This window comes from Lycorma delicatula, chromosome 6, assembly GCF_047948215.1.
Source record: "Lycorma delicatula isolate Av1 chromosome 6, ASM4794821v1, whole genome shotgun sequence".
Taxonomy (NCBI): domain Eukaryota; kingdom Metazoa; phylum Arthropoda; class Insecta; order Hemiptera; family Fulgoridae; genus Lycorma; species Lycorma delicatula.
The window spans coordinates 63,937,155-64,009,243 of NC_134460.1; the positions used below are offsets into that span (position 1 = coordinate 63,937,155).

At 30.0% G+C, this 72,089-nt stretch overlaps 1 long non-coding RNA gene across 1 annotated transcript; it reads right to left on the reverse strand.

Annotated features, from left to right (window-relative positions):
- Positions 1-22,027: 22,027 nt before the first annotated feature.
- LOC142326631 (uncharacterized) lies at positions 22,028-52,115 on the reverse strand. Its single transcript, XR_012756820.1, has 3 exons — positions 52,049-52,115; positions 23,390-23,514; positions 22,028-22,078 (listed from the first exon to the last, which is right to left on the reverse strand). It is a non-coding gene; the product is annotated as an uncharacterized LOC142326631 (long non-coding RNA).
- Between the last annotated feature and the right edge of the window lie 19,974 nt (positions 52,116-72,089).

Here is a 72,089-nt window from a genome sequence, read left to right on the forward strand (position 1 = left end):
TATAAATAGTTCAAAATTTGTTCATTAAGTAAACCTCCACATCTTAAAATTTAAATATATGTTTTTTGTTCTATTTCCCTTCGGTTTAAATATTTTTCAAAAATTATTTTATAGTTTATACTTCATAAATAGAGGTATCGAGAAATGTTTACGATTTTTTAAATTTATACTCCCCGGGCCTAAAATGTAAAAACAAATTTTTTGAAAATGTTCTTTTTCTTATTTTAGCTTTTGTAGAAAAGGATTTTAAATTTAGAGGAAACTTTACTTAAGCAAATTTGTTAAGCTTAATCCATATGTGAATATTTAAAAAATATGTTTTCTTAAAATTTACCTCCCCTCTAAAAAGTATATATTTTTTTTTTTGCTTTTTGACTGGAGTTTTAAAAGAAAATAATTTATCAAGTAGCCTGAATTATTATCTCTGATTTGAGGTGTTTCAACTAAATTTTTGATACTTATATTATTATTGGTTTAAAAGTATGTTATTATTTATCTTTACTTTTTAAAAATAATTTTAAGATGAATGTTTTATCGTTATTTTATTTAAGAACATAAAAAAAGTAAAATAATTATTTAGGTAAATAAACAATAATAAGTAAAATCGTAACGCTAATAATAATTTTAAATTTTATCTGAGAGGAAGGTTTAAATTTTAGGCAAACGCCAGTTACGTTCAGCAACATCATTGAGGAATTCTTTTAATGGATTTTAATGTTAACAAGTTGTATGAAATTCAATATGAAGCATTTTCCACCAATATTTATATAATAGCAGTCAATTTTACATTGCGATTAAAACAAACAAGTGATTGATTCTTTTTTAATGAACTATTTGTTAGCAAAAAAGTAATCAATTTAGTTAAACTACATAAATTATGATTTTAGTTATTTTTATTAATATTATAGAAGTTTTTTTTAAAGAAATAAAATTTTGAAATTCAGCAGTTTTAGGAGTTATACAAATTTATTAATTACCAAAAAAACAATGATTCATAAATTACTGGCAGTGTATAAAGCAAATGATAATATTATTGGTAATGTTTCAGATTTTATTAATATAATAAATAATTTTTTCTTTTTTTTAGAAAATTCTCCTTTAACGTTTTGAAAATAACACTGTGCCTGTTATCCAACATCGTTTGATTTTGTTTTATCCTTTTTCGTTCTAAATTTTTCACATGAACATTTAAATTAAACTGTAAGTTATTGTATTATTACTCGACTCAAATTTAACTATCGTAAAACCTATTTTAGTTTATGTCACTATTTACATGTGTAACTCTCTCACATATTTTACTATTGAAAAAGATATCCGATATACACAATTTTAAGTTGAGAGCAGGGTGCACCCTGTGAAAGTGAGCATACTTCACTGATCATTTGCATATTGTTATGCTTTTTTTTTAATAAGTAACTGATTGGTCAGTGTTAAAATGTAATGATGCATTGTGACTTCTAGATCATGATTCGAGTCCCGGCCAGGTTTGGGACTATTCAGCTTCTCTTTTAATTTGAGTACAGCGTTTCCAAGACCTCGTACTATAAAATACACAATGTGTATATGTGTGTGTGTGTGTGTGTGTGTGTGTATGTGTGCACGCGCGCGCGTGTAATATAAAATATTTATAGATGACATATTTTTTTAATTTTCCCTTCTATTGTTTTCCAAAAATTCACATTTTTGTAAATTTTCTCCTAATATTGCGTAAATTTAATGTAAACTCTCTACAAGAAAAAAATTAAATAAATTAAAAAATTTTTTGAATTATGTTTTTTTGTAAAAAAGACTATAGAAAAGCTTATACAGTTGTCAAAAGCTTACAGATTGTCAAAACCTTATATACATAATTTATACGCTTTGAAAGCTTATACAAATAATGATTTTGAGAATTTGATTTGAAAGATATTTCAAATCTTTATTTTTCTCTTAAAAAATAGGATTCATTAGTTTAAAATTATTTTGACGGCATATATAAAGACTGAATGACTTTTTTGCACGCGCGTGCGCAAACACAGACACAGACACACACACACACACACACACACACACACACACACACACACACATATCTGTTATATATATATATATATATATATATATATATACAGATTGCTTTTTATAAATTTATTTGCATATAAAAATTTATAAAATAGCGTAATTCAAATTTATAGTCGATTTAACTTAGTAGTGTTATATTTTTAAACATTACTATCAAGGTTTAAATTTTTTTTGTAGATTGCTTAAACATTAATTCATTATTTAATTATTTACATATTTTTATTTACTTTTCAATGTTACATGTTACAAAAATATAAGTTTCTAAAATACACTAATTTGTTCTGAAATATTTATTAGTTTTATAGAAAATATAACGCGACAGATTTATGATTCTTCTCATATAAATGAAAAAATTGCAAAAATTTTATTTTTAAAATTTTTATCAAAATTTATATTATTAGTGGAATACTTTTCGATTGTTTTATTGTGAATAAAAAGTCATTTAGAATTGTTACGTGTTCAAAGTATAATATGCCGGGAAAATTGTTTACAGGTAATAAAATATATGGTTTCTTACCTCCCTCACAATGCATGATAAAGCGTGATACTTCTCTTCAATATACGAGTATCAAGCCGTTTCTGTATTATCCCTAAATCCCTAAATATAAAATTGATCATTAGAAATGTAATAAAATTTAATAATACATGTTTGTAGTTTTACTGCATTTTTATATACGTATTTATACAGAGTGTTTATAAAAGTCGTTCCAAGAAATCAGGGGATGGTCCCCCACATCGAAATAAAGAAAAAAACTCTATATCAATATATGTCCGGAAATGCTCGGTTTACACGCTATCCGCGATTTTATATTTTTGTCATAAAACTTTATCTCTCAGAAATGGTTAATCGTATTGAGGGGAAATTTCATACGCCGCTAGGGTATCTACACGTTTAGTTTTATAAAAATAGTAAACCTGATCTTTCATTCCATTTCAAAGTAGCGGCCGTGTAAACTTTTTTAATTGTTAATATCTTTACCACAGCTGGTAAATTTAAATTTTATATTATTAACAAAAAATGTTAAGCGTTTTATGACAAAAAAATTACACCTTTAATTTTTCAACTGTGTTCATAAATAAAAAGGTTATTGCAAAAATTCTTGAAGTGAGTCACTCTAGATTAAAAAATCGGTTTTCATTTCCTTCTGAATAAAATTAAATAATTCGAGTAGAACAATTGAAATAATTTTATTAATGTTATCATGTAATAAATTATAAAATTTAATAATATTGAAAATATTAAAATAAAATATTATTAAAATCATAAAAATATTATAACAGTAAATAATATTAATAATGAAAAATAATTAGCATTAAAACGGATATTGTAATTAATAAATTATTGTTGTAAAATTAAATAAAAACTAATACCCGGTTTGTCTTTTGCTATTGACCAAATGAATACATAGATCTGTGTTGTACAGGTTAATTAATATATTTTTTTTACCATTGTCTTAACGTGTACATGTGGTCAACAGAAAACCCTCATGTCATTTCAGAGAACCATCACTAATATCAGTTTTCTGTAAACGTATGAGTTGGTATTCTGGTTGACCACTTATTTGTCTGTTTTTTACCTGAAACGCTCAATTGTGAAAGATATTTACATTTCTTGACGGTTGAGATTCCAATGTACTAGAAGATTTGCCACTAATACACACGCAAAAAATGTGTTCATTACAGTTTACAAGTTCGAGATCACCTAAATGAAGCGTATCCAAACTGGTAAATTGGTCGAGAGGGGAACAGGAGCATGGCTAGGAAGATCTTCCGATCTCAATCTTCTTGACTTTTTCTTGTGGAGCCATTTAAAGGCATTTGTATACAACACCCCCGTAGATACCGTAGAAAAATTGCGTGCAAGAATTCTAAATGGGATTGAGAGAATTCGTCAGATACCTAGCATCTTTGAAAGAGTCTGGTAGTCAGTGAAAAACGCCTTGATCCATGTATTTTGAATGAGGGCCGCCATTTTGAACAACTACTGTAGTTTCCTTTATTAATTTTTTATTATTTGAATCGATAATTTATTGTTGTTAAATACATTTTAATTGAAAAAAGCAGTTTGTTTAATAACCATTGTCTGTTTATTAAACAAAAAACGAGTAATGCAAATTATTTTTCACTATTAATATTATTTATTATAATATGTTCATGATTTCAATAATATTTTATATTATTGTAATATTCTCAATATTATTAAATTATTATAATAGTGGAGATGTGTCAAATTATTTAATTTTATTCGGTAGGAAATGAAAACTGATTTTTTAATCTAGAGTTACTCACTTCAAGAATTTTTGCCATAACTTTGTTATTTATGAACGGATTTGAGTACATAAGGTATATTTTCTTTTCATAAAACGCTTAACATTTTTTTTTTACATAACATAAATAAATCAGCTTTTTCAAAGATATTAACAATTAAAACCTTTACATAGCCGCTATTTTGAAATGGATTGAGAGATCAGATTTATTATTTTTTATACAAGTAAAAATATAGATCCCCCCAGTAAATTAATTTTCAGTTTGATACGATAACCTCATTCCTGAGAAATAAATTTTTATGTTAAAAATATAAAATCGCGGATAGCCGATAAACTAAGCATTTTCGGACAGATTATGTTAATATAAAGTTTTTTCTTTATTTTGATGTGGTGGACAGTCCTCTAAATTCTTGAAACAGTTTTTATAAACGCTTTGTAAATAAATACAGATTAATGTGTACCTTTTTAATAACATGAACATAGTTTTAAATGATTCTTAAAATATTAATATAAACTAAACTTAGAATGACAGGTAGAATTCTGTATTTTGAAAAGGGGTAATAATGTAATGACATATACATTAACTACAAATAATCTAAATGGTAATGTCATATCAATGTGGTGGAATTTGTCTACTTACAAACTACTATTGTATTTATTATTGAAAAACCATTAAAGTATCTTTTCACAACACAAAATTTTACCTTAAATTTCTACTATATTATTAGGACTTGTACATTATATCGGGTTATATATAAGTAAAATTATTCTTAAATTTTTAGTCGTTGAAATACATTCAGAGATATAATGCTTTTAAATTTAGTTTCCATTCTTTTTGTATCTTACCTGTTAAAACGTCTTATAACAACAACTTTTTCCCGTTTTCTATTTAAAAAATATATATATATATTAAATTTCAGAAACAAGAAATTATCTTTAGAAAAAAGAAATATTTCTTTTAAGAGTTGTTTGGATCATATAAATTGCTGGATATGAGCCTACTCTAAAATAAATATTTAATATCTAATTTTTTTGAAGAAATATAAACAATATTTTATTATATTTATTTCAAATATCTTTTAAAAAAAAATAAAAAATTGATTGCTTCAATTTATACTGTAAGAAACAAACAATTTCCATTTCGTAAAATGAGAAAAATCTTAGAAAAGCAGATAAAAAATAAAAATATTTGCGATATAACATTCAAATGTTTACTAAATCAACATCGTTTTTAAAATTAGGTACGATATCTTTCTATTTGATATTATTTTTAATATGAATTTCAATATTACTTTTTTACATTATTGTTATTCATGAATGTTTAATATATAAAACATTAATTGTTATAGTCAAGGAATCGGTTATTCTTTTTTATCCACTTTCTTATTTATTTACGTACATAAAAAAAGATTATTTGCTAAAAAAGATTGTTTTCCTATTACATATTAGTTCGAAAAGATGTTTTCTTGTGGAAGGTTAAATTCCTTGTATACTTTTTCATTAAGATATGTAATATAACTCAATAACACAGTACTGCTTTACGTATCATTTAGTCGCAATATTTTCTAAACTTTTACAATGGTTTGCACCGAATCATTATTGTTAGTTGTACGTGTAGTTTTCAATTTTAGTGTGAGAATTTACTTTTAAAGTAAATTCTCACAAAAAAAAGCCGCATAATGACTTTTTATTAAAAATCTTTCTTCCTTCTATCGGTATTGCATTTATTTTATGGCATTACTTTAAAACTTGTATTTTCTTCATACATTACTGTGTCCTTAGTGTTTCTCAGTATTTATTTTATAATACTTAAATATTTTAAAATATTAAATTTAAAAAAAAAAAATATTTTTAAATTTTAATAGTAATATTACTAGTACTATTATTTTTACTACTAATTAATAGCAGTTTATTATTTATAATTTCTCTTTTTGATAATATAAACACGTTTATTTGTTTAGTAAAACATATGTTTTTAAATTCTTTCTAATACATTTTCAATTTATTTTTGTTTTATCACTTTTATTATTATACTTTATTAAACAAATAATTTTAATTTTTAAAAGGTTCTGATATTGAAATCCTAGTAAATGTTAGTTGCGTTTATACGGATATCAATATTAGACACTGGATATCGGTGTAGTTTGGTGTTTGGAAAATTAACCACACGTCTCAGGATTATCGGCCTGATTAGATACAAGACTAACCCTCATTTACATGTCAAACATGTTATTCTCATCTCATTGGCCCGTGGGGAAGATTGTGTATTTTTCACTAGTTGAAAAGATTGCAACGTGTACATTAGGAAAATAAATAAAAAAAAGTTTATATCAGTTACTAATTTTTAGTAACTATTCTTGTATGTACTACAACTAAGAAAGATATTAGAAAAGCTGAAATTTGTTTAAATTTCTTTTTAATAAAATATTATATTTATACTGAAGATAAAACAATTTAAGCAGTTTTTGGTAGTTAACAGTTTAATATATTCTACCTCAAAATATGTAATTAAAAAAAAAAAACAAAAAAACCGACTTCATTTGTTTTTACGTACAGGTTATATAAACGAATAGTAAGTACTTTTTTTACATTAATCTTATTCTTCTTTGGTTTTTATTAACGGTATTTGAATGAATAATTGCAGTTTTTCTAAATAACTTCATTAATTATAATAGTTCGCTATTTATTATTATTATTTTTCCGTAAATAAAAAAAAAAAAAAATATTAATGTGGTTTGTGCTTATTTAATTTGTTTCTTCGTAATCTATACATCTGTTTAAAGATAAAGGTCGGAACCGTAATCCTTTTTTTTAAAAGAAGGAATTCATATCTCAAAAACATTTTATAATTCAACTAAAATTCAATAAACGCTTTTAATCGCGTATAAATATATCTAACGAAATAAATTAATCTACATGATTTATCTACATCTTTTCATTTTAAATATACTTTTATGTAATTTCGTTGAAATATATAAATTAAGAGTATTTACCTAAATTTCCAACGTGGTGGCCAATTTACTTTTTAAATCGATAATATCTCTGTGTTCAAACAACAATTAACATTATATTTAACCACAACATTATAATAATCAATACCAACAATTAAAATTATAATTTATTAGATAGAATCTGAAAGAACTTGCGCAGTTCCACGCGAGAAGACCAACGTTTTGTTAATGTGTCTTTTAATATTTTAATATATATATATTTTAAATTTTGTTTAATATTGCTAACAATAGATAACGTAGATAAAAAGAAACTTCAACGTTCTAACTTGCAGCATCCTAACGAACCACACTTCTAACTTGCCCCATTTAAATTTATTGTAAATTGAGCGTAACTCAAGAACGTCTCATCTGATCTTCAAAAAATTTTAACTTGCATAACTTCAGTGCGCTACTAAATTATAATGAATTTAATCTAATAGTTTTGGAGATTGTTGTGCCAAAAAAGATGTTGTACATAGTTCTATCAGTATTGATTTAAATATATAAGGAAACCCGAATTTAAGTGAATAGTATTTGCGCACTGCTCATACCTCAAAAGAAAATTCATTCTCACACCGCACTCACACTATGCGACCGAAAATAATACCGTACTTTTCTTCACAAAGTCTGTAAAAACACTTAGTTTCTGCATAAATCGATCTTACAGCTTGTCGATATATCAACCTTAAAATAGGAAAAAACGTGTGATTAAATTTTAAACCATATTTCCTTTCCTGCCTTATGAAAAAAAATAATCCTTCCTATAAATATATGAACTGTGAACAATTATTGTTGTTAAAAAATATCTTTCTAATTCTACTTATAAATTAAATAATAAAAGTAATTTTTGTTTATTTAATAATTAATTAATTTAATTAAGAAATCACAAAACTTATTTAGAATGGTTTTTTTTAATAATTTTCTATACTTCAGTATTTAAAAATATTGAAAAAATGTGTTATTTATCTGTACATTTAGACAGTATCGGCTTCAGTACTAATAGATTCTTCAGCATATCTCATTAAAGAATTTTTAATACGTTTGATGATACATTAAGATCCGATATTACGTATGGGTATTTCCCGTTGGTATCCAATAAATGAATTTTACCTCGTACACAAATTTGAAAAAGTAGGAATAACGTATTTGTGTTTGTAGAATGTGTAATTTTTATATTCAGACATCTAATAAAAATCAAATTTTTATTACAGTAGTAAGTTTTTACTGCACATTTATATTTAATCTTTCTTTTTTTTAAATTATTTTAACGATTTCTGCATTAAATTAGGTATTTTAAATTTTATTTGAAAAAATGATTATAATTTTTTTTCAGAATAAATTTCTTAAAGTTATACCTATAATTTGAATAATATATTAAAGATTAAAATGTGACTATAGTAACCTTTACTGAGATTTTATTAGTTAAACATTTAAATGGTCATCATTTTTGGAAAAATATATAAAAAGGCAGTCAAGTGGACAGTGAGCTTTTTCAGTTACGTTAAAAATCACTTCTTGAAGATATGGCTTTCACTCGTGTTAAATTCTGTACGTATATATTCTGCATTCTTTGAATTCAACATATTTCTATTATTTCCACTTTTTTACATATTGAATAGTTTTTAATTTAAAAAAGTGGAAATAATAGAAATTTGTTGAAATATTGTGTATTACATGAAAATATGATTTGCCACTCAGAAAAGTACTTTTCTCTGCAATTATAAAAACAAAGGATTATTTATCATTATATTATAATCTTTTGTTCCTTTTTTGGAAAAGTTTTATCTACAATTTTTCATATCGTCCGTCAAGATCAATTTTTTTTACTCATACAGTAAAAGAATTCGTATTATTTAAATTGGAACAGATTTATGACAGCCATATCTACAGTTTTATTATGTTGACGTATATTATACGAGCCTCTTAGTCAGTATTTCGTGTCTATTTGTGGTTATTATTAATAAAAAAATTATTTTAAATATTGTATCTCTACCATAATAATTTTTCCATTTTAAAAAAAAACTTCTGCTGATTTAATTCGATATAAGTGTAGACATTTGTTGAAATTGTTGCTTAGTTTTATCAAATTGATAAACAAGTTGCTTGTGGGACTCGCTTTTTCCCGTTTTCGGGTAGGTGTAGGGTTAATTATCAGTTCAATCGGCACGGTCTTACGTAAGGTATTTGAAGGATTGACTAGGCTAGTGTAGTACACCGGTGGGAATGTCATTCGTGGCATTTGCATCGGTGGCACCCTGACTGAGGCAATCGAGACTGGTAGATGTCCGTTGCTGAGTACTGAAGATGACCTCCGGTAAAACTCTTCAGGACTTTGTTCGGTAGAGTGGCGACCGTAACGCCATGGAGAGTGTCTTCTACATTAGGGTTAGGATGTTTAAATATTAAAACAGCAACTTAAGTTTAGGTAGAATGAAATCACGAAAAAATATTTTAAAATATCAAATTAGATTACTCTAAATATTTTACAATTAAATCGTGCAATCGTCCAAATTCTACCTTAAACATCTATACATCATTCAATCTTCTTAACCTTATTTTTGTTTAGTTTATCCAGAATCTTTAGTTATTAGGATTATACCTTGTTTATGAATTCATTAGTTGTAAATACTATACTAATTTTTTTTATGAAAATCAAGAAAATTCTTGTTTGGTGTGTGTTTGTGTGCGCGTGAGTGTGCGTATGCGTTTATGAGCGTGTGTATATACAAGAGTATACATATAAATTCTGAATACAGTAGTTTTTAGTCATGTCATATACGAGAACTTTATAATTCTGGGATAACAAAAATGACCATTTCGATAAAGTCAATTTACCAAATAATTTTTTGTTTTTAAGGTAAGATTTAAAAAATTCTTTAAAAAAATAAAAAATTTCTAAAATCTTTAGAAAATTAATTTAAAAAAATGTTCGATGTCTTTTTAAAATTTCCCGAATTAAGTTGTTTTTTTTTTTGTTTTTTTATTAAATTGGATGATTAAACTTTTGCCAAATGACTTAACTGAAAATAAAGAGTACCATTCTCTTTTAATTAGGGGTCCGGCAACGCGTGACACCTTCGAGTTTGTGGTAGCCTTGAAACGGGTTTTATCTTTTGGACTGGAAAGGTTTTGGGATTTCTGTGGTGGTGATCCGAGAGAAAATGCTCTCGCATTTCAGTGCTGCTGCTTATAAAGCTGCCAGCGAGGGTGTTGCGCGGTCGGTGGTTGGGGTAGAAGGAGCTCGTGTGCAGACGCGTTGGTGGGCTGCATATTTCCTCGCCATCTACCGGTTCGCATCGGGCTCGCCGATAGTAAGCACAGCATATGGCAACTACATTTATATATATATATATATATTATAGTAAATGTGTGTGTGTGTGTTTGCGCGCGTGTGCACTGTATTGTATTGTATTCGGTCATCATTTTTCTAATGCATTTTTTTTATATACTCTTCAGAGTTTTCACATTTTTGTTGAATTTTTTGTAATAATTACTAATGATCATTCTTCTTTTTGAGGAAAGACCTCTGCGTTCGGAATAATTGAACGCTGTTATTAATAAAAGCATTCCGTTATTCTCATTAAAAAATTAAAAAAAAATGTATTAAAAAAATTTCATCTCTTCAACCATGTATAAATTGTTTTAAATTTAAAATGTTTAATAATATATACAATATATTATTACTACTCTGTATATTAATAATACTGTATGGTAATAATAAATTGTAAACTGTAGTAGTAATAGTTATGTATAATAATAATACTATATTATTACTATAAACAGTATACTATTTTTAGGGATTTTTACGGAATTCTGTTTTGAAATAACGCATAAAAATGTTTGAATTACACGTAAATATTTTATCTTTATATTCAGCTAAGGCTGATTTTCACTCTTTTATTGAGGTTAAGATGATTATATTATGTACAATATACTATACTCTTTAAAACTTAGAAAACGTAAACACATACGAGATACACATAATTTAAATACATATAAATGTACAATAGTTCTACTTGGGGAGTCTGAAGTAGTGTTGGCACTGGCAATAATATAGTGAAGGGAATAATATGCCGTGATAGGATGTTGCCAGCAGCAAGAAGCTAGTCACGCTGATCCAACAATACATGTACGTCGACTGAGGTTTCTAAACTCTGACCAATGATACAATAAAATATGTTTTTTTATTATAGAAAGCTTCAGACTGGGGATGGATTTTTTAAATATTTTTCCAAAACTCATTTTTAGTATGTCTTCTTAAGTTGTGTGGAACTGAAATAATTCATGAAATCAATTATTTTCGAAATGTAGTTCCTTGCTCCCTTTTAACATTCTGACGATCAGAAACCAATTTGTCAATTTAACTGTCTTTCTACGTATATAGAAATACCTAGCAAATTTCACGACTTATCTTAAATAATTCAGCAGTTTTTAAGCCTCAAATTTGTCAACGTAAATATGAGCGCGCGCGAACTGACAAATATCTATTCGCACAGAAATTTATAAGAGATATTTTGTTCATTTTGCATTTTATTTTTCTTGTCAAAGGATCTCGTAATTTTAATAAATGCAAAAAGGGGGTGGTGGTGAAATTTTTACTGAGAAGTGTATTTCTCTCCGTTGTAATAATTGAGGTTGTAAAAATGAAATCGTTTTGGTGAATACGGAATCTTCCATCGGAACTCATTGAAGATATGTGTCCACTCAGATAGCAATTCTTTTAAACATATATGTATAAAAAATATATATTTTTTAAAAAAGGGTAAATTTTTGAAGTATCAATTGCAGTAGTAAAAACAATAAATCGTTTAATTATAACGTCTCAATTATCTAAATTTAAAAAATGACAACCATTTTTAGGGGATTCTGTTTTGAAATAACGCATAAAAATGTTTGAACTACACGTAAATATTTTATCTTTATATTCAGCTAAGGCTGATTTTCACTCTTTTAATGAGGTTAAGATGGTAATTTAGTGTGTGGATCCTAAAAAATACACGGATATTAATCTTATCTCTTGAAGAATTTAGAGAAAAAAGCGGTACCTCTTGTGACAAAGGCAGTAGGTTATTATAGAAAAAAAATTGTATAACTAATAAATTCTGTTTGTACAGTAAATACAAGCAAAAAGAATTTTTTCTACATTACTTTTGTAATTTTGTACCAAAATCTGATGACAAAGTACATTAAGATAGATGAAATAACTAAAACAACTGACTGCCGGTATTAACAAAAAAGGAAGTAAAAGAAGGCTAGTTGTTACAGATTACTGGCCGTCAACAGTAGCATCCATCTACTTCATCACCGTTACCGGTGAACATCAACTGCGATTAAGATATTAAAAAACCAAAATAAAAGAAAAACGAAAAAATACAAATAAATATTGGAGTAATAATTTTCAGCGATTCTTAGAAGAAAATATCCTTGAAAAAGATTTCTGGGAACAGTTGGAATCGGAATGTGAGAGCTGAACGAGAACAGGTGTGTGTGTGCGTGTATGTGTATAAATAAATGTATATATGTATGCATGTATGTATGTTGGTCCAAAGCCAGCTGCATTCCTTCGTTTGACTATATATTAACTGCATTTGTTTATTGTATATATATTTGTGTATGTATTTAATATATGTAGTAATTTTTTAACGTGTGTTATGCATAAGCATCTTCATAATGTCTCTCCTCATGACCAACGTCGATACTACAACTTCCACGACGCAATACTACCGCCTTGTTTATGCCTTAAGAATCTATGTTTATTATTTTTTTCTTAAATTGCACACTTTATCTTTTGTTCTATCGTAAATCATTGTATTTTTCTTTATTATTGTTTAATAATGGAAGAGAAAATCCGATACATCCAGTAATAAATACGAAATTTAAGAATTTTTAGAATTATTTATTCTTAAATAATAAGGCCACGTTGCTTTTTTTAATTATAAATTATTTTAGCGGTATTACACGGCATTCTTCCAAATTCCTATCTTTATATTTTACGTGAAACAAAACTGAATTAAAATTCCAGAAAATAAACATTGAAATACAAATTTATTTCAAGCTCATTTACATAACTAATTATTTCTTGAAATATTTTCCTATGGAACATCCACAGACCCTAGATCACAAACAATAACTGTATGGAAGGATAACTCAAGCTCACTTCGACATTTAAATTGGTTATTAAATTTAATTAGGTTTTTTTTTTTAATTTTTATTTATTTAAGTTTACGGTTAAATTCATTTGCTTTGAGTAAATAAAAATATGTTTTCTCGAAATTGGTTTTTGTTTGTAATTTTTCATAGTAAAGTATTTATTTATTTTTATTGTTAAACCTTTCTGTTGAAATATATCAGGATGTATTTGATGTGACGACTCGATCAGGATCATCACATAAAAAAATCAAATTAAAAAAATTCTACAAGTTTTTTTAAAATTTTTAACCCTTAAATTAATATTATTGTTATAATATTACGAAATGATTCTTTAAAAAAAGATACAAAAAAGTTTTTTTCAAATGAGGGTTTGCTCTTATAAAAATTTTAAGTTAAGTTTTAGCTAAGAACTTGATCGTGGTTAATGAATTTATCAAAATTAATTTATAAGCATATTTCATTAAAATTTGTTTGAATATACTTATGTACTGGTTGGATAAATAGATCAAATAAAAACAACATGTGAAGTTAAGGTAATGAATTAATTTGCATCAGTTCTTTATTAAATAGGATATTAATCAAGAATTCCATTTGTTGTGAAAATAATCTTTTAAAGAATGTAAATTACAAGTACAGTAGATTTACATTAATCGATTTGTTGTTGATTATAAGTATTGGTGAATAGAATGTGGATAATTTTAATTCCACGTACATACAATAATCCAATTTTAAGATCTTAAAGTAGATACCATGAACAACTTATTTTTAATTAGGTAGAGTAATAAAAATTGAGAATAAACTTTTAAATAGCCTAATTAAACTGTATCGAGAAAACTTTAACGTGTAGGTCGTTATAAAAATTAACAAAGCGTATAATACTGAATCAGATTAAGGCTAATGTAATCCTTTTTAATTAATTCATTTAATTACGATCACAATTGAAATTAAAAATGATTTATGGAAAACTAAAATTTAATTTAAAGGTATTAGTAAGAAATAAACTATACAAACAGTAATTAAAACTATTAAAAACAAATTAAAAGTGATACTCACCAGAAGGTTTATTTTAAATACGATCATAAAGGAATAAAATAATGGATATCCATTAGTAAATTATTATTAGTTACCGATTAAATTATCAGATCGTATATGCTGGATTAATTATAGGCCTATTTTCAAAAATGGTTTTCTACAAAAAAAATGTATTTAATTTTTTTTTTAAAGTTATTACTTTTTTGACATCACAACTCTAGCTACGCTGCGAGAAGAACATGGTAATACAAAAATGGGTTATGTATTTCTTTTCAAAGTTTTATGACCCAGGGTTTTTCAAAGTTTCATGACCCAGGGACTCCGAAAAACAAAAAAAAAAGTAGCGGGTAATGTTGAATACGTACGTGTGTTGGCGTATTTGAAACTTAATAACCTTTTACTGGATAAACGAATTTTGATGAAATTTGGCACCGAGATTCGTGTAGTCGTATTCTTGGTTAATGATTGAGGTAGTAACTCCAGGATATGGTAGACAACCCACCGGGTTGATCTAGCGGTGAACGCGTCTTCCCAAATCAGCTGATTTGGAAGTCGAGAGTTCCAGCGTTCAAATCCTAGTAAAGTCAGTTATTTTTACACGGATTTGAATATTAGATCGTGGATTCCGGTGTTCTTTGGTGATTGGGTTTCAATTAACCACACATCGCAGGAATGGTCGAACTGAGACTGTACAAGACTACACTTCTATACACTCGTATATCATCCTCATTCATCCTCTGAAGTATTATCAGAAAGGTAATTACCGGAGGCTAAACAGGAAAAAGAAAGGGGATGGTAGACAATGTCTTTGAAATCAGTTCCTCAAAATTTTTCAAACAAACCCCACGTTATATTAAGCTCAGTAGATGCGTACATGCATATCTTACCATTTGATCCAAAATTCCCCCTTCCCAAAAATCTAAAAAAAGCAATTTTTTTATTGCATATTTTTTACAGAAATTTTTTTTATGTCTTCCTAAGCGTAGTAGAAGTGCAAGTGACCTACAAAAATACTTTGGGAGCAACGTTGGAGGTGGGTTTTAGAAATTGGATCAATTTCTAAAGATATAGATTTTTTTAAACTTTTTTCAGATATTATTTTTCCACTACATAAGAATAAATAACCAATGCAGGAAAGTATAAAAACTTTGTTGTCAACTTTTTTACTTTATTGTGTGAAGTAAAGGAAGTATTGTGATTGCGAAAAATTTCGGTTTTCAGATTTCAACGGAAAAATCCATTTAGGACTGCTGTAACATCTAGTTGCGCATCTCCCCTTTTGTTTGCAATCGACTGAACCAAAAGTGTCCAAAAAAGCCCAGAATCCAAAAGTTTGAATTTTTCTTAACTGCAGTAATAAGCCCTCATTAAGACCTTTTCAACGATATTCATAAGTGGTACTTACTTTCATTGGTACCAGAGTTAGAGCCAAATAAAATTTTAATTAATGAAATATTTGTATCTTACATGGGGAAGGCACATCGGTTCGAATCAGACTTCATTTCCTTTTTTTTTAACTATTTTTTTAATTTTAATATATTGATTTATTAATAATTATAAAAAAAATACGATAAATAATAATTCAATAACAATAAAAAAAAATATCAGTAGTTATCGAAATAAAATTTATGTACTCTCCATTTCAAAAAATGTGTATATGTAATTTAAGCCGTACAAGGAAGTCATGTGGTATCCCCATCACATTTTTTTAATGAAAATATAAAATATCAATAATATTATTAGTATTAGTATATATATTAGTATTTTGATTATACGTATTTTTTCAGAATTTTTCTTGCTTTAATTATTATAATCCATATCAAATTTTTTTTTGAAATCCTAGACAACCTAAGGATTATTGCTAAAATATTATTTCATTCAAAATTTTATAAAAAGTATTCGTATTGTTAAGAGACATACTATATAATATTAAGTCATTATTATGATAAATTAATTCTGTGACTTAACATGCGTACTGCATTTTATTAAAAGCAGTATGCATGTTTTTGAATAATTCGTTAACAGATTAAACCGATAAATTACTTCCTACTTGTTCATTTTTATGCAGTGGACTGATACTATGAAACGTCCCCCTCCAAAAAAGTCAGTTTTATATTTTATTACGTTACTATTTATTTTACAACGATAGTAATTTATTTCAGTATGTTAGTATGATTACTATCGTTATTTTAGCATTCTCAATGCGTACATATTCGTGGCCTCGTCTGCCAAAATGTATAACTCTAATTACACTTCGTTATGTTTTTAGGCGATGAGTATGCTTCACGCGTTTCCTATTCGTCGTTCGGTATAGACTATTTTATATTTATTTTTTTACGTGTAATTTAAATTCATTATTATCTTTAAGAAAGTAATGATAAGCTTTAATTTTTATTTAATGTTTATACACTTATTCGTAGTGTAATCTAACAATTATAAAGTAAGTAATTGTTTTAAACCTGTATTTACTACATTTTCGTTTAAAACGTTTTATTAAAAAACTTTCTTCTGATTGTTTATTCGACCAGATGGACGTTAAAATTTAGTTCATTATTAGTAATTAATTTATATGATATCGCAATTTATAGTTTCTTTTTAATTATTTTGCGACATTACGATAATTATTTTAAAGATTTTTCGTTAGACGTTACAAGCAATTTATTTGGCTCATTTAAAATATTATGAATTACACATAAAAACGGGACGTAAGTTATTAAAGTAAAAATTATACTAGTAGAAAAAGATTACAGTCATCTTTGTAGGTAGTTTTAAGAATTTTTCCGACCTCCATTGTGGAATGGTAACGTCTTAGTCTTTCGTCCGGAGGATCCCCTGAGTTCGAGCTCAGTCAGGCGTGATATTTTTCATACTTAAAAATATACTATCCATTTTCCTACACACAAGATTCAAACTTATGTGTATGATGAATTAATTTTTAACAAAAAACGAAAAAGTAAATTATCTTGAATTAAAAAATAGATTTTTAACTTCATTAATATGGGAACATTAAAATATGAATTTTAATAATAATTATGAGCCGGCCTCCTTTTTGAAGAATAACAACACAAAAGTTTTCTGGAATCAGGGAATTTTAACAGCAAAACCCATCAACTGTATAAACCAGATACAGTAGTAGTTGATAAAATGGAAAAAGTAACTTACCTAATAAACGTAGCCATCCCATCAAGTAACGTCAACACTAAACGCAATGAGAAGCTGCAGAAATATACAGATCTTGCTTTTAAAAATAAAGAAATGTGGAATCTAAAAGAGGTTTATATAATCGCGATAATTATATCTGCGAAGGGAATAATACCATCTACTTTGCACAACAGTCTTGAAAAACTGAAGATCCATTGGAAGACCCACGCGCTAATGCAAAGGAACGTGGTAATTGACACCTGCCATGTTGTCCGGAAGGCACTTAGTCAACAATAGCAAGCCTAATCTCTTTGGTATAAATTACTCCGAGTTTAAGAAATGTCACCGGTAAAAGTAAAACCTGTGGAAGTGTGGGATAATAATAATAATAAAATTCTCCAATTTTTTATTTTTTCTTGTCATTTTCTACTAATATGCGTTTTAATTCTGTTATATTTATGTCTTAAAATAAAATTTTGATTGAATTGAATTCAACGATTGAGAAATTCATCTTCAGTCATAATTAATTACCTCCATTAAACGATAAGTTCCTTTATTTTTTTATGAAGTTTTAAGTATTTAATTCGTTATTTCTAGAAGGATGTATGTTAATAATATCCGTTTAGGATCTAACCTGTATATGATATTAAAAAAACGTAAGATCAAAAGCCGTTAATTATGGTATAAATATTTTATGTATTTATATACCTGGTATGTTAAGTTATTTGCACTGTGAATTTCTAAAACAAATCTTTTCGTTTCCTTGACCATTTTTAACTATTGTTATTATGTAGAGAAAATTTGTTTGGGGGTTACAACTTTTTGTTTGATATTGTAAGTTTGCAAATAACTGTAATATGTTGATTTATTGTAATATAACTGTTTCGTTTTGTTGCGTTAACCGACGACTTAAATTGTACCTCGTTTGAAATATATATTTATTAGAATCGTCTGTTGGAGATAAAATACAATGGATACAAATGTTTAAAATCGACAAGTAGTATAAATAGACTAAGATTTATTTCGTATATCGTTTGGTATCGTAGCAACAGATGAATAGATCATGTCAAACCGACATGTAGAGTTTGACTTGTTGTTTTAGACGGCCTGGCTATCAGAGTCGTCGCTGTGTTTTGTGGAAGAGGAGAGTTTAGCCAATTGGTGTAAGAGATGAATGCTGCGTGTGGCGAGTTGATGAGCTCATATCCTGCCATCCAGTATTCCGACCACGTCGTCAGGCCATTCATACCCGGCGCGGCTCTCGTCGTCGGCAGGTGCACGCACTCGGCGGCATCCCTTACTGCACAAAACTGCATACCACTGCACTACTGCACCAAGATATACTATTTTATACCGAGTTAATACCGCCCAAGGTGAATGAATGATAATTCTTCAAACTTGTGTTTGTTTATTCGTAATAAAATTATGAGGTTTCATGCCATTCATTTTGTTTTTCATTGTGAAAATTATGAAATATTAATTAATATTTCAATAAAATAATTTAAATTGACGTGGTAAAATTTTACAAACTGAATGATATTCTATTTAGAGTTAGTCAAAATAGTCATTGTGTATAACTTCTTTCTTATGTCAATTGGAATAAAAAAATTATTATACCTATTAATTACTAAATTTAAATTAAGGTAAAACAAATAAAATAATTATTATTTTGAAATATCCTTACCAGTCAAGACCTCGAAAACGATAATTGAATAAAATAGAACGGATAAAACATTTTTTAGTTTTTCTTTAAACTGAAAAATAATTTAATTGTGGTTGTTTTCATGATATTATACTTGTATTCATCTTTTTAGTCGTCGTTTTACAAAGATCTGTTGAAAGTTTGAAGTAAATCATTAATGTAATTTCAACTTAATGATTTAAAATTCTTCGTTTCAAGTTTTAGTTTGCCGGTAGAAAAGATTAAACGATTTGAAAAAACAGTAGATTAACTGAAAATAAAAAAATTTACAACAAATTTTGATGACAGGTTTAATTTTTTACTTAAAAAAAAGTAGCCAGAAAAAAAATTTTAAGAAACCGGAAAATGGGGTAAAACAAAATTTAATATTTTTTTAATTAACCTTACTTTGTAGCAATATAAACTGTTAAAAATTATGAAGTTTAGTTCTATTCTCAGAGAAAAAATGGAAAAATAGTGTCCGAACCCCCTTCCCACCAAAAAAAAAAAATTATTGGAAAAAATCGATCTATGAGATGGGTTTTTAGTGATATTTTTTAACAAGTAAAACCTTCACCATAACATGTAAAACATTTCATATTAAAAAATACATAAATCGCGTAAAAAATCTTTAATGCCTGATAGTGAGTAATGAGAAAAAGGATTCATAGATGATTTGATTTTTCAGTGTCTGTACTTAGCGTTATGCAGTCACTTCGGGTTCTATGTAAAATCACTGACTGCTTGGTTTTACAGGCAATCGAATTATCACCGGGTAGAGATGGGTGTAAAAACATGTTTAGCACAAAAATGTAGTAACAGGTATTTGATTTTTATATGATTTGATCGATTTTATTAATATTCAATTTACTATTTAATCAAATCGTCATGATTTTAAATAAATTTATTTATTTAAATAATTTATATAAATAACTGTGTGAAAAAATCGCAGCGATGAAATTGGTCTATTTTTTTTTTTGTATTAGTATACATTAATGTACTTGATATTCGTTTTTGTCATCGTGTAATTTATTATATTGTATCTTATTATTTGTTTCAACATATCCTTTATGTAATATATTTTGCGTGGACTCGAAGCAGAAAAAGACAAAGGGAGATGAGATGTGGTGAATTACACTCGGTCAAGAAGATAAGAGATCGCCGACTTCTAATTAGAAGAGAAAACGCTCTGTGCGGCCCATGAGACGATCTGTGGGGCAACAGGCCACACTGTTGTTCTTCGAATAATACTGGCGAAAAAGGCGGACACTTAAACACAAGTCTCCTCCTACTTCATTGGGTCTGTGTTAACGTAATCATCCCTTCCTGTCGAAACAATCAGGAAGTTCAAAATTATTAGTTAAAAACTTTAAATCTGAGACGTGTGTATAAAAAAAAATAAAGAATCCTTGGTAATTTTTTTAATAAATGGATAAAATAACTTTGGTTATTGAAATGTATTATTTTCTATGTTGTACCGTAACTGTATTTTAAAAGAAATATTACTGGTTTATTAGCAGACGTATATATTTAAACTACGAGTACTTTATAGTAAATTACTGTGAAGTTTAATTCCATAACCATAATACGGTATATCATACTATATAATGAAAGCGATTATGAATGGAAAAACCCAACAGCATTTTTTATTTTTTTTAACGATTAATTCTTTTAAATAATTTTAATTAGTTACTTTTTAAAAATCTATATAAATATTTATTAATGTATGTGCGATTTTTGTTTTTTATTAAAAATTTTAAATCATGAATTCTTTTTAATACTTAGCCGTTTGTGGAAAATTTCTTTATTTTTTTATGGTACTTGAATACTTTTATATATCGTCTTGAAATTTTTTAAAAATGTTTTCTTAATTTCTTTTGCTGAAATATATCATTGCAGAGTTGTACTTAGTAAATTATTTTTCTTTATCTTAAAAAGTAACACTTGAGTAAAATGTATAAGATTTGAGTCAAAATTAATGTTATTTTCTACGATTTGAAGGCAAAAAAGCTGAGGAAGGATTTATGAACCTCCAGCAGTATAGGAATTTGGAATACATAAGTGATGAGTATGACATTCCTCATACTTATCATTTTCATATTTATTCAAAAAAGAAAAAAGTTTTTCTTCTGATTGCTTTTGTACCAAAAAGGAAGGTTTTACAGTTAATTATCTTTAACTAAATAAGTGTTGAAATTTAAGTTAAATTTATATTTAACAAATGGTAAGGTAACTGGAAATCCATATAACTAACGTAGACAGCTGCATTCGTTGTTGTACTGTAACACAGTGACTATCTGCAGCTTGTTACATCCTTAGATCATTATTATGTCGGATAAATATATTATTAATTACAATCCAACATCAATCTGGTCGCTGGGAGACGATGTTGAGATCCATTACATTTAATATATAATAGTTCCGCCGAGAATTTAAAACTTTTACCTTCCGCACTGGATGAAAAATTTGAGCAATTTCGGACTCTTGGAATTACAATAAAGATTCTGTATTAAAACAAAAATGGTAATCCCTATTAATTAAAAATATATCTGAAGATAAAATCGATAGAAAAAATAGTTTAATTGGATTTAAAGCAATAGAAAAACAGCAAATTTAAGGAGAAAAACTTATTCCAGTAACCGTAAGAGAGCAAATCATAATTTATTGAGTGACAAACTTTTTTTTTAATAAAAAGGCGTTTTACATTCGGATTTAATTTCCTTGAAGACATCTTACGTTTTCAGCTTCACCTGAAACTTACAAGAGCACAAAATTTAACAATAACATTAGCTTCGTTCAGTCCACAAAACTATTCCTATTAGGAAAAAAATATTTCCTCTTATTACTTGTGATCTACCTCATTAATATCCTGAGATTTACTCGGATAAAACAACAAATATCTTAAATCTATTCAGTTTCTGAATTTGTCATTCCTGTACTGTAATAATTATATTGATTAAATTTTGTTGGTATTTAGTTTAACCAAAAAAGTAATAAAAAAGATAGGTTTAATTTACTCTATATATTTTTGCTCATAACTCCAGAACCGACGAATAGATTTTTATAAAACTGGGGTTTTACAGACGTCCTTATTGATGACATCAGTAGCAATAGCTATTATCTTAAATTACGGTTGGATAGCTTTATGTTGTTAAAAAATGTATACATATATATATATTTTTTTAAAGATAGAAGTTAAGTACTCTACGGTCAACGAGTATAGCGCGAGTAAATTGGATGGAGTGCATGTAGCCATCCAGTCTATCTAGTTTATTAGAAGAAGCAGGCAGGCTGGCTGACATCTTACGAGTACAAACGAACGAGTATTATGCGCTATGCCATCAGAATTGAATAGCGAGCGACCTGGAATGAAGCTAGGCGACCAACAGTCAAGTTGGGCACGTGTTTCTCGTTACATGCGATACGCATTCGGAATACGGTAATAGCTCTAGCTGGTACTGGTCGTTGGCGCAGCTTCATTCACTACTAGATCGGTGATTTTATTTCAAACATCATCGTGATTCTCTCAACGAAGAACTCAACTACTAATACCATTATGACGGCTACGTATTTTCTCTTGTGAGTCCGCATCTACGATTCATCTCGCATAATCACTTCTTGTTTCAACTACTTTTTTTTCTATCAGTTATCTTTTAAATTCTTATAATATCTGATGTCGTTCAAGTAACGAACAAACAGAAACCAGTTATAGGTAACATTAATGTGTAAATATTCAAGATTATTTAATTAAAAATAATAATCCTGGATTTTCTTTAACTGTAATTAACATATTTTCTTGAAAAAATATTCTTAGATAAATGTTTCTTCCAACATTTTTTGTAGAATTTATACTTTTTTTTATATTAATTCTTTATTTTTCACATGATTGTCTACCCCTTTCAATTTTTTAAGCTTATACGTGAATAATACGTTGAAAACCCCACGTTATTAGGCTTATTTATTTTTTGGGTACATTTAAAAAAATTAACAAACTTTAGCTTACCTAAAAAACTTTTTGATTTTGTTTTTTCTTATGTTATATATAAGTAATGATTTTTTAAGATTACCTTTAAAAGTGGGAAATTATTAGAGAGCCGGATTCAAGTTGATCTTTGATAATTTTCTACAATGTTTTTCAGAACGACTGGAAACTTCAATTTCAAATATTTGGTTCAGTTTCTTCATTGATTACCTATTAGGAAAGAAGTACCAATTTAAATATAACCGTATCAGTTATTAGTATATTTAAACGTATTATAATATACGTATTATATTTATATGTATTATATATATATATATATATATATATATATATATATACATAAAAGAAAGAAAGTTGTCGTTAAAATCTAAAGAATATTCAGATAAAAGTGTAACAATCTAGATTTGTGATTGTACAGGTAGAATACAGAAACGAAGTTTGTGGTTAACTCGACTCCTGATTGGCTGGATTCCATTATCTCATATTTCCCTAAATAATAATAGCTTTCTGTTAATTTTTACAACTTGACTATTTTTAACACAAATGTAAGTAATTCAATTTTAGCGGTTTAAATTGATGTGGCGAAACCGTAAAAGAATTGCTGAAATGCAGCCTTCTGTATCATGATATAATTTATTTAAAATACAAAAATAAATTCAAAATTATTAATTATTAAATTTTTGTAACAATCAGTATATTTTCATACGAAAATAAATATTACATTTTGTTTTTGTTGCCTGAAATTTATAAAACATGTAGAATGCATAAATAAAGAAATAAATTATTTGATTGTATCAAAATCTCTATATCGTGATTTATAAATTACCGTAAAATTAATTTAAGAATTTTTCGTAGTTTTTAGAAATGCTTGTAGAATGATTTTTGTAGCTAAGCATTATATTCAAGGAGAGATAACAACATATGAATGAAATTAGCTAATTTTATTAATCTCTAGTTCATGGAACGAGGGAAAGTTTCCTAATTTTCGTTTTAGTTTTACAAAATTCACTCTGAGTTTATCTGTAAAAGAAATACTATTTCTTGTTGTAAAGTTTGTCTACTGAATAACGATTCCTGAATTTGAACTCCGAAAACTTAATTTTTATTTTTTCATTTGTTTTGTGTTCGAAATGAATGTAATTTTTTAAATACTAAAATTTGAATCCTAATTTCAAATTAAACTCGGAGAATTAAAACAATGAAGCAAAAGACTGTTTCCTTTATACCAACAACTATCTATCTATGAGTTTATTTTAGAAAAAATAAAAAATAAAACTAGTAGCAAATAAAATTTTTACAGAAAAGATGATTTGATTTGATTTGCATGGTATTTCTCCCGCCACCAGCCCATTCGGTCGCCCTAAAGCATAAGACCGAATGCCTGTCCCACAAACGGCCACTGAGCCTCGAATCAGTTTAGCGACCAGTATCCTAACTAGCTCCTAGAGCTAACCTAATTGCGTGAGCGAACTAAGCATGGTGTCACACACCACTTGCTTCGTGTCCCACCGCTCACTTGTCATATATTCTAAAATGGGTAGGCGCACCCCGTCAACTACTAAAATGTATATAACATTCAATAAATTAAATTTATCACGTCAAGACAGCAATTCGCTGTAACGCTTAGGTCGCTGAATGCTAGAAAGTACCTGTCCACCAATATTAAAGCGCTTGGAGCTTTAATATTATGGCCAGCCATAACTCTCGGGTAGCTTTCCACAGCAGTGAGGTAGGAGACTTTCGCTTAAATAAACTACTGATACCGTTTGAACAAAGGACATCAGAACAAAGAACAAACGACATCAAGGAACACCCACACGGTCCGATAATGCGGCTCACGCCACATTGACTCGCCGCTTATGAGTGGCCAATTTTCCCTTTGACCTCTAAGTTCCAGGGTGGCCTGAGTTCTGCTCTTCCCATGAGCTGGGCAGTCGAACATCATATGTTCGTTCAACTGGACCTTCCTGCAGACGCACAGCTCATCGGCTGTCAGGCGGAACCGAAACAAATATTGGTTCAAGTTCGCGTGGTTGGAGAGCACTTGAGCACCCGTTGCCCTTAAAAACGAAGGAGAGGCATACTATCCTTCCAAGTCCTGTCTAAATCTATACAAGGACCTTCCCTTAGTCGTGGTGTGCCATTCTTTCTGCCATGCATCCATCACGAGGCTGTAAAGCCTCCTCCGCAGGCGGGAGATGGGCAACTGAACGAAATTTAGAACCGGTGCATTGTGATCACCGTTCCGCTTGGGTACAGGCCCGGCTCTAACTCTGTAGAGGAAGATGAAGAAAATTTATAAATTTGATAAGCAGTTTAGAATATAAATCCAGTTATACCTCAATTATAAGCTAAGTTCACAATTATACTGATCACACGGCGTTAGATAAATTTTTAGAAAACCACAAAGATTGATAACTTTTGAGTTTCTCAAAAGTTATCAATCAAATCTTAATCTTTTCAGGAATTTGAGTTATACAGTGTCAATAAAATGAAACTACACCAGCTTCGTTCAGTTCTGGTTCTTTAATATAACCTTTATCAATTAGAATAATACAAAAATTAAATAAAATCATTATTTTTATTTATAAACTGATAAAATGTGATAAAATACTACGAATTTTTCAATATTAGTGAATTTTTAAGATATTTCTATAACGATTTTCTACCTCTTCGGTTGGTTGTATTTAGTTTATTTGTTAAAGCTTCATTGACATGAAATAAATTTTTTGGAAAAAAAAAAATTGATTAAATATAGAAATTTTAAGATTTATTGTAAATTTTATAAAAATTCCATACCGTCGGCAGTCAATTTCGATAAGCTATCACTCTGATTTTTATTTACTTTTCTGTTACTTTAAATTAAAAAAAATGAAATGAAAATATTAGCTAATAACGAAATTTATAAAAAAAAATGTTTTATATTATTTAAATTACGGTAATTATTATTTTTTAAATGCGTATAAATAAATACTATATACAGATTCAAACGTGATTTTACGTTATATAAATAACATTAGAAATGATAGAAGAGAATGATCGGTTGTTATGTCTTCACTGTGCTGCTGTATGGTGTTGTATTGGCTTTAATCAAAAGTATCGTTAAAAAGGATTAAAGCATTTAAGATTGCTTTTAGACGATTGCTTAAAATTAGTCGGAGATATGAATTTAGCAATGACAATGTTCTCAAAAGGTATTTGCACAGGGGTAATTAAGATTATTAAGATAAAAATACTGCAGTGCCAATTGATGATAGATACAAAGAAGTAACGGTTTTCACATCGTATACGCGGCAATGAAGGTACAGAAAGACCGAGAATTTCTTGATTGAAGAATTTAAGGTGGTCGATTTTCGGTTCAACCGCACTTTATTTCGGTCAGCTTTAGGCATATTTGTATTGTCCAGGTTGTCCACGTTCAATAACGAACACGGTAAATAAAAAAAAATAATGGATGGTAGGTGTGTTATTCCAGGGGTAAAAAAAGGAATGTTTTAAAATTTTTCCTAAAAGGATAAAGGAAATCCGTAGAAAACCTAAACAGATCAGTGTTTTATAATGTGACAGACTCCCATTTCTGAATTACGCGTAGTTTCCTGGCCTCTTGATTCAAATTAAATTGTCGGTAAACTATTTATTACTTATTTCTGTATCTTTTACTTCATTGTTCCTTCGTAGATAGTCGTCATTTTCTTATTTTTTCTTTCTATATCTTTCTTCATAGTATCTATTTACATATCATGTCTTGCAATTCATTCTTGGCTATTTTCCTTTTAGTTTTCGTTTCAGAATACCTCTAAACGGTCTTACTCATTCCTTCGACGTACTGAATCAGATACAATCTTACACAGTCAATATATAAATAAAGTACATGGTTTTACATTATATTTCATAAAAATTGAGCATTTATTCACATTTAACACTTTTTCGAGGAGTTACGAAAAAATTTGCAGCTTTTTGAGATGAATCGCTATTTGTATACGCGTATGATGGTGTAGAAATGATATCAATTATTTTATAAAAAACTTTTTTTATCCATATATATATATATATATATATATATATATATATATATATATATATATATATTAGTAACAACTTTTACAAACGCCGTTTATCGTAAAGAGTACTTGAACTTTATTAGGAATTCCATCAAAAAATAACTTTTTTGTCAAGGTGATCTACAATCATTTCTTTAATTAATTTATTTATAAAGGTATACTAATTACATAATGTAGAGCATAAAAATAATTCGAAATGACAAGACATTAGCGGAAAGGAAAGTCTAGGATTATGTTTACTAATCTATCATTTAGAACTCTCACTTAAGACGTTAAAATTCACAACAATAGTTAAATAAGTTTAATTTATTTATTTTCTATATAATTAAGTATTTTGAGTATAATTATTTGAGGTTATGAAACTTTTGAAAAAAGTACAGAATATTTTAAAGATACAAAATTAGATTAGGTATCAAAAGTTTCATAATTTGAACATTTCATGACCGGATTCTTAGAAAAAAGAAAATCCAGCTTAAAAAAAATTGAAATTCTTGAAAGTGAAATTGTTACGGAAGATTAATATTCACGAAACAAATGTTTAAAATATAATTATTATGCTTAGTATCAAATATGTTTTGTATTTTGTACAATATTTTGTACAGCATAGAAATAAATGTATTGAAAAGTGCATTAAATCAGCCGACTGAAGAGACTGATAAGAAAAAAAATCAGCATACTCGTACAACGTATATGACAAGAGGTGATTAGTATTAAAGAATTTCAGAATAACTTTACATTTTTTTTGTGAGAAATAAATATTATTTTAATTACAATGAAACTGATTGTTTTTTTAATATTATAAAACTAACATTTTATTCATAAATAAATTTTTAGAAAATAAACTCTCCTAAAAATTGTAAAATATAAATGAATATATATAATTTCTTTGATTTTATTATACTTTAAGCGTATTTTCTTGGATGTCACATTTCGTAAATTATGAAGTCTTTTATTTTTATTTTTTAAATTATTTTTATGATCTCATTTCTTTTGTTTTTTTTTTGTTGTTATTATTATTATAACGTTCATGAAGCAATTTGATTGTTTTGGGCAGGGGAGAGAACCTGGAAGTTAGACTAAAGGACGGAGGAAGAGCGCCCCAGGCTTTAAAAGACAAAATCCTGGCTTCCGTTCCTAGTTTTACGGTGGCTGAAAAGGGAGCTCTAAGAATAGCTGTAATACATGTACCTGGATGCCGAGGTGAGGACGGACGAGAAGCGCGGTCAGGAGATTATTGAGTGACGTCACCTCTGCCAAGGTTGAGACCGGCTTTTGGTTGCACTCAAAACGCCACGGTGGTTCTGTCGCCGGTTGACGCACGGCGCTTGATGGCCAGTGAGAAAATACTCGTTGGTTGACAGTCGTGCCGAGCTGAGATCAGGAGGCCAGAGATAAACTGCTTCAGATGCTGGGAGGTTGGGCACAAGACGTCCACATGTAAGGGAATGGACAGAAGTCATGCCTGCTTTAACTGTGGTGGACCTGGCCGCTATAAGGCAGACTGATAGGAGAAACCGAAATGTGTTCAATGAGGCAAAGCCGGTCACAGGATGGGTAGCCGGGAGTGTGAGCGCATCAACTGAGGTACTTACATGTGATTGCAACAACAGGTGCTCGGCTGCTCATGATTTGGGCGGCGGCAGTGGAATCTGGAATAGACTTTCTCCTGGTATCAGAACCGAATAATAGAATGGTTGCTCACAATAATTGGTATGTAGTTAAATCCCTGGAATAAGATCTCCAAGGCTATGGAGAAGAAATCAACCGGAGAGCGAAGGGGTGACGGACAGCCTCCTGCGGAACCGTCGCGCGTCCACGCTTGCGTGGATGGACGAGTTGGTGAGATAGTCAGTAGGGCGCAGGCACACATACGCACTTCTAGTAACATCTTGCGGAACCTGTTAACGAGTCCGACACTTCGCCCGTAACTGGGGTTTCTCCGGCTCCCCCAAAAAAAAATCAATAAACTATTTTGTTTATAAGACAAATATCTTATGGATTTATACTAACCTGTCTAAAAAATTTCATTTACAAGTTTGTATTGTTATGTAAGAGATGACCTTTTTTTAAATAATAAGAAAATTCAGCGTATCGGATTTAGAATTAAAACTACATTTTCTCTGAAAATAGCAATGGATTTTTTAGCGGATGCAAACGTAAATGCTTTTAAATTGAATTTCCTACCTAAAGTTTTAAAAATTATTTTTCTACAAACAGTCATTCTATGTGACCGGGATGATAAATGTTGAAGCAGAGAATGACTATATAAAATTCAAGCTTTTTTTAACATTCAGTAGCTCAAATAACAGATGAAATACAACAATTACTTTGTACATTGAGAGCAATGGGGAGTTCTTGATATTATTTAGCGATTAATATCTCATACATATATTCAAACAAATCATAACACATTTTTTGGAAAAAAATGCAAAAATAATTGCATCAAAAATTAACCCTACCGTAAAAAAAATTCAGGGTATAGAACAACTGTATCTTTTACTTCATTGTTACTTCGCAGATAAACGTCATTTTATTATTTTTTCTTTCCACATCTTTCTTCATAATATCTATTTACATAACGTGTCGTTTTATTCCTTCTTGGTTATTTTCCTTTTAATTTTCATTTCAGAATTCCTCTAACCGGTCTTACTCATTCGCTCGATGTGCTGAATCAGTTAAAGTCTTACACAATCAATATATAAGTAAAGCAAATTTAACTAACACATCAAACATTTAATAATTTCTCGACATTTTACATTTAATAGACCTATAATAAGTAATTGGTGAATTAAAAAAAAATGAAACTTAAAATTATTTAAGCGACTAATTTGTCTTTTAATTCTTTGGAAACAATTAAATATTCGGTATTTTTTATTACTCTTCAATATATTTTTGTATATATTGATATTAAATCTAACTAACTTGCTGAAAAAAGAAACTTCTGATTACCAACAGAGAGAGAAACAATGACAATCTTCTACCTTGTAAAAAATTATGTTTTTGGAGAAAATCCATGTAAAATTACAAAAATGCGTCATTTTCAATGAAAAAAGTTCGTTGATAAATAGGAATTATATTAAAAAAGTGCAGTAAAATTAAAAAATAATTCAGTTAATATTACAAATTAGGATGCCAGAAATCAAATGATTATGTATCGGAAGATTTGAACGTTGAATAAATAAACAATACTATCGCACGTGAAATTGTTACGGATGATAATATTCATGAAGCAAATGTTTAAAATATAATTATTATGCATAGTATCAAATATGTTTTATATTTTGTACAATGTTTTGTACAGCATAGAAATAAATGTATTGAAAAGTGCATTAAATCAGCCGAATGAAGCGACTGATGAAAAAAAAATCAAACTATAACAAAAACCTTTTATAATTAAAATAGAAAATAGTAATTCAATGTATTGTGTTAAAATATTATTTTAAATTTATAACATGCTGGCAATTTCCATCATGTTGTTTTTATTTTTATTATTCTTTTTTATATAAACTTAAGTACTGGAACTAAAAGTAATATTTCCTTGTAATCAAACGTTTTAATTATATCGCCAGTGGTTATGATCACCCTAATTTGAAAAGAAAAAAAGTTGCAGTGCTTTCATTTGTATAGTACATTTTATCGAAGGGAAAAATTATATTATTTTTTTTTCAAAGCTCTTACCATTACATCTTTTGTTTGGTGTAAAAGTATTAATCATCAGTGTGAAAAGTAATTTGCTGGCCGGATTTACTTTCGGCTGTTCAATACGTTTGACCTCACTAGCGTAGTGTGAAATAATATTGTATTTTACTAGCCATCACCGCAATGAAATGAATCAGATCGGACAAAACAGGCGCGATCAGCGTATCAAGCGGTTCTATTGAATTGTTATTAAGAGTAGAAGAAGTGAAGTAGATGATGCTGTAGAGTAGATGAGAGTTGATAATGGTCACCTTGAGATGAGAGAGTAATTAGTTTTATTTGTGCTTGGACAAAGGAGGAACCAGTCTCTGGAGTGGCTGGAAAGATTCTGCTCAATGAATGATCGCGGGTTAACCATGAAGGTGTGACAACAAAGAAGTTCGTTCCATCATTCATTGTTTTGTATCTGTACAAACAATAGCGACTCGATTGTATATGCAGCGCTCACAAATACAACTCTCCACTCACTGCCCTCTCTTTTACTATTATGTTTTCTTCCTTTTTTTATTTACGTTCTACTGATCCGACAACAACGTTTGCAACAAAACCAATAATCAACAGAATCAAGTTGCAACCAACAGTCGGTTACACGTACATTTTTCCAGGTATATCATTTTGAATATCTTTTCGCTCGTTTGTGAACCAAAGATATCTTAAAATGATTAAAAGATTGTATGATGTGTTTTAATGGATTAAATAAAATTACTTTATTTATTTTATTAATAAATTTATTCTTAAGTATGTATATTCAAATCAAGAATCTGATCGTCATGAATCAAAGACGTTTCTTTATTCTACGTGTTATATTATAACAAGTAAGTAGAAAATTATATATAGTATTTTATAAACAAAAACATTCATCAGAAAATTTAGTATTTTTTATTAGTCTTCAATATATATTTTTTTTTGTAGATTGCAAATCTATATGTTTTACGGTTGGCCGTAGCATCTCTTAACATTCATTAGGTTTATATACCTCTGTTAAATTATAAAAAATGTTGCACTCTTTTTATTAATTATCTAAGAGAATAAGTATAGGGTATGAAAAAAATCTATATCTCTATTATTGAGGACAAATATAGGTACGAATTATATATATATATATTTTATCAAAACGCATCGAAATTTGTCTGTTCTGTTTAGAGCATGTTTACTTGATAATGCGCTGTAATGGTACAGTCTCGTCGCATCGACATTAGAACTCTCAATGTTTACACGATTTGCTACTAGTATGTATAGATTTATCTACTGAAAAGTTTAATTCACTTAGTCTTCGTGCATGTTTATCAATGTTTTTATAGCTATTATAGTTATAATATAAACTGAAATTAATTATGTCTATAAGAAATTGGTTAACTTATTAATAATTTTAAAATAACAAAAATAAATATTTTTTTTTATGGTTTATATAAAATGCCAAAAAAATGACAGTTATTTTTTTATCTATACATGTAATTAATTTCTACAGATAAAATAAGTTAAAAAAAAAAATAATTTAAAAACGTTTATAACGTCAAGTATCATAACCTTTTTATTTTTTCATTTCCTTAGAGTTTTTCTCAGTGCTCACTCAGTGGTTTGCTTTTGAGCGCTAACCTAAGCGGTAAGTTAAAAAATAGTAACAATAATTAAACAAGGCTACGTTTGATAAATGTATTCAGTAATTTAACAGTATGTTTTCATAAAATTTAATGTAATAACGAACATGTTATGAATGTGCATACATATACTCCTCACATTCATAACGAACATGTTATGAATGTGCATACATATACTCCTCGAAAAGGACTGTTATTTCGCTGTGAAATAAAGGAAGTAGGCAGACCATAAATACTATATAGATGTATTGATTAGGTATAAAAAGATTAGTGAATCTATAAATAAATGAATAACTATTAAGATTAATGTGAATCATTATGATTTTGTTAATGTAAATGAGTTACTGGATTTGTGCGATTACTAAGGTCAACAGACTATACTGGTATGGTGCTGGTGAAGAGCGGGGGGCCTTGACACGGCTCAGCAGTGCTCACAAACTAATAGACAATCTATACAATTATAAACTCACGGATGGATTAATAATTAGTATACTAGTGGAATTTATAAAATCTTCTGCGTTCATTCTAAGAAGAAAAATATTATTAACTCTGAATTAAATCTAAAAAATGTACATACACATCAGTTAATATTTATAAATAAACGCTTTTAAATGAATTATTTTTTCCTGCAGTTTCTAATGTATATTTAAAATGTAAATGAATACTTAGTGCCTACAATACATGATGACAGTGTTGGAGAAACCGAAATATTCATAATGCTGATTTTACTGCTTCACGATGCAGTTCTTATTTCACGATTTTATTGTTTTTAAAATTTATAGATATTCTGACGTAGTTTTATATTTTCTTCTTAAGCTAACTATCCTCTCTTTTTATTAACGTTTTTATTTTATGTTTTGTTTCAACTTCAGTTTATTATTTACTGGTCCAAAAAAAAATTCCGGATATTTTAGAGTTGCACTTACAAAAGATAACATCTTTATTATTCTATAAGTTTCTCACTTTCTAGAGTTAAGTACGAAGTATTCCAATAATTTGACAAAATGTAGGAGAAAAGCGAAGTTTCAAACAAGCAATTTAAAATATTTACTAACTGTTTCATATATGAATTTATTTAACTGTAGAATATGGAACAGGACGTGGATTTTTATTAATCTTAAATTTGTTTGTTTAAGCATTTATTTTAATTTATTTATTTTTATTTCTTAGTTTAATGTTACTACTGATCACTTTGGTGAGATGTAGAAAAAAATATCAGTTAACCAATTTTTTGATATTCAATGTTCTTATTTTTCTGTATTTAAAAACAATTATTTATTTGTGCACTTTTTCACTTTATTACCGACAATTTGTGTATACGCAAATAAATTAAAATTGTTTTGACGACCCTCTGAGTAGATTTATGTCTTTTTATCTTACCCTGCTGACCTACATTATTTTTATCTGTTAGTGTAATACAATAATACTGATGTGAAAGGACATAAACTTACTATCGTTTTGTTGATAAAATTATCTTTTTAATTTCACGTCGGTAAATATTCCTATTTTTGTTTCATTTACTCATACTTTAAAAGTCTTATGAAATAATTTAACAAAAGTTCATAATTAACTCATAAATTTAAAAATATCTACATTTAACTGTGTTATAACTTAAGTAAGTTGATAAACTTAACTGAGATACCAGCAAATATCACCTACTTGTTGAGGTCTCAATAATAGGATGTATTGTCTTTTAATTAAAGAAATAAATGAAACTTGTTTGATCAAAGAAAATAAAATAGTATTCCGCTATTCTTTTTGTTGTTCATATTATACGTAATAATCTGTTTTTGTTTATAATTTTTTTATACAGTTTAACCTGTCCAACGTATTTTTATTTAAAGCTTTAAAGTTTATTTTATTCATATTAACTAAATGTATTATTTTTTATCAATTAGATATATTAGTTTATAAAATTTTGGAAATGGAAATGGAAATGTTGAGACTCATAGTTCTGGAATTTTTATTATTAATAAAATCAAATTGAATGGCTTATGCTCTTAAAGTGTTGATACGTATTTGTGTATATTTCTTAATTTTCTCTAGATAAAGAAGATATCAGATTTCAGTTATTGTATTTCAAACTGGTTGAATGCTACCATCCTGTTCGTGTATATAAGCGGTTAGATTTACCGATAATTGGGCTGTACGAGACCGGATCTGTATATATGTGTATTTTTATAACTTAAAAGTGTTTGTGTTAGCAGATCTAAAGACGGACCAGTTGTGAGTTGAGGGTCATATGTAGAGGTTAAGGAGCACAGCCCAGGACATGAAAGTAGGGCAGGACAGCCTCAGGTCCTATAAAAAACCCAGCAGCGAGCAACTGGTTTGGTTTCAGTAGAGCTGGCACGGATCACTTCACTGCTCCGGGCACACCTTTCAGGTTCCCATATCGACAAGGAAAGCATCGCTCACTTTTACCGTTGTGCGCGTTGCCTAAAGTAAATATATTTTAGGGATTTGATATGTAATAAGTTGTAAAAACAAGCGTTTAATGCCTATTAAATGTTGTACGATATCTTAATTAAAAAGAAATTTAATAAAACTTGAATTTAGGAAGTAGTTATGTAAGGAAATGAATCATTTTATTTTGTCTGCCATATCGGTAAAGTTATTTCTCTAAAAAATATTAATTAATTTTAATAGATTTTTTTATTAGTTTAAGAAAACATTTTACTTTCTCAATTATAAGCTAACAGGTTAATGCTTTCAGTCTATTGGTTACATGGTTATGCTATTATCCTGAGATAAGATCAAAGTTTTATTGCGTAACAAATACTATACCTTACTAACTGATTAGATTATACAATTCCTTCTACTTAGGTAAGAAAAATAAATAAAAAAATAGATTCACTTACTTGTAGACTTGTGTATGAATGAAATTTTTTCAATTTTTACATTTTTAATTTGTATTTTCAATTTGTTTTATCTGGATTATTTTCGGTTATTTAGCCTGTTCGTATCTATTATATACGAATGTTATAAGGAGAAACATCAGTAATGATTGTGAGAAATTTATCCAAAAAGATCGTCCGACATTATTTTGTTCAATTTCTATTATTCTGATAAAATTTATTTTTTCTAAGATTGATTTCCCACAGACTTTATTTGCTATACATGTTTACGATCTTTTGAAGAACCATGTACCTGCTTGTTGATTAGAAATTTTGTTATGTACTAGGATCGGTGGAACATCAAAGATTGGTTATTTTTATTTTATTGTTTATCACTTTATTCTTTATTTAATAATAAAGGATAATAATAATAATAATAAATAATCCACTTTGTCACTTTATTTAATAATATTGGCCTAATCTGTTAGCTTAAAGAGATATTTATTCATGCACGAGAGATTTATATTCTGTTTTTATTTGGAAGAAATAAAGGGTTTACGTAAAATAGATAATTGAGAACGTTTGGTGTAGTAAGTGGAGATATTAAGAGATTAGTAGTGAATTAAAGTTGTGACAATTAATTAAAAAATTAACAAAACAATTTCAAATTTTCTTTAACAATGCTTAATCAGTAACTTAGCAACTGTAATGATATTTTTAAATTAGTTCTGTTGGAAAAGTCATAAAGATTAGATCTTTTATATTTTGCTCCAGAACTAAAACTTAACACAGGCTTAATATAACTAAGAAAAAGCGTTAACAGGTAAAGTAAAACAAAAAGACCGTTCAAGATATCTTTGAAGGAAGGACCTAAAGTGTAAAAGAGACAAGAACCTAAGAAAGGTTTAAGGTTTTTTCCTGAACCTCTGTTTAGGAAAAAACTAAGCCGAAGAAAGAAGCACTACATACTGAAAAAACACCAGAAAGAATTATAACATAGAGGTATTTATAGCAAAACGAAAGTTAAACTAATTTAAGTAAAAGATAAGAACAGAAAAAGAAAAATGTTATGGTAGAGCCATAACATTAATGTTGGCGTCCCCACGGGCCTAGCCTCTGCAGCTTTTCTTCCCACTACACACTTAGCTGCAGAATACTTTTCACTATACACGTATGCTACACCAGGTACACTACATGAATTACAACATATACATTTACTCGACTACACAACAACATCCAACACAGTTTTCTCTTTCACTTACACTTGATGGGGTTTGGGACATCCTATGAAATGCAACCGTAACCCAAGGTGGGAACTATCGTGCCGATGGGTGAATGGTTCTACGTAGTGAGTCTCGAACGAGTCCTCTGGGCACCAGAGCAAACCCAGTTGTATTTAGCTCTAGCTCCAGTACGCGTGCGCTCTGCTGGAGTGGTCTATTGTATCGCCGGTTCTCGTGGGACCAAAATTTCAGTTCCTACACCCAATTCTATGATGGTTGGTGGTCCATCTGAAAAAACCACCACTTTAAGTCTGGTGAAAAGGCCTCGGTCAGCTTCGTCTGACGAGGATAATTTTGCTACAGCCAATGAAGATGGTGTTAGGTGCAAGAATGTCCGGTTTGTTGTTGTTAAGAATAATCGGGGGGGGTGGCTTCCTTCAAAAGGTCTCACCTTTCTTGATTAGTAAATGCATCACAGGATGTATTGGTTCTCCGAAGAACATAAAAAAATTAAGTGATGGGACAATTCTGGTGTAGACATAAAATGACGAGCAGAGTCGGTCTTTGTTACGTCTGACCAATATGGGCGGCATAATCGTAAGTACGGCATGCCACAAGACCCTAAATACCAGCCGAGGAGTGATTTTTTTGTCGTGACCTTCTAGAAATGAATTTGAGGGAAATTGCTGATGAACTTAGTACTCAGGGTGTTGTAGAGGTGAGACGTATGATGAAACGGCAGAACGGAACAGAGGAACCGACGCCGTCCCTTATACTGACGTTCGGTCTTCCTGTTCCTCCAGAGAGGATAAGAGTGGGTTAACTCTCCGTTCGAGTACGCCAGTTCATTCCCAACCCACGGCGGTGTTTCAGGTGCCAAAGGGTACGGTCACACAACATCTTGCTCGAGGTCGGAGATCTGTGCTCGATGTGCTACCGAAGGCCACAGTGACGCTAACTGCGAGGAAAGAGAAAGATGTGGGAACTGCAAAGGTTCGCACACGGCTCGCTCCCGAGATTGCCCAACCTTTAAGGAAAAGAAGGCGATTCTCAAGATCTGTACTGAGCAGAAACTATCTTTCCCGGCTGCACGCAGGGAGTATAGGAAGATAGTTAACTCACGTAATCTCGTTCAACCTGATGTGTCCTTCGCCACTGCTGCGTCAAAACAGAATGCTACACCTGTTCATGCTCCACAGTGCGGATCCTGCACGGAACTTAAGAAGCTCGTTCAGATGCTTTCAGATCAGGTTACTTTGCTTACGGCCACTATTTCCGGGCTGACGAGGATGAGTGAAAAGTCCTGCGTCTCAATAACGGAATCCAGCAGTGTGGTCCGTACAAACGTTCCTACTCCCAAATTGCTGCCGACAGCCACTATTTCCGGGCTGACAAGGGTGAGTGAAAAGTCCTGTATCGCAGTAACTGAATCCAACAGTGTGGTTCATAAAAACGTTCCTGCTCCCCTAACGTGCTGCTGGTACGGGCAGAGGCTACCACAGACGGTGGTAAGCCGACTAACAAGGTCCCCACGAAAGTGACCCGCATGGCCACCCCCTCTGGGTTGTCAGCAGCGACATCCCGTTCTCATAAATCTCCTCCGCCGTCACCCCATATACTGGAGGATATGGTTGAGAAACCTCCCGACCCAAAGGCGTCGAAGTTAACTAAGGTGAAGAACACAAAAAAGAAAAATAGAATCACGTACAACTGAATTCTATATGGTTTCCTAAGTATATTTATTATTATTATATTTATATTTTTTACTTTATTTTAATTTTATTCAGTGGAATGTTCGGGGTGTACGGTCCCGCATTGCAGATATTGGATACTGGAGCAGTTGCATGATCCGATTGTCATGTGTTTCCAGGAGACTCATCTTCTGCGACATGACCCAATCGCACTCAGGGGAGATTCGACTGTGTAGTGGACGTTAGAGAGAGTGGTGGAGTGGCTATTTTCATGAGGGATGAGGTATCAGCTAGAAGGATTCGACTGACCACTCTCGTTCCTGCTGTTGCAGTGAAGATCTCAGTCCCCTTCAAGTTGCATATCTGCAATCTATATCTCTCGCCGAATACTGAGTTCAGTGCTCTGGATATCTCAGACCTCCTCGCACAAATACCATCTCAATCATTAATAGTGGGAGACTTCAATGCCCACCATGTTTCTTGGGGCTCGACTTTCTGCTCCACTCGGGGAAATATAGTACACGATGTGAGACAGGACTTGGACCTTTGTTTGCTGAATGATGGGTCTCATACATTCATGTCTTTATCATCTGGTACTGTGTCTAATATCGATCTCTCCATGTGCTCGCCGGCTTTACTCCCTCGTTTTGATTGGTCTGTTTGTGATGATTTTCATGGCAGCGACCATAAACCAATTGTTCTTTGTTTCAGTGTGGACCACGAGGTTCGGAGAAGGCCATGGAGGTGGATTGTCGAAAAGACGAATTGGGATTGATATCGTATGGCCTTCCAATCGCAGTGTGACGTCGGTGCGGACATCCTTGAACAACTTTCCTCTTTTACGTCCAAAATACTTGAAACTGCCAGCAGATATGTCCCACAAACATCGGGTAATCCTAAACGCCCTTCCGTTCCGTGGTGGAATGATGATTGCAAGTGTGCTATTCGGAATCGACGGCGAGCACTACGCAAATTCAATAATAGACCTATAACTGAACAGCTAGTTATGTACCGCAGGGCTAGGGCAGTGTGCCGTCGGATCTTCTTGACCGCTAAGAGGAATTCATGGACGAAGTATGTGAACTCCATCAAACGTACTACTCCCACGTCTACTGTGTGAAGAAAAATCCATGCAATTTTCAGGTCACCAGGGCAATTTATTCTCGGTCTAGTCGATGAGGGAGAACTCCTTACGTCATCTTCGGCTGTAGCAAATACTTTAGCGAAATCTTTCCGTTCGGTGTCTCTCACCTAGTCATATAGTAACGACTTTCAGAGGTACAAAGCACGGATGGAAGTATTGGGGTTGAATATTAGTGTTTCGGTTGGTGAATTGAACACTCCATTCTTACTTAAAGAATTGTTGTACGCACTTAGGAACTCACGTGACACTTCCCTTGGACCGGACAACGTTCGCCTTTGTATGCTTTCGCACCTTCCTGACTCAGCAATACAACATCTTTTGAGTATTTACAATGGTTTATTCTTCGGACAAGTCTTTCCGCCCGACTGGTCGGAGGCATTTATTATACCAGTACTAAAGCCTGGCAAAGAGAAAACCGACCCCTTAAGCTACCGCCGTATTTCTTTAACAAGCGTGTTGTGTAAAGTAATGGAGAGGATGGTGAACCGCAGGCTTGCGTGGTACTTAGAGAAACATGACTTTCTTTCTTTGAAACAGTGTGGTTTCCGACATGGGAGATCTTCCATTGACCATTTGGTGTCGATGGAGACAGCCATACAAAACGCCTTCCTGAACCGCCAACTCCTCGTTGCTATCTTTTTCGATATAAAACAGGCGTACGACACAGGCTGGCGACGTGGCATTCTTAACACCCTTAGGAGGTGGGGGATCACTGGCAACATGCTTGCTTTTATCCAGGGATTCTTGAATCACCGGACGTTTCGTGTTCGTGTGGACGATTCACTTTCAGACAGTGTCGTCTCAGAAAATGGGGTACCGCAAAGTAGTGTATTAAGTGCCACCTTGTTTTCTGTGGCCATAAACAGCATTACCGATTGTGTACAGGCTCCTGTCTCTTGTTGTCTTTTCGTTGATGATTTTGTTATTACGTTGCGAGCCGCTCTACACCCACTGCGGAGCGACTGATGCAGAACACTATATTTCGCCTTGAGGCTTGGTCAGGGACTACTGGTTTCACATTTTCACCCGACAAGACGAAATGTGTAGTCTTTTCTCGGCTACAGAACCCTTCGAATCCGCGGGTTTTTCTGAACAGGGAGCTTATTGCTGTCTCTACTTACGTCAGGTTTCTGGGTTTGCTTTTTGATAGCCGTCTTACTTGGGTCACACATATGAGGGATTTGAGGACAAAGTTTTCCAAACTTTTGGATATGATGCGGGTCCTAAGTAAAACCAACTGGGGGGCTGATCGGTCGTGTATGTTACGTTTTTACTACTCCCTTGTTCGTTCCCGTTTGGATTATGGTTGTCGCCTATTCTTCAGCTCGTCAAACCGTACTTAAGATGCTGGACGGTGTGCATCATTCTTTTCTTCGGCTTGCCACGGTTGCGTTTAGATCGAGCCCTATCGCAAGCTTACTTGTAGACAGTGGCGAGCCATCACTTTGGGATAGATGAGACCAGCTTTTGTTATCTTATTTTGCCCGTCTCAGCGGACAGCCGAATCACCCAGCTTTTGACCCAGTTCTTAAGAATCCTAATTTGAGGAAGTATGAGGACCGTCCACGTTGTACTGCGCCTGTGGGTGTCCGTACACGACGTCTGCTGCAGCGTATGAATGTTGGCACTCCCTCGTTCTTTCCATCATGTCCGTGATCGAATCCCCCGTGGAGAATAAACCATTTAAATTTTACGTTTGGTCTTACAACGTATGATAAAACAATCAACGCCACCTATTGTTTACCAGCAGGTGTTCCAGTTTCTCCTCACCAAGTCGAACCCAGACGTGGTGGTATACACTGATGGGTCGAAGCATGACGGTAACGTTGGTTGTGCTTTTGTTTTCAATGAACAGACTTATATGTTTGACCTACCCAGTGTTAAGAATGTGTTCACCGCGGAACTACTCGCTGAGGATAGGTCTCTAAGTATCGTTGGCCCTAAATATAGGAACATTCTTATTTGCAGTGACTCGTACAGTGCTCTGCAGGCGTTGGAAAACCTTTATTCCCGACATCCTGTCGTCGTTGGCATTTATGATAAAATCACTGAGTTAGGAAAACGAAACAAGGGGGTAGGTTTTTGCTGGATCCCTAGCCACGTTGGGATTCTTGGTAATGAGAGGGCAGATTCTGCTGCGAAAGATGCGTGTATTCAGCCTCCTTTCACCACCCGAGTTACTACCTTTGATTTTATTAATCATATAAAACAATCACTGCGAGCAAGGTGGCAAAGTGGCTGGACGGCCATTAAAGACTCAGTGTTGCCGTGGGGACCTCTTGCAGGAACTCTCATCGTGAGGAAGTGGTCCTCTGCCGGTTACGGTTGGGGCATACGAGGATCACACACGTATTTCTAATGTCAGGAGAAGACCCACCCCTGTGCACACGATGCAACTGCCGCGTGACTGTGCACCACATTCTCGTGGACAGCGTATGTTATGCGGCGTTGTGTCGTCAGTTTAATATACCCAGCAGCATTCGTGATGTCTTGGGCAATGATGGCAGGGTTTTGGAGCGAATGTTTCTCTTTTTGCATAGTACTGGGTTACTGCAAAGGATTTAATATGTTTATATGTTTTTCTGTAAGGAGAGTTTTTTAATAATTTTAACCTTTATTTTCGATTTTTAGTTCTATGTGTTTAATTTTACTATCCGGGGTGGGGATTTTTGCACAACCCATCAGAGTTAGGTAAGTTTTTATAGTTTCTTTATTCTTTTATTTTATCTTTAATATTTTATCAACTTTGTCTGTGATATTAGTTTTGGGTTTTATTTTACCTTCTTGGCTTGTTTTAGTAAATTTTTATTATATGACTAATTTACGTTTACACCTTGTATAGTTTATTATTTTGGAGTTATATTACCCTTTTAATAATAACTACCGGGCGATGATAACGCTCTAGCGTTTTTCGCTTACAAACAACCAAAAAAAAAAAAAAAAAAAAAAAAAAAAAACATTAATTGGTGGTGTGGGATTAAGTGGGGTGGGGTGGTGGGCCCCCATCCTGAACTTCTTTTGTGTTTTTTGGATATTACTTATTTAAATGTTTTTGCAAAAATGTAAACTAATGAGAATGAATGTATATTTTTAAATCCTGTGTAAAACTATTTGTAGTAAATCTAAACCATCTGTTTAATAAATTTTTCAAAATCTACGAATTTTGTTATTTTTATTGTAGTTATTAACACATAATGTTTCAGTGAATCAGATAATTTTGAAAAGTTTTAAAATACGAGAAAAAATTTTTTTTATAAAAACACTTCAACTACATTGATAAAATCTTTTTCTTAAATATTATAATTCTTTAGGTAACAACAATTTTGTTACAGGCATTTGTAACAAATTTAATTGTAAATGTAAATCTGCTGTGTTCCCTTGTCCCTTGTTACTCTTTTACAGCATTTCCATAGAATTCGGGTAATTTCAAGTTGTATTCAATGTTCCGATTACTGAATTATGAGAACTGTCAATTCATTAAATACATGATTTTTCAAATACTTAGAGAAGAAAAATAGGTAATTCTGATACTATTGATATCATCAAAACTTTCTTATAAATGCATTTGTCTTTTTAAACAGTCGTTTAAAAACAATTAGATATACATATTGTAGCAGTATTTAGTAAAAAAATACTTAATACAATACTATTTTTGTTGTCTTCAGCTTGATCATAAAACAAAAGTAAATAAGTGTAAAAAAAGAATCATTCTTTTACATTCCTTACATTAATGTACAATTGTAAATGTAAAAATCCTTTTTTGTATTTTTTTTGTTTTTTTTTTTTTTTTTTTTTACAAAATTGATGATACATTCATCCAGTTTACATATTTGAACATTAACTGATTATTAATTATTAGTTAACTAACCGGTCAGCAGCTCTGTCGCTTTGACGCGCCAGTGTTCATTAAACTTTTGCTTGTGAGAATAATAATGATAAACAAAAATTTTAAAGCCTGTTCAATTTATTAAAAAAAATGTAAGTCTTTTGTAATTTCTTCAGAGCAACAATTTGGTCAGTACAGCATTCCAAATTTTGAAGATACGTTAACTATTCTATAAGGTGGGTAATATATCAAATATGATAAAAATTCCCCATACATAATGATTACAAAAGAAAAAGCTAAAGTTCAAATGAAATAGTTTGAAGTTCAAAAATTTTAGGATGGGTACGACAATTCGACAAAATACTGCACACAACACATAATGAGAAACAATCTATTTTCATTCATATTCCATTTATTACAAAACCAACATTTGGTATGAGAATTTTTTTAACACAAAAAAATAACTGGTAACCGTAATTTCTTCCCTTCGCGTTAAACGTTTTCCGCTGTTTATATAACTGAAGTTTTGTTTTTGTATTGTGCACAATAAATTTTCTATTTTGTATAAATTTGAAACATAATTAGCCCGTTTTGTTTGTTAACTTATATTTTCTATTTGCTGTCTATTTGACCGCTATCAGTTATGAATGTTTGAACTGATTTTTGGCGTAACATAACAAGATAACTATATTTTCCTAAGTACGTAAGTGCACTTTATTTTTTATATAAGTGGACTTTATTCGTACCATTTTAATCAAAATCAAATTCTCTACAAGTTTTATTTAAAAATTACATTTTTATTATCAGTTTAACAAAATTATTTTACACAAAAATAAATTATGTGTTTTTCGATTCCAATCTTTTGTTTTACCCCAAATTTCTCAAACACTACTAAAAGTTCTGGGACATATCTTTTTTCAGTTTTACAGATCAGATTTCATATAAAAATCAATAAATTTACCCCTTCATTTGGTTCCCAAGAATTACAGTTAGTTTCAATTTTATCGTAGGCGCAGAAGTCAGGGCGAAATCTTCGCTAGCCGACACTCTCTAATGAAGCGTTTCCGAACTTAGGTTTATATGATTTTTTTTCTTTATTTTCAGTAGTAGGAAGTTAATTACATTCTTCGTGAATTACCTGCTTATATATAAATACATTAGCATCTGCGTCTCGGCTTCAACCGCACTATATGGTTACTAGCGTTTTCCTTCGCGGTCAGGTGATATTTAACAGGTCAGGGCTCACTTCATTCAACTTTCTTGTCTAGCCAGGACCCCTCTGAGTTCATTAAACTCAAGCTAGTGAGAATAATAATGACAAATAAAAATGAAAGATTATTCAATTTATAAAAAATATCATTGTATTGTAATTTCTACAGAGCAGCAGTTTTGGCAGTACAGACCCAAATTTTGAATGCAGCTTTCAAAACAGTAACCCTCTATCTTAAAAAATATTAGTTATAACTGACTACCCATCCTTGTACGAGTAAAAAAGTATTTTGCGCGGTTCTTAGCGTTATCCGACAAGCATCACTAGGAGGTGACCGTACTTCGTTTCTTATATTTAAAAAAAAATTTAACTGCAGAATTATCAGTTTAATAACTAGTAACTGAATAAGATAAAGGTTGATTCTCTTTATTTTCCTGTTGTTCAGAAACTTTCAAGCACAGTAGATAACAAAGAATTTTGTTTAACAATAATGTAATATGAGAGAAGTAAGAAATATGCAATCAGAGACATGTGTCAATAATTCATGGGTGCTTCACCCATAAATCAGTAACTTCATGATGTTGTGCCACCCTCATCAGTAATTAAGTGTTGGTCAAAATACCTGCAATTATTGTTCTTAAACCTACTTTCTAAAATTTTCTCATTAAGTTTTTTTTATTACTACTATTTTCTTTTTTTTTTTACAAAATTATAATTAATTTGAAATGGTTTAAAATAACTGAAGAGAACAAAGACAATTTGCTACGGGATCATACTCTTTCACACCAACAGAATTCCACCAAGATTACAATCAGAAAATAAAATAAAAAGAGTATGAAGTATTTTTGAAGGTAATATAAGCTAAAATAATATTTAAATTACCAAATAAATCTTTTTTTAAAAATATTTCGTTATATCCAATCCTTAAAGAGATCAAAATCTATCTTTGAAGACAAAGAAAGACTGCAGTATATATACTCGTACATAATATTTCTTCATTTACATCGTTAAACATACGAAAAAAAAAAGTTAAAAAATTTATATTTTTTACCAGATAGCTGACAAAATTTTTAAAATTATTTCTCTAATTTCATATGAAATTGGCTTTTTCTTAGATTCAAGTTTTTGGTATAAAATGTATTTTAATTTTACTAGAAAAAAAATTGTAAAACAATATAAATGTTGGAGATAAACAAATTAGGTCAGTTATTCTTCTTTTTTTATTCATTTTGGTACTCCAACTTAATTTATAAATAACAAGAATAAACTTTCAATTTGTCCTAACACGATTAAGATGCTTTATCAAAGATTATTTTATCTTATCAAAGATATTTCTTAAACATGGTTTTACTAGATTACCCTTCTTTGTTATATTATTCACTGTCTAAATTATCCCAATTTGTTTTGTTATGAATTATTATTATTATTATTATTAGAAACAACTACTTTTTAAAATATAAAAAAGAAAATTTTTTTTCGAATTTTATTTTCTTTGAATATTTTTTTTTAAGAGATGAATTATACACATAATGATTAATTAAAAATAACCATCAAGAATTATTTTAAATTATGTACATTTTAATATACTTAATAAATTACAAACTGCTGTGGAACATACGCAATTGATTTTTTCATTGTAGGCTAGACATTTGGTGAATAATTTAAGTTAAAATATAGGAAAAAACAAGGTAGGTTACAAACAAAGTAAAATCATGAGAGTGAGTCATTGAAGAATACGCAAACGTTCTTAAGTAATATAGAAACAAACAGGAATGTAACCTCTCAAAGAAAATAAGAAAGAAAATCAATTATTTTCTGCGCATACTAATGATGAGAAACGAAAGCAGTTATCCGTGTATAAAAGTTAAGTTGTACATATAAGGGTTAAAACTAAAAAAAAGAAATCTTTTATTACTTTTTACAATCAGGTTTTAACTTTGGTTTTTAACAAAAAAAAATGTAACAGATTAGGTAAATTGTACTGTTTTCATTCTTACGTCTTATATAGTTCAGTGGAGTAATATTTATTTTATTTTTTTATAAATGTTAGCAGTATACGGTCAGATTGGATTTAATCTACTATACGTAGTTACAAGTTAACTGGCCGGAAATCCTTTCATGACAAAACAGTTTCATTCTGAAAAAGAATCGATTATACAGATACTCGTAAAGGACATAGATGGTAACCTAATAGCATGTGAATGGTTGGTTCCTTTTCAGGAAGCGGTTGGTTAGTTGTAGTAGTTTCTGTAATCATCCATCAACCAAGAGTTGTATTTATCCTTACCTGTTGTTTTATTTTTATTTTTTTTATGCTAACACTAATGATTACTTAAGAATTTAAATTTTTTAGTGTATCCTGTAATCAGTTAAAATCAAAAAAAAAAAAGAAAAACATAATTAAAGTAAATTTTCAGTCAGCTTCTTATGAATGAAGTTTCTTTTTTAGTTGAATCAAGAGTGTATAGTAAAAACCTCAGTACATTGCAAATAACGATTCTTTTACAGCATGTAAGAAATATATATAAATAATTATTTTCAGTAATAACAATACTAATAATCTAAATGGCTTAAATTACTACAATTTTTCTAGTTTAAACTCCTTTATTTTTTATTAATTATGGACTGCATCAAACATTATGAAGTTGCAAATTATAAAATTTCTATCTGGCAGTTCACTTTAAATAACAAAATTATTATATTTCCAAAATTTCAGTTTTTTTTTGCAGTGAAATAATGAACTATCTTTTTTCCCTCGCATTAAAAATTAATTTAAACATAATTCTCAAATAAGCTATGTGATAATTATGTGTCACAATTTCGGTTGATAAATTAACGTCATAAGAAAATAAATCCATTTTTTTCGGTATAATATACGTTATATACATAACGTTAGTTGTAGGTATGAGTTCTGCTCCAAGAAAAAAATAAGGAAGTGCTGTATCATTTACCTGGGAAGGTCAAGGGAAATATTGGTAAATCTTTAAAAAGAACAAAGAAACAATATACGTAATTCATTATAAAATTAGAAGTTTTTTAAAGTCCATATTAATAATTTAAATTATAAATGCACAAATCATTATAAATTAAATAAGCGAAGGTACTAAGTAATATAATTCTGAAGTTAATGTCTCTGAATAATTTTCGAGCACGCACATTATTCTAAAATTATTTTAGAATAATAATGTTTGATGTTTCTTTATGTATTAAAGGGAGATACAAACAAATTTGGTAATTTTTTTGATTACTGATAGAAAGTCATCTAATATTGTTTCTGTAAAATAAATTATTATTTTGTTGAAATTCGAAAACAGTTCTGTTTAGATAAGTGTGAAGATTGTACTAGTAATTTAAAATATGTACGTGCTGGTAGCAAAGTTTGTTCATTTATACATAAATATATACTAATTCAACTATATTTAATTTTCTAAATATCGATGTCTATTATTAATTTTTATATGGATGTCAAAAAATGATCTGACAACCTATTTTTGTACTTTGAAAAATCTTTCTGTGTGACCTTTTTGTGTGGGCCCTCAAAAGATGTTATAATACTCACGAGAATATAACTAGCCGTAGTGAAATATAACGATATAGTTAGCGTTTTATTTAGTTATTCAAAGCAAAACAGTGTGGTTTGAGTTTGTTGCAGGCGAAATCAATCTGATTGTTCCACGATAATCTGTCACCTATCAAAACCCTAGTAAATTTTACATTACGGGAAACAGAAAAAAACATAAAACAGCAGTTTTATCCGTATTTAAAGTTTGATGTTACAATACATTTTAGGTTAGCAGTTTTTCAATTGCTAACCTAAAATCTTCTAGTAATTCTGCATAATCTAGGTTCAGATTTAGAAAAAAATATTAACTCTTTGAAGTAATTATCATCTTATCACGTATATTGATCATTGATATTCAGTTAATCGAGCTGTTCCGGTAGTGTTTTGATTGAGACTAGTAAGAATAATTGCAGAACAAATTGGTTTTAAAGTTAAACGGAGTATAATTTCAATATTAGAGAAAAATAAATATTTTAATTAAGGTTTTATTGCATTGAATGAATTACATTTCAGGTTAATTAGAGTTCTGCAAAGTATAAGAAAATCTGATGTGGACAATACATGATTTCCTTGTAGGCCTATTAAATGACATTTACACATATTTTTAAAATGAAAAGTACATAAAATTTTATTTCATTAAAACTTTTGATATTTTTTTTGTTATTGAATTATTATTCATCGCAAATTTTTTCAATGACACGTTAATAAATTATTAATAAATAAATCAATATGTTTAGATTAAGAAAAAAGTTAAACAAAAAAAGGTGATTAAGTCTGATTCGAATCGATGTGTCTTCCCCTTGTAAGATTAAAATATTTCATTAATTAAAAGTTTATTTGGCTATAACTCTGGAACCAGTGAAAATAAGTACAACTTATGATATATTGTTGAAAAACTCAATGAGGGCTTATTAGTGCAGTTAAGAAAAAGTCCAAAATCCAAAGCTTTTGGATTTTGGGCTTTTTTGGACACTTTTGGTTCAGTCGATTGCAATCAAAAGTTGAGGTGCACAACTAGATGTTACAACAATCATAAATCCAAAATTTCAACACCCTACGGCTAATAGTTATAGAGATATATACATTTTTTTTAAAATAAAAACACTTACACATCATTTTAATTTTATTTCTGAGTAAACTTTTACATCTTATATCTAAATAAGAAATTACATCCCAGAAGTATTAAACGATAAATTAGAGGACTGGTTAGAAGAACCAGTCCTTGCAATTAGTGTGGGTGGAAATAGTGGTATTATTTTCTTGCTTTGAAGGTAGAAAATTATAATTTTGATGTTAGAATTCTAAGAATTTGTATTTCAATGAGATTTTATTAATATACATTACAAATACATTTTCTCTACATGATAAATAATGTTGAATTATGGATTGTGCTAATAATACTTTTAATACTATAAATTATTACATTCATTTAATTTCACTTCTCAGAAATGAAATGAACGTTTTATAAGACAAACAATTTGCTGTTAATGTGTTAATAAATAAATAAATATTCAAATTAGGTAAATCTCCTACATCTGCTTTCTACTTTTAGTAATTGTGAATTCGTAGCCTCTTCTCTAATTTTCTTTTTTCAGCGCTATGAACGAAATATGATCAGTTTAAATATCCCTCAAAATTAAGTTTATTATCTTTTATCTTAAAGTTATCTTCATAATTAAAGTTTTGCATTTCGGTAAACATTTTTCGTATAACATTGAGATCCGTAACTATACACGAACAGAAATTATTAGAAATAGGTTCAGGGGAAAACCTAGAGGATAACAAATGTTTGTAATTCCGATCCACGCTGATATCATTTATAACATATAAAAATGTTGTGGAAGTTTTTGACATTTGTGTTGTGTGTGTGTTTGAGCGCGCGAGTGTCCGCACATGTGAGTTTTTTTATCGAAGTTATTCGTTTTCCGTTTTATTGATATTTAAGTTCATAGTTATATTTTATTAAAAATAATTAAGGAACCAATTTTACTGATATGGCCTTTATTTTTTCTGTTTAGCCTCCCGTAATTACTGTTCAACTCTCGAGTTGAACAGGTGGAACTCTGGAGTTCCAAATCAGCTGATTTGGGAAGACGCGTTCACCACTAGACCAATCCGATGGGTTTACTGATATGGCCTCCATACCTTCTTTCATACGCAGATAGATTCATAAAAGCGGAAAAACAACGGGGATGGTCTTTTTTTATTTCCCGATCACCATTCTATTAAGATGTAGAATTTCATTTCATTAATGAAGTTTGTCATTTACAGAAAAAAAGTGTTAAAAGGAAGCACCCTTTATGACTTTAATTCGCCTTTAAATTTATTATAAAAATAAATCCTATTAGATCTGTATTAATTGTCGTTTCGACACAAAACTTTTGGCTTTTTGCACATGTATCCAGTTGAAAGCAATTTTACAAGGAAAATCTATCTCGGTCAGGAATAAATATTTAAAAAAATTAAAATAACTAGATAGGTGAAAAAATGTATATAGTAATTAAAAACAGCTATTATTAAATCACTGATGAAATGTTGCTGAAAAATACGAAATATAAAAAATAGCCTACTCAAAAGAAGTCACTCACAAAAAAAAACGAAAGCCTGAAAATTTTCTCTCAATAAAAATAAGAAAAGATGACAAAAAACACGATGATACGTAGCCAATACCCAGCGTGAGCTGACAGTAAATACGTAATATGTTTTTACTTCAAATTTCCCATTTATTAATATTCCGGTAGCTTATCCCCTGAAAATATAAACTTTAAATATAAAATAAATTGAGACTGTGTATTATTACACAATAATTACCCATTCTTATAATGATGGCAAAGAAATAAAAATGTCTTTCAAATGTCTACTCCGTCAAGTAAGTTTTAAAATAAAAATTTTCCACTGATGTTATTTGAAACTTATTTAAAGATCACCAGTGATATTAAACACTGAATATTTAAAAATAATCTACAAAAGAAAAAATCAACGAACAATACATTTGTCAGAATAAAAGATTGGGCATATATAAAAATCATATAATTTGAATTAGGAACTTCGTATATTTTTTGAAGTGGATATTATTTATTAATGATTAAAGAATTCTAATAAAATTTGATGAATATCTTTAAATCAGCTCGTCACGATATTCTATGTAAACGCGAAATAAACCAGCGTAAATGGATTTTACGTTTTCAAAATGTTATTGAAATTTTTGCAATTAATTAAAAAAAATGTTGAATAAAATTTATAACTTTTCATTCATTTATTTAATAATTAGTGAAAAGTAGATAATTCTTTTTTGAGTTGAAAATTTTAAGCTTCTTAAAATACTTTAAAAAAATAAATATTCATCATGGATGAGTAAAAACTAATTTCTTTAGATTGAATAATTATTTTTTTCGTTTCAAAATTAGAGCGTCACTGATTCCAACAATTTTGATCTCATTTGGTTGTTTAAAGTTGTATTTGATCTTATATGTGATTTTATTCACAATAAAATATCGTTTTAATTAAATAAAATTTAATTGTAATAAAATTGTATTTTTTAAAAAATATTAATGACATAAAATGTTCATGTATATTATCTTAATACTAATTTTATTAATATTTGACCATATTGTTAGACTTATTTTCTTAAATTAATGTGAAAATCACAATATTGAAATATTGTGTCTATATTCTGTACAGAAAATCGCATTAAAAGACTCAATTTTAAACTTAAAGATTAGAGAGTACATTTCATTCATTCTTTTTCGCTGAGAACAACTAAATAGCTATTCGTGTTATCAGAAATATAATTTTACAATAATAACACTGAAACATTACAATATGCAGTTAAACACATAATTATTATATTAAATAATAATGTATTTAAAATTTATGAAGTGTTTGAAACTCACTGATTAAGTATATCCTTTCTGTTACCGATGAAGAAGGGCTACAGCCAGGCAGCCATTCCGGTTGCAGTACCCTTAGGCTTCTTTAATGAAGACCAGCACCTGGTCGCTTGTTGCTTATCTACTTATTTTTACACTGATCTAATTTTGCATCCAGTCCAGCAAGTACAGGTTTTATTTTTAACCGATATGATAATTACACGGTTGTACTTAGAGGCCGTGTATTGTGCTAATTTTCAATCTTTTCAAGGCTTCGCACTTTCGTTTCTTTATTTTTATGTCGTTAAAATGATTAATTTTATCTTATTTATAATTGATTTATTTCCGGTATATTATTAATTAGTATTTTTATTACATAATATTATAAAAATTTCATTTATCAAGGTATCGGTCATTCAGTTTTGTTTCTTTTAGTTTTTAAAATTAGGATAAACAATAATTATAGAATATTATCATGTACGCCAGATTGTTTAAAACTTTCTTAGAGTAAAATGAATCCAAAATATTACTGAACTTAATTTTAGTGCGGGCATATAAGACTAAAAATCTATGAGTGGCGTTATAATTGACAAAATATTTCTCATTGTAGTTTGATTTATCAATTCTGAGATATTTGTATTCCGTTTTTTCTTGGATGACGACTTGCCTTCTTAAATTACGTTAGCTAAATGTTAAAAAAAAAATTAAGAAAATTGTAATCTAAAGCAAGGTATTAAAATTAGTTAAAACTTTTTTTGTTTTATTTAAAAACTTAACCTAATTTTTTTTAAGCTTCTCAATTTGTTCATTTTGTAGAGTTTTGTCTCTACAATTCTATATTTTCTCATTTCTATACGATTATATACATTTTATGACCCATTTAACTGTTTATGATTGTTGCAATCAGCCTAACCAGTTATTTAAGCAAAAAAATTGCTTTGTTCCTGAATTCAAAAGTTATTTTTTCGAACGTCTTTTTAATTTTTTCCTCTACTGCTCGTGTTTCGGAAGTTTTTCTATTTCTTTTTTTGTATTCGATGTTTCCATTAAAAATTCCTTTATCGTTTCCAATTCCCTCCTACATATCGTCGTTTAACTGATAAAATATTCGAAGAAAATATCGAATCTTTTAAATATTTTTTGTACAAAAATTTTATTTCTATCATATAATTTTTTTCATTTGCTGCAGCATGAAACACAAATAACTAGTATAATTATAGTATATGTGTTCTAGATGTAACTTGAAATCCAACCATAATCATTGGTAAAACTAGTGGCTAATTTTTTACATGATTGTGCTTATCTTAAAATTAAAAAAAATTCATTTTTAAAAGAAAGATTAAGATAAAAATGAGTTTTCATTTCTGTTGATGAGTTTTTAAATAAAGTTCTATTAATTTAAGAAACCGGATTTTTTTTTTGCGAAATCTTTTAACATGTAAAAATAATATATGAACTAGGAAGATAATTTTAATGAACGCTTTCTAAATTGTTGCTCTATTATATACCGATTTTATGTATTATCAATAGCGGAATCTATTTTGAAGAAAAGTGTTTATATATCTGGAGTTTCCAAAAGAAGAGAAATTAAAAAAAATCCTACATAATTGCAAAAGTATGGGTAAATATACCAGTACGGTATTACAACTTTCATACAGAAAATAAATCTATTAGTATCAAATAAATTTAGAGATTTGAAACAAATTTATGGATCGTAGGATTATGTTAGTGAAACAAAGACGATTTAAAAAACCCAAGAATACAGACTTTTTAAATTCTTTGTTACAGAATAATTTTGAATATAGGTCGGTTGATTGAGTACGAAGGGAAAAGATATCCATTTAAATGAACTGGAAAAGAGAAAAGTTAATAACAAAGAAGGATTTTTTTAAAAAGTAGGATGTGGTTGTTAGGGTAGATATTAAGATTAGGGAATTTGAGTTTAGGATAAGTGTAAAGGACAAAAGCAGTAAACGAAGATAATTCTATATTAATTGCGATATCCATTACCGTTGAATAACGCCTGAGATGATTTACAAATCACTTACAAAAGTGACGGCCATTTTTAAGAATAAAAATATATAATTCTTTAGAGATTCAACAATGAAGTGGTTGTTAAGACTTAGGTTTCATTTACTCCATTTTTATTAAAAGGAGGAACTTTAAATTTTATTATAAGAACCTTTAAATTTAAAAAAAAATTAAAATTGTCACATTTTTATTACTCTTATTGAATTTCTCTATCTTTAATCAGTCTAGTTCCATCCTCCAAAGGCTCAACATGTGTTTGTTATCGATGTATAATTAATTAATATAATAAAGTTATATATATAAATTACAAGTGCAAGGATTATAATAAAAATTAATTTTATTATAAACCAAGTAAAGAATTTTATTTATTTGAATGAACCAGCGAATAATAAAATATTTAGAATAATTAGATCTTACTAAGATATTGAACCAAGCTGCCGTATTATTGGACATTAGTTTCCAACTGCCGTTTCAGAGAATAAAAGTACTATTGCATATCTTCATGCTAAACTCACATGTTACTTTATAATACTCATATTCATCAGAATGAACTACGAGTGTCTGTCCGTATGGTAAACTATAAAAAAAAAAACAATTTTGACTTGTTGAAACAAGAAAGATTGGAACAAATAGTGTAAACTAAGAATATAGAAATATATCTTAATTACTAGGTCTTAATTAATTTATTATTTATTTATCTTTATTACTTTAATTAATGTATTCTCTTCGTTATGAAACAAAATAAGTGAATATGAAGATTATAATACGAGATATACACAGAATAGAAAGGTCTATAAGTATATTTTTTACTACTCAGTATTTGACACCTCTAATAAAATATCTAGGAGTCTATCTTAATATTTCGATAATGGGTTGTAATGGGAATAAACTGGGTTGTACTCCAAATACTTTTGATATTTCGCTACGATCGTCAGATATCCTGATAAAAGTGTAACATTCTCTTGAAAATTACATTACTTTGTTCAAAAACTATATGCATCAGGCATATTAAGGGAACTTGAAAAGAAAATAGTTTTCCGGTACATTTCAACTATTAGAATTTAATAATACAAAAATGCACGGCAAATCCATGTACATCGACATCTAGCCCTGCAAGTGACACCTTCAAATTCTTAACCGTAGGACTCATTTTTAGGGGATTATAATTACTCTCAGAGAAAGCAACTAAACTATAAATAGATCTATTATTCTGATCGGATAATAATAATAATACATTACGTAGATCATGTTAGAAATGGGTACATCACGGGTGAAATATGGAACTGCCCCAGAATTTATCTGGATGGATCAAAAGAAATTAAGATAAAACCTTGATTAGAACAGCATAATAAATACACAATTAATTATAAAATAAAACATTCATATGATTAAAGTCTACATTAATTATTTAAAATATAAACACATGAAGTAGCATTAAATAGATAAATATAATACTAAATATTAAAACACCAGTCGCTTAGGGCGGTGAATGTCATCACCAGTGCCTGGAAGAAAAGAAATTATTTTTGGAAGTTCAACAGGGATTTTACAAGGCCTGACAGCCTGGACTGTTCCGTAAGTGAAATCACAGTCTTCCTCAACCTTTCTATTTAGTCTTGCGGAACTACCTAGATGGGCGTTTTTCCCAGGTCAGGTGCAACGTCGAGTTATCTGGATTCTTTGTCGTTAGATCGGGAATTCTTCACGGCTCTCTTTTTGAACCAGTCCTGTACTCAATTTTCTCTGTGGATCTTCCGGTTCTGAGCTGTGTAACCACATCATTTGCTGACGACAGAGCGATCCTGGCTGTGGTCTTAAGACCCTCGTCTGGCCTCGAAAAAACTTCAATCGGCGTTAGATCTGATCGGCGAGTGGCTAGCAAAGTGGAGAATAAAAGTAAAACACAAGAAATCGAGTCATGTTACGTTTATATTGAATAGTATATAAATAATCATCTTAATGGTTTTGAAAGAAATTCTTTTGGGTAGAATTATTCTTTATTTAGATATTATTTTTCATAATTTTATGTGTTTACTTAAATATTCTCCAAAAACCCCTCCTTTCAGCCATTTTATATCACAAAAAAAAAATTATTAATAAACGCGTGAAACATATTTTGTTATTTTATTTCTAATAAGTATAGTTTTGATGAAAGTTTTACTTTGGTGACTGTGGTTGTCATTTTTTATTTATTTATTACTTTTTAATTATATTTATAAAAAAATGAAATTAAAATTTCTACGCGTTTGATTAAAATTTTTATAATTTTACGTGAAATTAAAATATTGTTTGGTTTATTTTTTGATGGGTCTCGGCATAATACATTTATTTTAAGCTTTGTAACAACTTCTTTTACCTTCATAAAAGCATTCTATCATATAAAGATGTCTTATGATATCATATGCGCTACATAAACTGACACACTGTTATATAGACAATTTACGTAAGGCGACCGCATCTCTTCCAATTAGTAAACTGTTTAAATTGAATGAAACGTCCTTAAAGTGAGGAAATGACTGCATGTTATCCTAATAAATGACCATTCTTTTAAATACGATATGTAATTTTATTTCTCAACTGAATTTTAAAGTGTAATATCTTTCGTTTTTGTTCTTTAATATTTAAGTGTTTTTTTTTCTTTTGCTATGACAGATTAGAGAATATTATAGAATAGCTTTAATTATTAATTCTAATTAAAAGATTAAAATCATTATTTGTACATTCCTATATAATTTATTAACACAGCGGAGGAATTCGTACTAATATCAAAGACATAAAATCATCGCAGATTTTATGTCATTGGTTCTATGTTAATAACTTCCAAATTACATAACATATTTTAATTAAAAGTTGCCGATTAGCGTCTTAAATTTTATTAAATTATCTTTTTTAAAATAAAATTTGATAGTAATTTTTTGTGGATTGATTGATCATTATGGAAAATTATTAATGATTGACAAAACTTATTACTTGCTTTTGATTAAAAGTGAAGGATAATTTGTTTGTTTTTTTTTCTTAAGAAAATGTTCAAAATTAGCTTTTACAAGTTTCTATGTTTTATATCTTCGTTCAGCAAAAAATCATCCGATCTAATAAAATGTTGAAATTTGATAATTTTTGATAAAAAAATGTTAAAGAAAAATGTGATAAATAGTATGTTAAAAGAATAACTGAAATAATATTACAAACAAAAACTATTTTAAGAATTTTCATATGTAGGGTAGCTTAAAAGAAGGGATGTTTCCATAATTATTGTCTTTAAAATCAAATTATTTCATATTTCAGAAAATTCTCAACTTTTGAATATAATTATTTTTGAATTCTAAAATTTAAGAATTTTCATAGGAAGGGTAGCTTAAAAGTAGGGATGTTTCCATAATTATTAAGTCTTTAAAATCAAATTATTTCATATTTCAGAAAATTCTCAACTTTTGAATATAATTATTTTTGAATTCTAAAAAAATGTATGTACATGGTAGTATCTGCAAATAACATTCGGTAATGTAAAATTGATAGATTAACAAATTAAAAAGAAACTAATTTTAAGTTTAAAATGATCATTCATGTACGTTAATAAAATCTTTTAATTTTTAAGTATCGCTTTTAATAGAAAGAAAAGTTTTTCTAGATTTAATTTTAATAATTTCTGTTTAATTTATTCTCTTTTTTACTAAATAAAATAACAGTTGTTCTTGTTCAACTTAACTTCAAAAATTTAAAAAACGGTTATACATTTTTTCAAAGCAAAAAAAATTAAGAAACATTAAATTTAAAATAATCTGCCATTTTTATTTACCTTAAGCTTTCTCTTTGATTTTATTATTATTATTATTGTTATTGCTGTTAGTTGTTATCTTTACAAAAAAAAACTGAATGCAGTTTTATCCGCTTCTTTTTAAAATGTTTCAGCATAAAAAATAAGTATTTTAAATCTTATTCGTTAACACACGTGTATATATATTAATATATAGTTTGTAACATATCTGCAAAACATTTTGTGATTCGTTCACTTTCATTAAGATATGATGCGAATAAATAGAATTTCTCATTAATCACAACCATTATAGGAGAAGATTCATAGGTAAATGCTTGGAAAAAAAATTATGAAATGCTATCTGTAAGTTTAAATTACTTTATTCCTGTCACACCCCTTAAATCGGGCTTAATCTTTTCATAAAAGTCTATCATACGCTGGGTCGATTTACGTTTTAGTTTTAAAATAACAGTTTGGTGATACTGAAAAAAAAAACACTTAAAACAAATAATAAGAAAAATAATATACAAGGTTTCATCAATGTGTAAATGACTATTTAGTTTAGAGTGATACAAATAAATCTAATCCGTAACTTATACCTATCTAAATTATTTGTGATTGGAGGTGGGAAAGGAATTTTTAAAGGAGGTAAAACATTTCTCAATTAAACTGTTTTAGTTGTTTTTTCTTATAAAGAAATTCTATTTTCTTAGATACTGTCATCTGATAAGTTCATAAACTTTGGTCTAAAAACATATAAATTTTATTCAAATATTTTGTAATTCTACAGTCGTTCACAAAATTACTTTTATTTATTGTAATGTAATTAATCTTTTTTTAATATGTCTGCTTACAATAGATTGATGATTTATCAATAAATAACGAACCATAATTAATTAACAATTCTTTTAAAGTATTATTTACCAGATTTTATATATTCTATTTATAATAGGTATTTAAAGGCTTTCTTTTGTAACCTAAAGTTTGTTTATATGATGATCCTCAAACACTAATGAGTATTGAACATGAGAGATGTGATTTGCTTATCTCATTATCTCATCAATTTATCGCTACTAAATCGAGATATTAAACAAAGATTGCAAATATAATCTTCAAGGTCATTTCAAGAAATATTATGATAAATCATTACACTTAAAAACTTCATTAATGATGACTGTTCTATAATAATATTATGACCGACCATGACAATGACAATATTTTTTTCATCGCTATATTTATTTGTGAACTTTAAAAAATTATTATTTTTATTTATTATTAAATTAAACTGAGTGAGCTGTAGAATAGCTGCTACTTGTATATGTATAAAATCATTTGGGTCACAGGATCATTTTAGGCGGTCCATGTTCAAAGTGAAATAAGAATCGCAGCTAGAGGCAGGGCGCTTATGTTCAAGCTCAGAAGTGTAGTGTGCAGGATGACCCGATTATCTACTAATTAAGCAATTTGTGTAATGTTTTTATTTCTTAATTTGACAGGAATATATCGATAAAAACAATCATTAAAGAAAACATTTCATTTTTAGTTAATTTACGAATTTTGATGATATAAATTAAAAACTTTTGAAGCACATTATTTGCGATCATTATTTTTAGTTTTTATTCCAGTATAATAATTAATAAACATCTGACTCTCTTTTAAAGTTACTTATTTAACCAATAATTTCATGTAGACAGAAATTAAAGCCGGAAATTTTTAGTAAATCTTAACATCTGTTATAGAAGATGAAAAATATCGCCTTCTGTTTTTATTTCACTTCTGATGTAAATCCTATGGTTTTTATAATACAACAGATGGCCATGGAATTCAAAAATAGTTTCTTTAATTAAAACAAAAAGATGTATTATGCAGAAATAATTTTTCTTATTTATAAATAGCACTTGTATAATTGAAATTTTTAATTATATCTATTTTTAAAAATACGCGTTTGAATTTTTTTTATATTTAATGAACGAATTTGACAATAAAGTCTTTAAATGTAATTAAATCTCAGAAAAAGTCCCGTACCCTTGCAGTATTGATGCTGGGATATTTAATTTATCAGTAAATTATCTTAATGAGTATACCATCGATAAGTCGGTTTTGTTTATCTATCGCATCATGCGACTGCATAAGGGCATTGTTTTAAATTAATATTCTCTGTTGTAGTCAAAATATCGATGTACAGTATAATTTAATAAAGGTTTCGTTAACTTACAAAGCTATTAATATATCAGAATCACATATAATTGTCAATGATATTCCAAAATGTTTCCTATAGTAACAAGTTCTCTCAATTAACTTGATGCGTACCGTATATTTTACATTATTTATTGTAAATCCAGTTGTTCTAAAATAATGGTATGCATTAGAAAAAAAACAGAAAAATATTTCCTTGATTTTTTTTTTTTTTTTTTTTTAGTATATTGCAAGATAAAATTATTTAACTATTATTTAAATATTAATCATTTATAAAAAAATTAAGCTTATATTTAAAAAAACCTAAATCAGTAACTGAAATTTATGCTCAAGTTAATAATTAAAATATCATTTAAAGTATTATTAGATTTGACCTAGGAAACAATGCAGTATGTGAGACTTGAAAGTTTTATTATGATCACGTTTTTAAACAAAGAGTGAAGGGGGACAGCAAAGAGACAGAAGGCGCGCCAAGCTGTCTTATGGTTCGAACCCACGCCAAGCCTAGTTAGTTACTTATCTCCGTCGTTTTCGATCTTACTGACGAGATGCGTGTTTAAGTATGCGCAGTATTCCTTGAAAGTTGTTGCTGCGTATATTTATCTGTTGTTCTTGATTATCTGCACAATCTACTACAGTACAGTCTTATGTCAGTGAAGGTTATGTACTCAAGAAAGTTTATGCACGTGAATAATTCATAAATTTTTTCTAATATCATGACGTTTCAAAAAAAAAAGAGATGTTATTCTATTAAGCTGTTAATCTCTTCGTGATTTTAATCTTATTTAATATTCTGTCTGACTATGTATTTGTGTTTTTCTTCTTTCTCACAATATTTTTCTTTATATTAACGAAAAACAACAAACGTTTTTAGAATATGTGGGTATCATCTACGGAAATTTAAAACAATTTAAAAAAAATTTAATCATTGTTTAAAGATTTTTATATTCTTAGAAAACCTTAGGGTTTTGGAAAAAAATTGCAAATTTGTTAGTTCTATTTTTACTGAATTTTTGACAGCAGTCACATGATTAAGTTAATAAAAATATTTTATAGAGTTTATTGTATAGCAATTTTATTAACTACTTTAAATTTATTTTATTATAGAAATAATAAGAAATAATCCAAGTTTTGATTATATATATATATATATATATATATAACCTATAAACTGAAATTATACTGTTATATTAACTCATTTGTCATTGCTTTTTTTTCATTGATCACTTTATCTTTGAAATAACTCGGTTAGCCTATAACGCGGGTATAATACTCGTATTTATCTCCGAATAACCACGTTATAGGGGGGGGGTTGAAATGCACTTTGTTATCCCTGTTTAGATCATATAGAGGTTTATAGAGAAATATTTAAAATAATAAATTATTAAGGAGTACAAAAATAAAGAATATATAATAAAGTGTGAAGAATGCTACAAGAATAGTGAGAAGTATAGTTTGTTAATCTCTATGGCGGAATGGTAGCGTCTCAGTCTTTCATCCGATGGTTCGAATCCCAGTCAGGTATGGCATTTTTCATACGCTACAAACTTCAGTTTCCGTATCCCACAATCAAGCTTTAAGCTTATGTGGCATATCACAAAGCCTCTCCCCACCAAAAAAAGAAATCTGAATTAACAAAATGTAGTAATGATTAACAAACGTAACAGTAAATGAAAAAGATCAACAAACACTTAAATGGCTATTCACAAAAACATATAGGTTCATGAATAAAACACTATTTTATATAAACAGTCACTTAAAATTTGTCTAATACTTGAACACTAATCGTTAAAAATATAAAATTTGAGCTACATTGCCAACGTTGTGTAATCTTTATTGTATTACGCTATAGAGTGATATATAATTAATAGACAATTACTCCTTTTAACAATTGTTTGAGTATTTTAATTTTAGGTTTAAATTACACAATGACAATTAAACATAGATAGATTGTATATTAAGTAGTATATCGGTGTAATCATATCTTTGTATTAACTGTAGTTATTCCCCTCACTACTCTGTATTCAATCTTCCAATTGATGTTTTCAATTCCCTTATATCAACCTAAATGATTAAGAAAAAAATGATTTCTAATATTCAAATTTTTCTAAATCCTCTTGGATTCAAATAATTTCTAATAATGTATACTCTACTAAAAAATTAATTAACCTTCACTAAATCATCACTAAGAGTTATCAATTAGTAAGTTACATTATTAGTAAGTACATTATTTAATTAATTACTTTACTAAAAAATCTGATGTGGTCACCACGTGACTTCATTGTACGCTTATTAAATTACATATAATTTTTTTTTTTTTAATGAAAAGTAGATACTTTTATTTCAGTAATAACTTATGATATTTTTTCATTTTTATTTTTTTATTGTTATTATAGGATTATTATTTATTGTAATTTTTTTTACAATTAGAGATTAATAATTATTAATAAATCAATATAAGTAAATTAAAAAAAACAAAACGAGATGAAGTCGGATTCGAACCGTATGTCTTCTCCTTGTAAGATCCAAATATTTCATTAATTAAAATTTTATTTTGTCATAACTCTGGAACCAATGAAAATAAGTACCACTTATGATATACCATTGAAACGCTCTCAATGAGGGCTTATTACTGCAGTTAAGAAAAAGACCAAAATCCAATTTTTTGTTTTGATTTTCGGCTTTTTTAGACACTTTTAGTCCAGTCAATTTTAATCAAGAGGGGAGGTGCACAACTAGATGTTACAACAGTTTTACATCCAAAATTTCAACATCCTACGGCTTAATCGTTTTGAGTTATGGGAGATACGTACGTAAGTTCAGACGTCACGCCGAAACTAGACAAAATGGATTCAGGGATGGTCCAAATGGATATTTCCGTTAAAATCTGAAAACCGACATTTTTTGTGATCACAATACTTTACTTCATACAAGGAAGTAAATGAATAATAATAATTATTTCGTGATCTTTTCAACAAGAGCTGAATATTATTGTTTAATACAATTTTTTAATTGACTAAATAAAAGTAATAACAATCACGATAATGGTGCCTGGGTTGGTGGCGCGTAAGTTATCCGAGGTTAAGAGGTTACAGATAGGCTGGATTAATTGTAGAGTATGTCAGAGGGAGAAAACATTAAGGTATTTTAGGTGCGGGGAGAATGGCCAAATGCCAAAATGCAGAGGGCTAGAACGGTCTAGACTATGTTTTAAATGTAATGGAGAGGGTCATCAGAGCAGTGAATGTCAACGGCGGCCAGTTAATACAGAGAACAAGGAGAAACCACGTATCGGAGGGGCTGGTAAGGGCTGCAGTGATAGAAAAATCCGCCTTTTAATGCGAGTTTTTCAATTTAATGCGAATAGAAGCAGCAGAACTATGGGTGTCTGCTAGAAAATAGCTGTCCGACGGAACGGAAATTATGTTACTGAGTGAGCCGGATCGGAGAACAATCGCCGATGATAGATGGGTGGTGTCGGTTGATTCTGGTGTGGCGTTGTTAGTTTCCTATGGTACAGCAGTAGTACATAATAAGGGTGCAGGGCCCGGTTATGTATGGGTGGCGAGGGTAGTGATGTTTAGAGTATATCTGTCACCTAACATTGAACATTGACTTTTTAGTTTATACGAGAATGGTTGATGGTCTTGCAGGGGAAATTACCAGATGGAGGTCGAAAATCGTTATGGTGGGCGGAGATTTCAACGTTAAGGCAAGTTTTAAAGGTCAACCATCGATGACCTTTAAGAGGTATCTACGAGAGGTAGAGTTCTTGAGGACCTTATGGCTTCAGTGGACCTTCAGTGCGTCAATCAAAGACGCGAAATGACGTTTGTGAGAGTAGGAGTGGGGGGTCTCCGTGCCGGATCTGACATTTGTCAACATGAGAGGCTTGCAGAGGTTGATGGGATGGGAAGTTTTGAGGGAGGAGACCCTCAGTGACCACCGACTAATCACATTTGAAATTGCCGACATTATCCAGGAAGAACTGGCAGGCAACAGGAGAGATTTCATCTAGGCAGTGTCATACAATTCAGAGTGGTTATTGATGCTGAACTTGGCTACAACGGAAACACGGACTCGAATGATCTAACAGACACAGTATTCGCAGTAAGCATGGAAATGGGTGTAATTAAGAAAGTAACTGCAGGGTGTAGGAGTGTATTGGTGGTACTTGAACTCGCCAAACTGAGAAGAAGATGTGTCACGAGTAGGCGCTGCCTCAAAAGAATGCAGAGGCTGGACGAGGACATCAAAGTGGAGATCTAAAGGTTAAGACTTGCGAGACGGAACTTTCGAGGAGCAATTGCTACGTCTAAAAAACGCAAGTGGCAGCAATTGTGTGATGCTGTGGAAGTTGATCTATGGGGTGACACCTATCATATCGTCACAAAAAGGTTTGGAAGAAGGTTCCTCCTCCAGTCCGAAGATGAGCTGACGAAAGTTGTTAACGAACTATTTTCGAAAGGAGCGGGATTTGAAAGGGTAGGGATTGTGGTGGAATCAATAGTTTTTCATTGCAGGACCTGAGTGAGACGGCTAAGATGACTCAAGGCGGCATGAGTCCGGGACCGGATGGAATCCCACCGGAAGTCGTAAAAATTGTGGCCGAGACGATGCCTGGAGTGGTATTGCGTACAATGAATATGATACTGGAGATGGAATGGATACCTGAACGGTGGAGGGGTGCGAGGTTAGCGATGCTGAGGAAGAATTCTGGTCTTATGAGAGCACAGATATCGTTTAGATCATTTTGTTTATTAAATTGTTTCACGAAGTTATTTGAAAGACGGTTCTCCGGAGACTAAACGATGGTGTAGAGATAGCAGGGGGACTTCATGAGAACCAATTTGGTTTTCGGTCCGGTTTCTCGGCAATTGATGCGATTGGGCGCGTGATGAATATTATTCGATCAGCTACGGAAGGAACGCGAAGGACGAGACAGATAGGAACGGTCATGATGTTAGATATACACATGCGTTTAATGAGCTGCCATGGGAACTATTTCGTGAACTAAACGCCAAACGAATCCCGGCATACCTGCAAAGGGTTTTGCACGAATATTTTAAGGATAGATACGTGGTAGGCAGGTCAGAAGATGGTGAAACGAAATTTCAGGTGGAGATGGGTGTCCCTCAGGGTTTATTGACGTCAGAACAAAAGCAAGAGATTGAGGACCGGGGCCTTGCGTCTTGGCAGGTGAGGTGGGACGAATCCCTCATAGGTCACTACACGCATGTACATTTCCTATAATGTCTGATGTAGGTGCGATTAGATGGGTTTCCCCAATCGGTATATCACACAGTTTCTCTCCGGGCATCGTGCCTTACGGGGAGTTTTGCTGTCAAATCTGGACTAGGCGCGAGGTTCGCGCTTCCGCGGTTTCGGTCAGTTAGTTTGAGGGAATCATGTTAGGTTGGATGTGAAGATGTCCGTTTGAGGCCTGTGAAGGTAAAATTTGACTTGTATTTACTGATGCAAATGTCTGCGGAGGCATTTACATCGGAGGCATACCGACCTAGGCCTAGTTGATGACTGTGAGATGTAATCAGTTAGAGGGTTTAAAGACGACCCGCCTTGTGAGAAGACACCCGTCTTCCTTTTACGGGATTGGGATGTCCCTCGGGTTCGGTGCTGGGTCCGACCCTGTGGAGCATTGGTTTTAATGATGTTCTAAGGCAGCACAACCCGGCGGGCGTCATCAGGGTGGCGTTAGCTGATGATTTATCACTTGTGATTGTGCGCAAAGCAGAAGAGGAACTGATGGCAGCCGGTGAAGAAGGGGCTAACAAGGTTAGGAGGTGGCTAATAGCTAATGGTCTACGGCTTGCTTAAGACAAGGTGGCTGGGAGATGCAGACTAAATCCAGTGCATTTTTGAGTGGGAAACACTATGGTCCACCACCACAGCCGCGAAGTGTGGGCGTGTGGCTAGACAAGCATCGATCCTTTACTATGCATGTTGATGAGGCGGCGAGTAAGGGCGAAAATGTGGTGCAGGCGCTCAGAAAAATTATGACAAATAAGGGCGGTCCTCAGACGGGAAGAGGAAACTGTTGGCCAACCTTCACTCTTTGGTAGTGTTATATGGAGTTTCTGTATGACTGGGAGCGTTGTCGAGGGCCAGGAACGCGAGACGTTTGGTTATGCAACAACGTAGGTCAAATATACGTACGTATCATCGCGGGGTATCGCACAATCAGCGCCGAGGCGGCATCGGTTATAGCTGGGGTGCCACTGATAGACTTACAAGCGCAAATGAGAGCTTCAATAGTGGCCGGACGAAACAGAAAGGAAGCAACGGTCGGACGGAAAGCAATGACGGTCTCTACATGGTTTGGCGTGACAGATGGCGGGATTCGGACAAACGAAGGTGGACCTATGGTCTCATAAGCGATTTCAGGAACTAGGTGGAACGACAGCATGGTAACAGGCTACGAATTAACCCAGTTCCTGTCTGGACATGGATGTTTCCGGGTATATCTGTACAGGATGGCAGATTCAGTACAAGTCACTGTCATGATTGCGACGGGCTTGATACAGTAGAGCATGAGGTGTACTTTTGCCCTAGATGGCGCAACTTAAGAGTAATACTTAAGGATCAGGGTGTGGAGGGGGCCAAAAATATAATCGAGGTGATGCTCAGCAATAGCGACAAATGGAAATGTGTCTCGACTACGATCGCAACAATGATAGGAGAGAAGGCTGATGAGAAGAGGCGACGACAGGCTGAGAAGATGCTGATCGATAGAGACTTGGAGTTCAATAACGGGTGATCAAGGAGGGCCAGCTTCTGGGGGGGGGGGGCTGCGAGGGCTCCTCAGAGTCGTCGCTCGTCGATCGCTCCCTGGGGACACCTTCCGGTTAACTAGATTTGGATAGTCGAGTGCCTGGGTGATCATGCAGGGGCTGTGTACATAACCATATGGTTTATATCCAGCCCCTGCATGATAAGAGGGGGAGGTTTTTAGCGAGTGGGAGTTGATGGCGGCTGGCACAGCTTTTTCCTCCCCATACGGAAAACAAAAAAAAAGTAATAATAATAAAAATAATAATATATGCTTAGGTTTTTATTTTACTGAAAATAAAAGATTATTGTTATTTTTCATTTTATATTACCACATGAATAATGGTAATAGTAATAATAATAATAATATATCGTATTATTTATTTTATATATTTATGTAAATTAGAACTTTCTAATATTAACAAATTATGATCATTTATACTTTTATTCGTTGCCCCTATCAGGGAAAGTGAAATTTATTTTTGTTATAAAACAAGAAAGTTAATTTATTATTCTTATTAACATAAGTTCAGATTTTCAATTTCATTTATTTTAACACGTATACGGTATCATAATGTAATATGTATATAATAGCATATCATATCCTTAAATATCATATTTTACTTCTCTTTATAACCCTGAAATAAAGGTGTTGGTTTTTTAACGTCGTTTATTTTAAACTGAAATTAAAAAAAAAAGAATTATAATTTTTTTTTTAAATGTCAAGTAATTTTATATTTCAGTTTTATGGTTTTCATAGCAAACTTTTCTTATTTTCAAATCATAGGTTAATATAGTAAAATAATTTCATTTAATAAAATTGTGAAAGTTGAAAATGAATCTCATTTTAAAATTAGGTTGTATAATAAATAATATTCTAAATAATACGAGTATATTTTATTTAAAAATTCAACATCAGTATTCTTGTTTAACAAAAATATTTTATGTTTTCTTTAGCTTTATTATATATATTAAAAAGTATCAATATTTTGCATCAGTTGACCTGAAAGGTATTTTACGTTATAAAAGTCGAGAGCCTTTTAATTAAAGAATAGTTCTAACTTATATTGAACTTATCTTTACCGATAAGTTTGAAGCTTAATAACTTGCTTTGTAATAAGGGTATAAAAACAATAATGTTTTCATTTAACCCATTATATTTTCTGTTTACCTGAAAATTCAATTTTAATTTCTTTTCTGAGAAAAAAATATTAAATTTTTTTTTCACCAGTGTAAAATGAAAAAAAATATAACATTCTGAATATTAAAGCCTAATAAATTTCCTATTAACAACTTAATTGTAGGTGGTTAAATTTAATTTTTCTAATTTAAAATTTATTTAAGGATTTTCATACTTAACACTCAATTTATGTATTATTTGTAAAAATAAATTCTCTTTTTTCTTTTTCTCTTTGTTGAACCTTTTGTAGAACGCACACTGCTTTTTTGGAACTAACGAATATATAAAAATTCGAATTCAAATTTAGAAAAATATATTTACCCCCTGAATCAATGGTATTCCCATTAATACATTAATTGTACATTGTTTATTTTGCATTACCTTAGTCTTTATATATGTAAAGCAACTGAGGTCAAATAAATCTTTTCTGAATTGCTTTCTCGGAGGCCTATGAGGTTCAGTTTTTAGTCACATTTGGTGAACAAAGGACGTTATCCTTTGTAGAGCTAAAAATCACTCTCATTTCCGTAAGCTTGACTTAGGGCTTATGAAGTAGGCACGAAGAGACCACTTTACTCTTCACTTCGGAGCACAGTGCTTCATATTCACTCGCGTAATAAGCCTGACATAATTACGATGGTATTGTTATTTTTGGGATTGATATATCTTTTCTCAGGTCACCTACAACGTTTTAAGTTAAGGGAAGTACAGTGAATATGAAGCACTAGCACAGTGCTTCATATTCTCTGTAATTTGTCCTATCTGTCTTCTGTAGATGGGTGCTCCATTTACAGAAGACAGATAGGACAAATTACAGAGAACAAACTTTTCCTTTTCACTAAGATTAGAAAAATTAATGACTTCAAAAAATCGCTCATACTTCATTTAAAAATTAAAAATTTTTAAATTAAATTAAAATTAAGTTCACATCATAATTGGAAATATAGAAAAACCCTAGAAATCGTTTGCAAAGAAAATTACTTTAAATTTAAAGCTGGATGGCCAATTTAATTGTCAGGTAATAATATCTGGAGACACTGAAAAGAAAAATGTACTAGTTAGTTAAAAAGAAAATGTACTAATTAGTAAATAAAAAATGATAATTAAGAAATAATTAATTGATACTTAATAAGCTTTAAAGTATGCTAGAAACGAATATTTCTATCAGTTTTATTAAATAAAAATATAAATCGATTTTGACAAAAATAAAGAAGCATCTTTTAAGAAATCCCAATAAATTTTGCTTAAAAAACATTTCAAACGAATGATATTTCGATTCGACACTCATCATCACCAGTTAATGGTGATGATATTCCTTATATAGGGTTGAATAAATAAATATTTTCTTTAAAAAGGGTAGTGATAGAAAACTTTAAACCAATCAATCCCTTTTTATGAACGAAATTTAAGGGAGGGAATAATTCTTTAGTGTTCTAATGAACTATCACTGAAAAGTTAAAAAAAAATTAATCTAATGAAAATGATCTCCTACTCAACAATGAAATTTTTATATCATTATTAATAGTCAGTTTTCTTGCAAATTTTATATGTATGTTTAAGAAATTTTTTTTAACTGTCGTTTCTAATAAACCAATTTTTAAAGTAATGTTTAGGCTAAGGTCGAATTCTCTGTCCTTTCATATTTTTACAAATCAGTTATTTAGCTGACTTTTGAAGTCGAAGGATCTGAGGTTCAAATCATAGTAAATGTTAGTTGCTTTTATACGGATGTGAATGATATACGTTAAGATATCGGTGTACTTTGGTGGTTGGATTCAATTAATCACACGTCTCAGGAACGGTCGGCCTGAGTATACAAAAGTACATCTTATTTACATGTCATATATATCATCCTCATCTCACTGTGGTTCGGGTGAGGGGGGGGAGTTGCTGATTTCAAAGAAATTAATTCTATCTTTAAAATTTTCCAAGACTTAACGAATTTTGTAGGTATAGCCGCGGTAATGTTAAGAGTTATGGTTATTAGGATATGTTTCACTTTTCTATTACACGGAGGTCAATGTGAAATTGTATCTTGATTTTTCTGGGTGTCAATTAATTTTTCCTAGTAAAATCACTCAATTTATTAACTAAAACTTTTATAAAATTAATTTCCAATGTCGCCTCTGAGTTGTTTTGTATACTATTGTATTAAAGGAGGCATGTTTTGTCACGGTAGATGAAAAGAATTGTTGGTTTTATATGTCAACCTGGTTATATATATATGTCACTTATTAATATACTCAAGGGTTGATTAAATAACTCCATACGTTTCCAGATTTGATATACTTTCAAAAATTGATGTTTATTTTTCCTATTTGTGGAAACTTATGGGACACTCTGTATGTATTTTTATTGTTAAAATTTTTAGCAATGTTACCGGTACGAAAGCGTAATAAAAATATAACTTAAATTCTTTTCTTAACATTCTTGTTATAATGGTATTGTTTTATCACTGTGGGAAAAATTATTGATGCCAAGTAGAAAGATAACAAGAAATAGAATGAGTGGGTGAAAAAGAGACAGAATAAAGATCGAGTGAGACAGAAAGATAGATTGTGTTCTGAAGGAGAAAGTGGCACTTAGTCGAGAATGCCTAAGAACGTTTATTATTTCTCTTTATCAGAAGATTGGAGAGTGGCCACGCCTACTAAAATTTTAACCAATCGAAATCCTTTACAAAGAATGACATCCAGGTGAATACAGACCGCCAACAGTGCTCGGTTTCGGTCCACAGCATTCTTCACAACTGTTCGTTAATATAATCCAGAAAAAGAATCACAAAAATTATTTAAAACTAAAATATTTGTATTATTATTTATTATACTATAAAATAATGCTGTGCTCAGAAAATGGTTAAATAAAAAAATTTATGTTTTTGATTTAAGTATAAAAAACAATTTATTTTTCCCTTAGGAAACAAAAACAACATTATAATTTTATTAACATGGTGAAAGGTTGATGTCTACTAAATTGGTTTGAATTTTACAAATAGTTAAAATAAAAGATTTATTTATCGAGTAAAACATCATATATGAACTTTTGGTTTGCTTATATACAGAAATAAAAAATACATGCGTTAAAATCGTACGAATATACTTTTGAACGAATATTTTATGTTTTTGCAGTAGGTATGATTTGATTTAACAAAGGGATCTTTTTTGTTGTAAAAGTTAACAATTAGCAATGATTAGTTTTTTAATCATAAGATAACTTCTTTGTAAGCAATACTTATAATTTAATTTTAAATATGAATTTTTTTTGTACTAAGACAATATCTTTCGTATAAAGATTTTCTTTTTAAATTCAATCCTGAGACGTCGAATTTACATATTTTTTTAAAACATTCATTTTTTAATAAATCCAAAGATAAATAATTCAATTAAATAACCAAGATATATAAAATATTGATATTGACGATCATGCAGATTTGTTTTATTTTATACATTTTATTTTTTTATTTAAAAACTCATTTTACTCTTTAGGTTTCTTAATTAAAAAAAACAAAAAAAAAACATATTTATCGATTATGAATAAAAATATGGTAAATTGTAAAGCCTGACTAGAATTTTATATAATCTGACTGATTTCTGATAGATTCTCAACTGAAAAGTAGCCGGTATAGTTAATATTTTATATTTATGATAAAAACTACAAAACTTCTTATAGATCAGAGTGTAGGTAGAATTCTATACAAAATAAAAGATACTGCGCTAGTCAAAACCGATTAAATTCTTAATAAATCCAGCTTATTCCAATTTTAAAAGAGAAATTAATGGAATTATGCTGTGTAAAAACTTTCGTAATGATTTGACAAATCTTTCAGAATTTATGGTTCAAACGAGACAAAGCGATCGCCCGGGCATGCATGACAGTTTTGTTTTTCTAAAAAAATTGAAATTGCTTTAAGGAAATTTTAGTCCTTCAGATGCAAGGAGATGGTAACTGTTACACGAATTTTACATTTTACAATTTTTCAGTTACCCAGAGTTATAAAAAATAAAGAAATAAAAGAAAATAAATAAATAAATATAAATAGATAATGAAATTTGCACTTCATTAAAAAAAATACATTAATCATTATTCGCAAATAATGTTTTGATGCTTCCTTTCATAAT